Source organism: Meriones unguiculatus, chromosome 3 (assembly GCF_030254825.1).
Source record: "Meriones unguiculatus strain TT.TT164.6M chromosome 3, Bangor_MerUng_6.1, whole genome shotgun sequence".
Classification (NCBI taxonomy): Eukaryota; Metazoa; Chordata; class Mammalia; order Rodentia; family Muridae; genus Meriones; species Meriones unguiculatus.
In genome coordinates, this window is record NC_083351.1 from 66536183 (window position 1) to 66608271 (window position 72089).

Below are 72089 nucleotides of genomic sequence, written 5' to 3' on the forward strand. Positions count from 1 at the left end.
ACACATAATACTAAAGCTTAGTATACAAGATCTCAAAGTAGGGAGACAGCCCTAGGCAAAATTTAACTTAACCGAAAATATATTTGGTAAAGTTCCAAAGACGAATGCAGTCAACAGTTGCCCATTGTAGACTGAAGTCAAGGGGGAAGGCATCCCCCCATGGCTAGGGAAGGACCTGAAGTGCTAGCAGCAGAGGCTGTTTTGCAGTGTTGACCCTTCTTGGCAGAACAGAGGATGGAGTGACAGAAAGACCATCCCGTGTATACAGAAAGGTAGAGAACAGAGTTTAGCCAAGTCAACTGTCAGGAAAATGAAAATAAAAATAAAAACACAAAATGATGGACAACTTGTCAGCAAGGTCCTGGGGAAGATGCTATTCCTTTAAAAAGGGAATGAAGCTCGCTTGACAGGACAAAGGGATTGCTGTGAAAATTTAATATGATATTTATGAGAATAAGCACTGCTTTTGAATAATGCAACTAGGGAAGCAAGCACATGGCGATTAAAAAAAATAAACACATAATTTTATAAATCTTAATGCTTAAATGTATGGGTAGTGGTAGCCCCCAAATATCTAAAGCCTCTTTTTAAATATTCTTATTTCTCTCGCTGTCCCCTTCCTTTCCTTCGAGAAACTAAAGCAAACAACACATCATGGAAGTAAAAGCAATATACTGCTATGGAAAGCTGTGCTCAGGCTGACACACTAACCTATTCTTCTACCTTCATTATTCTGACCCTCACCCCGACCCCACTTGGGGCAAAAATTCAGGCAGTATCCACTCTATTACTTTAACTTTCCAGATTAGTTTCACAGCCATGTTTTCTGCCCGGTAACAATAACCCTGAACCAGATTTCTATGCATAGTCTCAGGCCAAAATGCCTAGTCTAACCTTCCAGCAGACTCCTACAGGTGCACGCCCAGGTTGGCCACGAGGCGGCAGGCCCTACTGCCCGAGCTAGGGGGTGCGAACCGCGCAGTGAGGCCCTGAGGCGGCACCGAGCCAGCTGGAGCCAGGTTCCGGATCTGGCGGTGGAGCTGTTAGGTGATGTTCGCTCTGATTATGATTAACTGAAGATCTGGAGTTTGGTTTCCACCACTTTGGTCTGTCAACAGCTTTGCAGAGATTCCTCTCTCCAGGTAGGGTGGGGTCCAGAATCGGGCAGGTCTTCGCCAGCCTAATCAAGGTGAGACTTGCGTCTTGTGGATCCTTGTTCCCTCCGGGTGCGGCCGAGCGGCCTGGATACTGGAATCGTACAGCTTTTAGAAGGCCGCCCCTCCGGAAAACCCCACAAGTAAGCAACCCAGTTCCCGGGACAGCCCTGCCCATAACCAGCCCAGTTTGCGGGATAGCCCTGCCCCTGGAGAAGATCCGTCCCTGAGAAGTTCCGTCCCCGAGACTCAAGCTGGCCTTCAAGAAAGCCCTTTCTTTACTCTGACAACCTTCTTCCCTGATGGCCCGCCCCTTAGGGCCCCGCCCCCTGGAGGCCCCGCCCCCGGCATACCCTCATTCAATCAGCGCTCCCCTCGTCTGCTTGCTAAGCTCAGCAGGCAGCTTCCTTGGTAAGAGTTTTCCGGCCCGGGTTTGTGACAGGTTGGGGCTGGGTGTCTGAGCGCTAGAACGAAGCTGCGGGGGAACCCTCCTCAAAGTGCCCGAAAGCTACCGGACGCCATTCCCGACAGTCAGTGTATCTTCTTACAGGTCTGTGTTGTTTTTCAGTTTCTTTTGACTGGTACACTTTTCTAGTTAACTCAGAACTCCTTTATCTCCTTTCTTTGAACTTGAGTCACGAGTTTGATAAAGAGGTGTGTTCGCGTGTGCAAGCCCATTTAGTTACAGTGTGGTGGGACTGTCGTACCGGGACATATTACCCACGTGGTTTTTGTTTGCTTTTTTGTGCCAAGCTAGGGAAAAGTGAGGACTTTCTTCTCAAAGGAACTGATATATCTGCTGCCTTTTTCCACCGCTAAGCGGAATTTCCCACAATTCACTTTCTTGGGAGCAGCGTTAGGAAGTGGGACGGGAAGTGGGGGTGGTGAGGCAAGTGCAGACCTGCCAAGGCCAACAGACATGTCATCTCACAGAAGTGGCTGAAACCTAAGGGCTGTGCAGAACTCTTAGGCAATGATGCTGAAAGTGGGAATGCATTCATTCTTTCTTTTTTTAAATTCACTTTACATTTTGTTGTAGCCCCACCCTCCTCCCCTCCTAATCTCACCTACCCTCCCTCCTCCCCCCCTTTTTCTCAGAAAAGGGGAGCTCCCTTTTCCATCCACCCCCATTCATCAAGTTGCATCAGGACTGAGCTTGTCCTCTTCCCCTGTGGCATGGCAAGGCAGGCCCTCCATGGGAAACTGATCAAAAAGCTGGCAAGTGAGTCCATGTCCAATGCTGTCCCCACTTCCTTCCCTAGAGGACCCACAGAGGCCTAAGCTGATCATCTGCTACAACTTTGTAGGGGCCTAGGCCCAGTTCATGCATGGTCCTTGGTTGGTGCTTCAGTCTCAGCAAGCCGCTCTGGGCCCTGGTTAGTTGGCTCTGTTGGTCTTCTTGTGGAGTTCCTGTTACCTCCAGGTCCTTTTCTCTTTCCTCTCACTTTTCCACAAGATGCCCAATTCACCACCCAATGTTTGGCTGTGAGTCTCAGCATCTGTTTTGAGGTGATGCTGGGTAGAGTCTCTCAGAGGACAACTCTGTCAGGGTCCCCTCTGCAAGTTTAACAGAGCATCATTCACAGTGTTAGGGGTCTTTCGTTGGGCCAAGCATTGGTTGGGCATTTCCTCAATCTCTGTCTGCTCTACCTTTATCTCTGCACATCTTGTAGGCAGTTTTTGTGGGCGGGTTGGTGTTTCACTTCCTTCCTCCCTCTACTAGGAGACTTGTTTAGATAGAGGGTGTGCTCTTCAGTCTCTATGGACTCTGCTACTAGGAGTCTCTGCTTGAGTCCATAGAGACTACTAGGAGCCCCCCAGGATCCCACCCTGACTTAGGTCTACAGTTAGTCACAGAGATACCTTCACCTTCAGTTACTCTTTCTCTACAGTCCTTCTGTCCTTGCTCTCCCCAGGTCTGTTCTCCACCCTCTTAACTCTCTGCATCCCCTCTCCTACCTTGTTCCCTCTCTGCAGCCACTAACTCTGTCTTTTTCATTCTGAGTGAGATTTATGCATCCTCCCTTGGATCCTCTGTGTTACCTGTCTTCTTTTAGTTTGTGGCTCCTAGTATGCTTATCCTGTCCTATATGGCTAATCCCCCAAGAAACACTTAAAGAAATCTTCAGCATCCTTAGTCATCAGGGAAATGCAAATCAAAACAACTCTGAGATTCCATCTCACCCCCATCAGAATGGCTAAGATCAAAGTATCAAGGGACAGCACATGCTGGCAAAGGGGAACATTCCCCCTTTGCTGGTGGGGGCGTTAACTTGTACAACTACTTTGGAAATCAGTCTGATGCTTTCTTAGACTATTTGAAATAGCTTTACTTCAAGGCCCAGCTATATCTGTCCTGGGTATATACCCATAGGACACTCCACCATACAAAGACACTTGCTCAACTATGGTCATAGCAGCTTTATTTGTAATAGCCAGAATGTGGAAACAACCTAGATGCCCCTCAACCAAAGAATGGATAAAGAAACTGTGGCACATTTACACAAAGGAATACTACTCCATTATTTAAAACAAAGAAATCATGAAATTTGCAAATGGATGGAACTAGAAAAGATCATCCTGAGTGAGGTAACCCAGACCCTGAAAGACACACATGGTATATACTCACTCATAAGTGGGAATGCATTCTTCAGACCCAGGCCAGGTCAACTCAACCTGGTTTTGGCCATGAGCTAAGTTGACTGGCCTCTAAGGACAGATGAGAGGAGACATGCAACATGAGCTGTTAACAGTTCATGGGAACAGGAGGAACACAAGGAGTCTCATATGTCTAGGTTCTTCCCAGAAGCTTATTTGGGAAGAGGCCCTAAAAAGCCAACTGAAGAAAATGGGAGAAACAAAAAAAGGAAAGAAGGAACCCAGCAAGGTGAGTGCTGGCTGTCTAGCTTCAGAGCTCAGCCCTTCCAGGGAATGTGTAGGATGCACCCAATGCACCCGAGGCAGGCACTGGGCCTGGGTCCATGGCTCCCTCCAGCACCGGAAGCTAACTTAGGACATCAGCTCACAGCCACTGGAGGGCTGCCTTCAGTCATGAACGTACAGGAGGTCCCCCATGCAGAGCTACTCAGATGTGGGAGTAGAGATGTGTAGAGCAACTGCCACCCTCAGGGAAAGGAGAAGAGGAAGAAGAGAGGGAAGCAGCACACACACACACACACACACACACACACACACACACACACACGCCTGTACAATTGCATAGTCTAATTTGTAAAACAATGGTCTTCAGGCCAGAGAGATTGGTCGGGTGGGAAAAACTATGAAAGAGATCCTGGAGTAAGTTCAGCTGTCAGCCTATCAGGCTTCAGAAGAATTTGAGAAGATCCCTGGCCAGGTAGTCAAAAGCAGGAGCCTTCCCACTAGGGCAGATTTGATCATTTTGAAGCCATTTCCAACAATGTATGCAAGACTGCCCGAATTAATGCAGTTTCTGAAAGGTCATGTGGCCTTAACTAATGCATTTTCTAGCAGGTCATGTGACACTTTTGTCTGAAAGACTGAAACAAACACTAAGTCAACCAGATCCTGTTCCTCTCTGCCCTTGGCTCTACTACTACACTAGTGTGCTTCTTACCAAAATAAATACTCTTCCCACAGCATTTCCGGTTTCAGCTTCAAGGCCTCCTCTGGCCAAGTCTTTCCTGTCATCCAGTTTAAAGCAATCTTTCTGTTGACCGGTCTGTATTCCATCATCAATAGCTACTGGAAATTGCTGCATTTGTATTTACTTGTAAGACTACAAATTTATTGTCCCTACTCTTCTTTTATATTGAGTCGTAAGAGTGGGGTTCTTGTCTGTTTCCTGCCTTTTATCCTCAGTGGGAGAAACTAATATATTTTGCAGACTGAATTTATTTAATGAATGGCCCTTTTTACTGGTTCCTCAATATGTTTTGGCCAACCTGAGTCTCTGCTTCCTTTGCAGCAACTGCTAGAACCATGGCAACAACACCTGATGCTTCTTTTGACACTCTCATGAATGGAGTGACCAGCTGGGATCTTCCCGAAGAGCCCATTCCCAGTGAGCTCCTTCTTATTGGGGAGGCAGCCTTCCCAGTGATGGTGAATGACAAGGGCCAGGTGCTCATTGCTGCCTCATTCTATGGTCAAGGCCGCCTTGTGGTAGTATCCCATGAGGGCTACCTGATGCATGCTGGCTTGGCTCCATTTCTTTTCAATGCAGTGAGCTGGCTCTGCCCCTGCCCAGGGGCTCCCACTGCAGTGCATTCTTCCTTGGCATCACTAGTTAACATCCTGGGTGACTCTGGGATAGAGGCCCCGGTTCAGCCTGAACCAGGAGAGGCTCTGGGAGTTTACTGCATTGATGCCTACAATGACACCTTGACTGAGAAGCTGATCCAGTTTGTGAAGCGTGGTGGAGGCTTGCTCATTGGGGGTCAGGCCTGGTATTGGGCCAGTCAACATGGTAGTGACAAGGTGCTGTTCAGTTTCCCTGGGAACCAGGTGACAAGTGTGGCTGGAGTGTATTTCACAGATGTCTATGGGGATAGAGACCGGTTCAAGATCTCTAAGAAGGTACCCAGGATCCCAGTGCACATCAGGTGAGTGTACCATCCCGGCCCCTCAGAGAATCTAATTCTTTTAAAATAATGCTGATATCCCTTTTTCAGTGAGTAGCCTATCCAGTTCAATGTAATTTTTACTGTTTTCTAACTGCTGCAAATCAAAAACATGGTCACTGAAACAGCCACTAAAATGCATCAAGACACACAAAAAAGATGGTCTTCCCAGCCCCTGCCATTTATGGAAAAGCAATCATCCACTTAAGAGAAAAGGTCAACCTATTTGCTATTGCATCTCTGCACGCAATGCCTCCTGAGGCGTAGAGTGCTTATCAGTGTCCTAAATACCTCAGAAAGCACTGGTCTATCTATGTGAGCATCTTCAACTGGGCCCGGCCCTATGCTGGACGCTGGGAACGTAGCAGAAACGAAAACAATGTGTGCTACTGCAAAGCCTACGTATCAGTGGAAAAATCAGCAGGTAAGCAAACCGATAGATAAGAATGACAGCAGATGTTGATAAGAGCCGCGTGAAGAGAGGGAAGAATGAGGTGAGGTATCAGAACAAGAGGAAAGTAAAGGATGTTTAACCACTTCAGGGAAAGTATAATAATCAAGTTTGGTTGGAATTCTTTGGTGCTCCAAACAGAAGAAATTTAGCATACAGAACCATTCTTCAGGTGGGAGACTATTAGAAACCCATGTAGGTCTGGACCTCAGGTCAAATAGCTGAACAGATTGAGGGAAATGGTGGCATTTCTGGGGCTCAAGTGTGGTAGACAGCTTGTAGATGCTGGACCCATGATCAGTCTACCAAACAGAAGTAAGACCCGAGATGAGAGGACAGTCTGATGTTAGCTGGAGTCCTGGAGAAGACGTGGTGCTCAGCAGAGATAACATATGAAGTAGCCACTGACCTTAGGACATTCTTTTTTCCTGCTTCACTCAGCCTCCCCTGAGAGGAACTCAGCAGAATTTAGGATAAAGGAGCACACAGACATGGATCTGATTTGCTCTATGTTGGCTTTGATTTTATAGACAACTGACAAGTTCAGGCCTGTGGGACAGCCCCCGTTTTTGTAAATCATGTTTTCCAGGAGCACAGCCATGATCATGTATTCCCAAATGCAACATAGGAGAGGGCAGAGTATAGACAATGGCCATGAGTGCCAAGGAACAAATGAGCAACTTGGAAAGTACCATTTGAAAAGACACCAGAATAAGGAAATGGGTTGTGCTAACAACTCTGGGGATCGGGGAAAACCTTAAGCAGAAACCAGATTGGCATATTCCAGGAACATGGAGGAAGCCAGAGTGCTTGGAGATGCATAAATGAAGGTTGCACTGTCAGTTTATCTCAGAACTGTGTCCATGGATAGAACAGCAGATATTTTAGTTGTGAGATGTAAAGACAGGTTGGAATGTAGAGAGAGGATTGACATGATGCAGCCATTTCAAAAGGAACCCTATTGTTGGTGAATAATGGGAAGGCACAAAGGCAAGGAGGCCACCCATAGAAGGCCTGAAATAGACCATGTGAGAAATGCCAATGACCTGCCTAGGATGATGGTAGCAGAGCCACTGGGAAGAGATATAGCTTCGGATGTGCTCCCAAGGCAGAATCCAGCAGTCTGGGTCAATGGACTGGATATGGAGCAAGAAATGGAAAAGAGGACTTGATATTTTTGCTCATTGTGATTAAAAGTGATGTCATTTACTGAGACTAGAGGGGACCAGGAGTTTAATTTTAGATTTTGGAGTTTTGAGATATTAAAGACTTATGCTTTTTCCACATGTAAAGGATTCACCATAGTGGATTCTGAGTTTATATTTCTTATGAAGCATGAAGCCCAGTTTTAAGATTGTGGCAGTGTCTCCACAATGTCCTCATTTCCACTGTGGTTTGTTGCTCTTACCTTCTGTTACAAGATGGCCAGCACTGTTCCAGGCTCTGATCACACCCAGGCAATGATTCCTGGAGCAGACACACTAGCTGGGTCTATCAGTTTTTTTAAACTTATTAAGATAATCTGTTTTACTTAATGGTCCTGTCCATGAAATAGATCTCCATTGATACTTTAGTGAACAAAACTTAATCAGGTGGTCAAAATGTAACCACCAGAGGATCCAAGGATATTTTAAAATGGGCACCTCTGAAGAAATTAAAATCCTGCCCCAAGGAAGAAAGTGAATGTCGGTTTGGAGTGAGCAGTTAGCAGTGCCCTGGGCCCTCAGCCCCAGGGAAGGTACTGAGATTCCTTCCCTACAGAGAAGGTGGGAGAGGCAGAGATAACCAGGCACACAGAGATGGATCTGATTTGCTTTAATCTGGCTTTGATTCCTTGCAGCCACCTGACAAGCTCAGAACTGTGAGCCAGCCCCTTGCTTTTGTAAATAGTGTTTAACTGGAGCACAGCCACGACATGCTTCCAAATCATAAGCCTTTCAGCAAAACCCGTGAACCCCAGAGAAATGTCTCCAGGCATTAAATCTGAGCACCATAGTTCTCTCAATTGCCTCAAAGAACTCACCTTTTCAGTAAAGGAGGCCTGTCTCTCTTCATCTCCAGCTACATTTTCCATCTTTGCTACTAGATCTGAAGTTTCCCAGTTTTGTGTTTTCAAGCTTTATTTCCCATGACACTCAAATACACACAAAAATAGAAAGAGCAGTCCAGTATTCCTCTGGGAAGTTTTGACCCAATCCCGAGAATAGTCACCTCATGGTCAGTCGTACTCATCTGCTACGGGAATAAGTCAGTGGATGAAGGTGGAATAGCAGACGCAGTTCAACATCAAAATGTTGAGAGCAGAATTCATTGGTCTGAGAGGTTGGCTCCTCCAAGCCCTGAAGCTCAGTCTGTGTGGTCTGAGAAACAGTTCCCATACTGGGGAGTGGGGAGAGGAAGGGGCTGTATGCAGCAGGCCCATAACCAGATATATGCACAGAATTGAGAAGCCAGATTGCCTGCCTTTACCAGCTCCTGGCTCGAGCCTTCCAAATTCCATAGAAGGCAGCTTTTTTTGAAGCTTGTTTTATAGCCCTGATTTGGAGGTCAGTGGTCTTCCTTTAATCTAAAGCCTCACCTCAGATTATTTTGAAACAGATATCACACATGGGTACATACCATCTTCATTGATATATATTTCTAAAGACACAAATTCTTGAGAACATAACCACAGAGGTGTCACCGATGCCTTCTACAGTCACTGTCAGGCTTCCTTACAACTTGGTGTGAGAGTTTACAGGACACTCGTGTACTTCCTGTTAAGAGCAGCTGTCAGTGATTTCCTGAGAGATTCTGTCTTTTTGTGGGACATGTTTACTGGAACTAAGTTGATCAGTGTCTATAGACCTCCCAAGTGATCAAATCTAAGAACGATCTTTCTGTTTTAGGATTAATAAATACATCAAAGTGTTCATACTGATATTTCTCATTTGAATTTGGAACCAAAAGGATTTTATTGATTCTCCATATTCTCTTGTTGAGATCCATTATGCCCCCATTTTGTAAGACACCATCATAATGAACTACTCGCTTTACCATACTATACACCAAACAGATGCGAAATTCAAATGACAACAGCAAAATGAGGTGGGTTTGCTGAGTGACAAAGTCTCTGCAGTATTTACTAGCATTACCAAGTTCACTTTGTAGGGCGGGTGTCCCAAGAAGAGAGATTGAAAGATAGCGATTTCCCCTTTCCAGGTTGGGTTTCTCAGTAAGCTGACTTGGACGGGCTGGTGTGTGGGAAGTTCCTTAAAAAACTGCTTTCAGTGGGGAAGAAGAAAGATGGAGAAGCAAAAGAAGGTAGTCAAATATCACAAATAATTTTTAGCCATAAACCACAGCAATGATTTTTTTTTCCTCAAAGCACATAGGGTACCTGGAAGCACCAGGGGAACACTTGGAAGCACCTTAATATTTCCTAGGGGTTTATTTGCCTTTGCTATTTAACTTTTTAGAATTGTGCCAGATAGTTCTGTAGCTCAAAAATAAAGTTTAAGACCTATGAATGTTCTGTCTCCTTCTCCCCTCCCTGTTTGTTTCCTCCTCCCCTCCCTGTTTAAATTTACTAATCCTTCATTATTTCTTTATATACTTGAGCAGATATACACACATGTGTAAGTATCCTCCTCTTTCTTTGAGAAAGTGGTGGCACACTCCATTTTCCTCCACTTACTTTTTCCACTCAATAGTATTCTGGATTTCCAAGCTGGGTGTGGCTACATAACAGAGTGCCACGACTCCCGGCATGTTCTATTGTGCATCCATTCGTAGACATCATATACTCTGTTCTTAAGTTCCTTAATAATACACTTCTGAATTTTCAGGATGAATTTTTATTTTCCCAGTGTTTTTACTAACACAGATGAGCTTCAGGGAATATCCTGGTAGATGTATCTTTGTAACCTTGCGGTGTCCATGGAATTGGGATGACTGGTTGACAGGAAAAATGAATGTAGAATTTTGTTAGCATTGCCATGTCTCAGATTGGATTCCTAAGAAACTGCCTCAGAGACAGAGATGGGGTGCAGGGACCTCGTTAAGAAGCATTGTAAAGGCAGAAAAAGAAAACACATGGGCAGGGGCAGAAAGTAAACTATGAAGCATATATTTTGTACATGTTTCTTAGCAATATTGTGACTATTAAGTGAAACATGGTAAGACACATATCATCTGCAACAGAAGACTCCATGACTACAGTCATGGAGTGAAGAATTATGTGGTCATTAAAAGTCATGTGTTCAGAGACCTTAAAAGAAAAGCAAAATACTCACGATACAGTAGACCATATTAAGATAAACAATTCTGTTAAAATAATGGCAAACTCATGAAAATAGTACATATGCAGGTAGGAATTTGAACATTAGAAAACAATGTGATAACAGGTAGTATATAACTTGGATGAGTAATGATTATTTTCAACTATACACATTTAAATCTTCATCAAATTTTCTATAATTACAACATTGAAATTGTATTTTACATAACTATTTTATCAAGGCCCTTAAGACTAAGAAAATGCATCTTGATCACATTTAGATGCCCTCCTTTTACTTGATGTCATGTTGCAATTTGAATATGAAATGGCTTTCACAGGTGTATGCATTAAACACCTGGGGTTTTGGCTCTGACCTCACCAATGTTGAGGGATTCATAATTTGGTGACATTATTGGAAGGCGATAGAAACTAGGACATGGGCAACAGCCTGTGAAAGCAGAACACTGAGGACATTCCCTAGAGGGGCATAGCTCTTTGCCTACGTTCTGCTTCCAGACGCCCATGAGATGAACAGGCTTGCCTCACGACATACATATATACATACATACATATATACATGTATATGCCTGTTAAATTCTACACATCATTCCTGGTAAAAATATTGAGACTTAACAGAGATGACTGCTATGAAAATAAGTTTTCACATTGTTAGTTTTCGTTACTTGCAAAAACAAGGGGAAAAGCAACATAACATAGTAATTGAATGTTTGCAGTTTTCATCACTGTGACTCACAGAGCATATATATATATATGGAGTAAAAAATAAAGCCATGATGTTTATATACCTGTGGGATGCATAGTCAAAAGAATTGGCATATCTGTTACATCACATATTTATCATTGCTTATTGTAAGGACATTTGCAATTTCCCTCTTAGCAATTTTCAAATACACAGAAGTATTTATAATCATTACCATGGTGTGTGATAGACCACTAAAACCAACTCTTGCTGTCCAACTAAACCTTTATTCCTTGGCTAATGAGGATATGACTAGATAGCTATAATCTGGTTAAGTCAGTTCAAAGTGACATTTGAAAGCACTGATATACAAAAAATGTAACTTACCAAATAATCCAAGAATGTTATAATTTATGTTAATACAAAATGTGTATATTTTACATGTACTCATATTTTTACATATGGCTATAGAAAATTTTCGAATCTGAATGCAAAAACATTAAATTAATACATTTAATTTAGTCATTTTTAATTAATTAAATTAGAATATACTAACAAATAAAATTTTAGAAATAAAAAATGACATGAGGTGTTGTTTTTATAATTTTAGAGAAAAAAATGAAACTTTGAAAAGATTTAATAGATTTAAATAATAATCATTGGCAGTAGTCTTGTTGAGCAAGTAAAAATAAATTTCCTTTAACAAACAACTTTTAAGTATTAGTTATTTTCTAATTCATTTCATAAAGGTAAATTAATATTAATAAAATTTTATTTTTGACTCTGGCTTCCAAAATCTTATGCTTTGCTATGAAGGATGCATTTGTAGATGTGTTACTATGGAGCTATTTATTAGTATTTCTAATACTATCAGACAGGCTTAGATTTAAGCCCCAGTTTTTCACTTTTTTTTGCCTTGAGTTCATGAGCAAGTTGCTTGACCTCATTGAGCATTGTTTGTGCTATTGATGGCCTGTATCTGAGTGCCCAAAGCAATGAAAGGAACAACAGCAAAAGAGTGATTTTATTGTTCGTTTTCTCCAGTATACAGTATCTCTTACATTGTTCATACTCAGTTTGTTGAATGCCTGTTAGAGTCTACACATCATTCCTGGTAAAAATATTGAGACCTTCACAGAGATGACTGCTATGAAAATAAGTTTTCACATTGTTAGTTTTCGTTACTTGCAAAAAGAAGGGGAAAAACAACGTGACATAGTAATTGAATGTTTGCACTTTGCATCCCTGTGACTCACAGAGCATTGACCTATATGTATCTTTCATCACTCTCCATCCAATTGTCAGGGTCATTACACTCTCCTACTTTACATTCTGCTTTAAAGTAATCTGATGTTTAAAAAGAATTTCCTAAATGAGAATTTTTAGTCACAGTATAATGTCATAGCTTTCCATAGGTACTTAGTAATTTTATTTTTTTGAATGTGTGGAATTTTATAGTTTTGTACTTTGAGGGAGAGAAAAGAACCTTCTAATCATTCCATGATCAACTTCCATCTTTAAAATAATTTGGCACTCTCTCCCAATGTAAACACCACAACATGTGGCATTAAGTATCTTGTTTTATCAAAATATTAAGGAGGTATTTGCAAATCTGTTTACTTAAAAAATATATATAATTAATATCAAATACTTGACTTTCAAGTTGCTTTTTCTGTCATAGAACTCTCAGCTCTTAAGATGCAAATTCACCTTATTCAGATTCAACACTAACACCCAGCTCACAGGAGCCCTCTTCCAGCCCTGTTAAAATTGGAGTTTCACTTTTCCACACTTCTCCAATTCCTGGGCACATGGCCAGCACCACCTCCATGTTAGTCACCCGGTCACTTGGTGATGTCTCTCACCTACAAGAATAGGCAGCTTGGATAATGTCTGGGTTTTATTTCTCCTGTTTCTGTTTCATCTTACTACCACCTTGGTGTCTCGATTGGTCTTGTTTTCTCTGCCAGCTAAAAATTAAAAGGCAGGAAAGATTTCTAGGGTGGCGGCAGCAGGGAAAACTTCATACACAACACATAGAATCAGCTAGTGAAGGAAGGCATTTATTAAGAGTGAAAACATACACATACACAGAAATTCACAGAAAGAAAGACTCTTCACAAAGCAGGGAGGCCTCTCCTTGAGGCCTGGGTGGTTTTGTTTCGTTGTGTTGTTTTTGATGTCTTTGAAGGATCTTTCTTCCCTGATTTAGGGTTGGTCAGACTGAAGAAAGACAGAATAGCAGAGCAGCCCACAGGCAGTGGGGAACAAATCCAGATCAGACCTTGAACTTGTTGAACCAGTCCCTCATCACGGCCCTGACTAGTGGAAGTAAAAGCCCAGGAGGCCTTTGTTTTAAATTGACAGGCCTTTGTCTCTGGAATCTAAGGACTCTTTCAGAGACATTAGCTTAGATTCTGCCCTACTTTTTTTTTTTTTTTTAAGTTTTCTTTCTTTTATTATTTGTTATCCTTTCTTTATTTGCAGCTTTTTTTTTTCAATGCAATTTATTCAGGAACCTCTGCCCTACTTCTTACTGACTCCTTATTGAGGTATTCATCTTGGCCAGAGCCCACCTCACCAACTAACCTGACAGGTTCCTTAATCTCACATCATTGCTGGAAAGTCCTGAGTGCAACTTGACTGTTCTCTGTGCCACCGAGCTTCATCTGCCAAAGAGAAGGGTAGGATCATAAACCCACAAAGATTCTCTCCCCTCCTGTTGCCAAGAGCAGCTTATGATGTACCTATTTGTAGTGACTTATCCTCACCACAGTCCTGTAAGGTAGAAAGCTCTCTGTCCAGGGATCTCAGGTTGTAATCAGCTTGATTCTTATTTCACAGTTTGGATTTCACTTAATCCATAAACATTGACCATTTGCAGGTAAGAATTTGTGTGAAAGGAATCAAGGTACTGTAAAAAGCCTCACAACCCACTGTGGTAAAATGAAAATAGCACATAAGCAGGTGCACATGGGAGGTTTTGCTGACGATTTGTACATAGCTTCCTAGAGCTGCTGTGACAAAGGGTACAGTGCTGAAGCAATAGAAATTGATAGTCTCATAGGTTTCAGTGCGTGTTATCTGAGATCACAGTATTTATAAGTTAATCCCTCCTGATTCTTTTGTGTTGGTGGCAATCTGTGCTGAACTGTCCCTTGGTATCATCCTAGTGACTTCCTCTTCACATTCTTCTTGCATGCAGTCTTAATGTTCTGATCTTCATTCTCTTTAACGACACTGGCCATATTGAAACACTTTACTTAAGTATGATTTTATCGATCTTTTTCTTATTCAATAAAATGCATTTTATTGGCATAAACCATGTAAACTGATGCAGTAAAGAAGTGACTTGGTGCCTCAATGCACTCACTTCCATTTATTCTTTTTTAATTTTTTTCTTTCCTATTATTAATTACAATTCATTCACTTTCTATCCCAGCTATAGCCCCCTCCCTCATCCTCTCCCAGTCCCAGCACTTCCCTCCCCCCCCTTCCCTAGTCCACTGATAGAGGAGGTCCTCCTCCCCTTCTATCTGACCTTAGCCTATCAGGTCTCATTGGGACTGGATCCTCTTTCTCTGTGGCCTAGTTAGGCCACCTTGCCAGGGGGAGGTGATCAAAGAGCCCCTGCTCCCCCTTACTGCGGAACCAACATGGAGACTGAGCTGCCCATAGGCTACATCTACTCACTTATAAGTAAATACTAGACATATAGTATAGGATAAGCATACTAAAATCTATAATCCTAAAGAAGCTAAACAACAAGGAGGACCTTGGGGAAGAGGCTTAATCCTCATTCAGAAGGGCAAACAGGATAGACATCAGAAGTAGGAGAAGACAGGGAACAGGACAGGAGCCTTCCACAGGGAGGGCTTTGAAAGACTCTACCCATCAGAGTATCAAACCAGATGCTGATAGATACTCATAGCCAAACTTTGGGCAGAGTGCAGGGAATCTTATGAAAGAAGGGGGAGACATAAAGACCTAGAGGGGACAGGAGCTCCACAAGGAGACCAACAGAGCCAAAATATTTGGGCTTAGGGTGACTTGCAGAGACTGATGAATCAACCAAGGACTATGCATGGAGAGGACCTATAGTTTTATCTTAACCTAGCTAGCTATGATACTATTTTTTTCAATCAATGCCATGCTCTAGGTGCTTTGGTCTAGACTTTGGAATGGAATGGAATTTATACCATAATAATGACCAGTATTATATTCTTTGCTTATCAGACATAAAGTTCCTAAAAATCAGATCTTCTTAGTGTATTTATATGTGTTATATGATAACTAAGATTTCAAAAGCTTACAGTATATCAGACACTATTTTAGCTAGTAAACTAATTATGTCTATAAACTCACAGAAATAAATGAGAAATGCTGACTTTGGAAAATAGAGTAGCTTTCTTATGATTATCTCATTACTTTGCCAAGATAAAATTAATCACATTTTGACTAGTTGAAATACACAGACTGACCCACTCAATGAATTATAGCAGAATCCAAATCTTCAAGTAGCTGATTTCTGTAAACATTACTCCTTGTGCTGAAAGCTTTCTACCAGCAGATGAGATTTCTAGAAGCCTGTGAGGACTTACGGAGGAACACAGGAGGGTGGCCTGTTTTATTACCAGTTCTTATAGGTCAGTGTCAGCACAACTCAGAATAAAGCTACAGGGGGAAAACACAAAAGTGAACCCTGAGCCCACACGCCTGACATTTGCTGTGTTTGTTTGAAAATGAGATGATGAAATTGAGACACGATATTTCCTCTTTTCTGTGCGGATACAGAATTAAGGAGAAACAAGGCACAAAGGTACTTCCTTTCAGTCATGTTTTACTGCTTCAATGAATAAACTAATTTAAACTTTATTTTAAAATTTTAAAAATATTTGACTTATTTAAAACTATGTTGATACAATTATACTAAAATTACTTGTAACTCTCATAATCAGGATGATTCCAGAAGACATTTTGACAGCCATGGGGTAGATACTGTTACAATGTCTAACTTTATGATTTTAAGATTTTAACATTTAAAAAAATTGAAACAGTCTTTTGGGAGTCTAATTTTTACATTCCATTAAGCCATTCCCAATACTATCTTATCACTGGCTTACTACATGGAGATAACATTATTTTTTTTAACCCATTCCCTATTGTTTGATATTTGATGTATTTAGAATTTTTTTTTAATTCCTGAAATAGAAAACCTAAAATTTTTTTTCTATGTTGGCCATTTCTCAGTGGAACACGATAAACTATCAGATTTAAGTAAGGATTTAAAATTTTTTTATACTTATTTAGTGAGTATGTAATGTACATATATGTATCTGTGTGGGAGTCTAATGTGCACGTATGTGTGTGGAGGTGAGCACACATGCCATGGTCAGAGTACATTCAGAAGTTTTACTACATGGGTCTCAGAAACTGAACTCAGGTCACCAGGCATTTACTCTCTCAGCCATCCCACATGCCCTAAGTGAGAATTTCTAAAAGATATATGGCTATGTAAATTAATTTTAAAAAATCCTATTTCTGAGCAAGCCTATAGAGAGTCCAGTGTGATGTTCCTATGGTCTTACATCTGAAGACTCACTCCAGGAGAAGCATAGTAAGAGCATTGTCTCTTCTCCAATACACTAGCTTTTCCTACTTTGTTTATATGTGTTGATGAGGTCTCTATCTGATATGTTAAGTTGTCCAGCTTTATTTATATTCCTTAATAATGTTCAAGAAACAAAATTCAAGCCAGAATATTCACTTGGATGGCTAATATTAAGAATTTTTGGAAGGGTTCATTTGGAGAATATGGATTTTAGTATATATATAGAATAAGAGCACTACCTCCTTTTTCAAATCTAAGATAGCCTCAGTTATGAGACGCATTGGTGTTTTGTGTGCTGCTAAGCAAGAGTAAACATGAACAATAATATGCAATTAATTGTGAGACACGAGAAAATGCATTAGATTGACAAGACACACAGTATTAAATCCCAAAATATTGTTGGTAAGAAACAGAAGATTATTGTCATGAACCATGTCGAGAACCATGTCATTTTTCTTCACTCACTGGGCTGTAGTTCATGATTCTTTAGCTGAATACAGCCTCTTCATCTCTCTCATCTTCTTCCCAGGTGTTGGGAGGTGCTCAGGCGTGACCAGGAGCAGCTTCTGGATGGGATCTCTAAGTTGGACATCAAGACTGGAGGTGTCCCCTCCCAGCTGCTGGTGCATGGGTCCCTGGCCTTTCCTCTGGGGCTAGATACTGACCTTAGCTGCTTCTTAGCAGCTGCCCACTATGGCCGTGGCCGCGTGGTGTTGGCTGCACATGAGGCCATGCTCTGTGATTCTAAGATGGAGCCCTTTTTGTTCAATGCTATACGTTGGTTGGCTAAAGATCAGGGAGACAATATTGGGGTGAACAAATGTCTCAAAAATCTGCATTCCTTATTGTTGGAGCGTGGGTTGAAATGCAGCCTGAAGTCCAATTTGGCCCATGACATGTGTGTCTACTGCTGTGTGGCTTATAGTGACCAGGATGCCAAGAAAATACAGGAGTTTGTTGCAGAGGGTGGAGGCTTGCTCATCGGTGGCCAGTCCTGGTGGTGGGCTTCCCAGAACCCAGGAAGCTCTGCTTTGGGTGGTTTCCCTGGGAACATCATGCTCAATACCTTTGGCCTCAGCATCTTGCCTCGGACCCTCAGCCCCGGCTGTTTCCCTGTCCTCCCTGCAGAGATAAGGGACTACCACTTTCGAAGGGCTCTCTCTGAGTTCCAGGCAATGTTGAACCACAAAGGTGGGAACTTAGAAAAGAAGTATTTGGTAAGGTTGGGAGTAGACGCTTCTGGCTTCCTTCAGATACCTGCCCAGGGAATTCCTGCTTATATATCTGTGCACCGGATCTTGAGGAAGATGCTGCGACAGTCAGGCCTCCCAGCTGTGAGCAAGAGAAATCCAATCTCCAGTCATTCCTGCGAGGCTGCAATGCTACATATAGCCACAGAGCTAGCACATTCTGGAACCGACTGCTCCCAGCTAGCTCATTGCCTTGGCACTCAGACTGACTCCTCCAATCTCTGCCCCTCAGAGGACCCAATTACGGTAGAGATCAATGGAACCAACCCAGGTATGGCATAAGCAGAGAATGCCCAGAGTGTTCTTGGTCTGGGAGAAAGTGGGTTTGGCAGACTTTGCAAAACCTGAAAGGTTCTGATCCTCAGGAAGGCTAGCTCCATGCTTTCCTAGATACTTCTAAGACCGTGAGAGCTGGGACTGTGCTTAATTGAGCCAAAGAGGAATGGGTCTAGGAAGTGTGGATGAATGGCTTGGCGTTTGTAGAGGAAAAGTGTCATCTGTAGGAGGTTCCAGGTAGAGTCAGGCCAGGTAGGAAGAGGAACTCAGCCTTCTCTATGACTTGTCAGGTGACAGTGATGCCTGGATGAGCACTGGGCTCTACCTCCTGGAAGGACAAAGTGCAGAGATTTTTCTCTCTGAACCTGCTGCTTCTGCTGGCCTGAAGGTAAGGCTAAACACCAGAACCAGAACCTCCCCCCAAACACCTCCCCCACACCACCCAGTTGTTCACTCTCAGCTACTGAGAAAGATGTCAGGGGACGGTTATTCTACCCCTCTTGTAGATGGACAGCAGAATGTTCAACCTACTAATGACCTAAGCTCATTCCTAACTGATTTCCATGTGACAATCTTACCTGCTTAGAGGATAAGGAAGAAGAGTAGCCTTATATACCAGCACTCACCAGTGTTCCTGGTAGCAGAGGCCTGAGTTTTACCTCTTCATCTTGACATCTGAAGGGTGTGCTAATCCCATTACCAGCATCGTGACTTCCATTTAGAATTTAAATTCTTCTGCCTTTTCAGCTCTGAGCATCATTTTCTCATTTCCTACTGCAGTTAGGAGCTCTTTTTTTTTTTTTTTAACTTTTGAGGTAAGGTTTCTGTATGTAGCCTGGAACTCATTCTCTAGACCAGGCTGGCCTCTAACTCACAGAGGTCTGTCTGCCTCTGCCTTTTGAGTGCTCGGATTAGAGGCATGTGCCACCACCTCCTGGCTTGTTAGGCACTCTTATATCAGCATTCTCTGTGATTTTTCTGCTTCAGTCAGATAAAGGTAAAAAGGTAATCCCAGGACTCTAGACAGAGCAAGTAAGGGTGAGCTGGGCAGAGAAGAGAGGATGAGTTCTCTGCTTCCTGGCCAGATTCTGTAGCATCTGGATGGACTTGTATCTGAACAAAGGGTGGACTGGGATGCCCTGCCTCACTTAAAGCAGAGCCACCTGGTGTTCAAGTCTCATATAAGATCCCAGGATTCTCCACGAGATGCCTGGTGATTAACCGACTCATATCAAATGGAAACCTACTGTGGACTGTTTAATATCCATAAAAGTTTAAATTACACTATTAAGTCCAGAAGACTTTGGAGTGTTACAGTTTTCTTGGTTGTACACATCCTTCACAGAAGGGAGATGTTAGGATTCCATATATAATCACCACCCTTTCATCGTGTAGTGCAATTTTCTGTCCAGGTACAGGTTGGATGTCACACCGATGACCTTAGCAAGGCCAGAAAGCTGTTTCGAGCTCCGGTGGTAACTTACCAGTGTTGTATGGACAGAATCCAACGGTCAGTCTCCTGCCTCTGGGGTGGTCTCCTGTACATCATTGTGCCCAAGGGCTGCCAACTTGGCCCAGTATCTGTTACCATCAAGAAGGCAGTGCCTGCCCCATACTACAAACTAGGTAAGTACACTGGACATTGAGGGAAGATTGAGCTGCAGGCACTTTGGTGACTGTGGGCTTGTTGTTAATAACAAGGATCAGTAAAGAGAGAGAAAAAAAAACAGAACTAGTCAACATGAGTCTGCAGACAGTAGGTAGGGTTGCCCTATGTCTATGGAGACTTTGGGTACAACAGATTAGGGTCTAACAGTCTTCAACCAAAGACTATGGACCTGCATAATCAAAGGTCATTATATCAGTGCTTTCTTTCTGGAATTTCTCTCTCTCTCTCTCTCGTTCTCTCTTTCTCCTACTCTCTCTTTCTGGCTGTTTATGTTTCTCTCTGCCTCTGTTTCTCTCTGTCTTTATCTCTGTGTCTTTCTGTCCGTTTCTCTGTATTTGTCTCTGTCTGTCTCTCCTCAAATGGAAATGGGTGGCAGGTACCATGCTATGTTTTTCTAGGTAAGACATCGCTGAAGGAGTGGAAGAGCTGTATCCAGGAGAACCTGGGTCCCTGGGGAGAGCTGGCCACAGACAACATCATCCTGACAGTGCCAACTACGAGCCTCAAGGATCTGGAGGATCCAGAGCCTCTGCTCAAACTCTGGGATGAGATGATGCAGGCTGTGGCCAGGCTAGCAGCCCAGCCCTTCCCTTTCCAAAGGCCTGAAAGAATTGTCGCTGATGTGCAGATCTCAGCTGGTGGGTGCCCTAGTGCTCTAGTGAGAAAACTCTGTTTTACATTTCATGTAGTTCCCAGAGTTGTAAAACATAATTTTGTCATTAAAGTGCAAGGTGTGTGGAGAGGGAGAAAATAAAAGCATGGACCATGATGGGGGTGAAAGCTACTTAGAAATAAAAGGCACATCATTGACATGTTATATGATGCAGTTTCCAAAGACAGTAAATATGCCCAGAAACTTGGTGCTGGGAGGTTACCAGTGTTCATTAAGATCTTTTCAAAAATAATATTCAAAATGGACTACGCTCTTTAGATATAAGTCAAAATTGAACATGAAAGGGCAGGGTGAATACAGATGTCTGTGGTAGGTACTGGTACCCAGTGCTTTGCAGGGAAGATATATAAAGGTAGGGATACAGTCCAGGGTCCTGGTTCTCACATAAGGAAAATAAATTCTTAACTACAAAACTATCTCTATTATGCTATGCAAATCTGGTTAACAATGCTGATTTGGGGAAAGACTGACATGAACCTCACTTCACTGGTTCAGACATAGGGCATCATAGCCTAGACTTACAGTCAAAGGAAGATCCTGAAAACAAAGCATCAAGTTCCAGGAAGGACAGTTATGTAAAGTATCTTCTGAAAGGTGTTTCAGGGTTAGTGTGAGGACAAGGCCAAAACTCAGTTGGGAGAATCTGGGAACGGGTCATTTACTGTAGGAAAGCCATGTGCTTTCCAGCCGCTCCTATAGTCTGCAATCACTAGATACACCCAGGATTGTAATGGAGAAGCTCATCAGTGGAATGGGTGGGAGGAGAAAGTTGAGGCAGACCCTGTGCTCATGCTCCATCTGTTTCTTTGCATGGCCAGGCTGGATGCATTCGGGATACCCCATCATGTGCCACCTGGAGTCTGTGCAGGAGCTCGTCAGTTTGACAACCATAAGAAGTAAGGGCCTGTGGGGACCCATCCATGAGCTGGGCCACAATCAGCAGCGCCGGGGCTGGGAGTTCCCCCCACACACCACTGAGGCCACCTGCAACCTCTGGTCAGTCTACGTTCATGAGACAGTCCTGGGCATTCCCAGGGCTCAAGCCCACCCTGCCCTGAAACCTGAAGAACGAGAGAAGAGGACCAAAGAACATCTTCAGAAGGGAGCACCCCTGTGCAACTGGAGTGTCTGGACAGCACTGGAGACATATCTGCAGGTACTGAGCAAATTCAGGGACAAGGTGAAGACAAGACTCCTCAGTCATGTATCAAGCTAGAGTTCTCTGACCCGTATATCACTCCCACAACCCTGAGCCGCCACCACCTCTCCTGGATGTGGGCCACTGCTAGTACGCTTCAGCTTGCACACTTGTTTGATATAAGTGATACCCATGCTGCTCCCTGACCCATCATTTTGGAATAGTCATGAAAATGGAAAGTATTCTAAGAAACATTACATAGTGCGTTTGTCAGTACTATCCTGAAACTTGACTTGGAGGGAAGGCTCTGAATCAGATATTCCTGAGACTGCTACCAATCTTCCTCTCACTGGCTTTTTCCTTCATCCTCTAATAACTTTCATAATAGCCATTGTTTTGTCTTTCTCACTTTTACGGGATGATTGACTATTAACAGCCTCTTATAATGACAGGAGCATGTCTACAGGGCAGCTGCATTAAGTAGGTACTGTAGGAAATAAATCTATTAAAAAGTTTCCTGAGCTTTGACAATCCCACTAGAAGCAGAAGGATTGTTTAAATAAATAATGACCAACCAATGGGAGAATAGTGAACTTACAAAATTAGTTTATTTCCTGTGGATAAGCATCTCTCCCTGCCTCCTCCCAAAAATGTGCTTCCAATTTTCATGCCAAGTCATCAAAGCTTCTGTCCACACTAGACCTGTTGCCTGTCAACCGCCACCCTATGCAGAGGGCTTATATAGCTCCCTTGCCAGAGGCTCCGAAGTCATAAAGAATTGAATCACCCTATCCAAGAGCAAAACCCTCTTAAATGACAGATTGAGAACTTAAAACCAGGAGTTACCAGAAAGCCCTGGCTTCTTAGGCTGCTACATTCTAAATTTTCCCTTCACTGCTTTTGAAGAGTGAATGAGATATGGTCTCAATCAATGCATACCTCGATTCTCACACTACAGAATGCACTTAAGTTCTGGATAATACATTTTTAAAAAATAAAACTAATAATAGTGACTGCCATTTATCTTTTTACACATTACAGCTCCTGAGAGCACTGAGGGGTAAAGTTTGATGATCAAGAGCTACTGTGATCCAATGAGGTAGCATTCATATGGAGACGCAGGACCCGGGGTAGGGCAGTCAATGGTTTTGAAGCTGATGATAGGAAGAACTCACTGACAGTAAGATAATACCTATGACCACGAACAGGCAGCAGTCACTTTGGGAAACTCAACACCACATTCTTCCTTTTTTTTTCTCTTCCCAGCTCCAGGAGGCCTTTGGGTGGGAACCATTCATCCAGCTCTTTGCTGAGTACCAAACCTTTTCTCACATCCCCCAAAACAATGAGTGCAAGATGAACATGTGGCTGAAGTTGTTCTCTGAAAAGGTGCAGAAGAACCTGGTTCCTTTCTTTGAGGCCTGGGGCTGGCCTATTCAGAAGGACGTGGCTAGTGACCTGGCCAGCTTTCCTTGCTGGCAGGATCACCCCCTGAGGATGTACATGGAGAAGTAAGGGCTGTGGAGGAGGAAGGTGGGAGGTGGGCATTGGGGTGTGATGGGGAGGAATGAGGAAGCACTGTACTGTTCTACTGTGTTCTGGCTTGGGATACTCTCTGCCTTAACTGTTTTTCTCAACTGTTTGTCTTTAAAACATATTTTGGCTTGTTTTAAATATCATTCTATGCTTTCCATCTCATCAGCACATCCTCAACTCAGGGACCATTTGCTTAGATATCACCAGTATCACTTGGGTGGTGCTTCGCACATGAAAAGCGCTAAGGAAATACTTACTATATGAAAGAACACCAAAGACTCCTAACACAGAAGAAAAGTCAGTCCATTGTCCTAGGACTTGTGTACAGCGTTTTCTATGAATGACACAAATAATTTCCCAGCAGACTTCCAAGGCAGATACAGGTAACCTTTGCTCATCACACAGGAGAAAATGACGTGGCTATTAAACAACTTCCATAGACGAAGCTGAGAAGAGGGTGTGTCAGGTTTGACAGATGTACATAACAATGATAAACTGTAGACCTTATCCTCAATAGATTTATGATTTTAACAAAAATTTGCCCAAAAGTTAATGACCTTTAACTTTTTTCCTATGCTTATTATTGAATTTTGACTAAATACCAGGTTAAATCTCTAAGTGGTTTTGCTGTGTGATACTTTGTATAGACTCATGTGCCTTGGGAAAATATTTGAACTAAGAAATTTCTCTTCCCAAACTGGTGATATTCTTTTTTTTTTTTTGTCAGTCAGCTTTATTTCCAACAGAAATCACTAAATATTTATACATATTTATATAAATTAGGCAATGCTCTCCAGCATTCTTAATTGTGAGGGGAGGGAGAGTTGAGTCGAAATGTAATGCAAGAATGAATGGGTTATCTAAGAGACAAAACAAAAACCTAACTTTGTACACTATGTTTCTTTAGGATCTAGAGCCCTATGGTAGTTTCTTCTTAATCCTGCAAACAGTCTCAATTCTTGCTTTTATGCTCATGGTTAATTGTCTGTGGCCCACATATTATGCTTGAGTCCAAAAAAAAAAACAAATTTTTCTTTTCATAATTTTATATCTCTATTTCTAGCAACATAGGAGAATAATATTCAAGAACAGTAAACTCAGACAAAGCCCAGGCATGAGTGTAGGGGGTGTCATGGATTCTCACTGTAGTTGGAAAGCTGTTGGCAATCTGTGCCTGCTTGGAGGAGAGTCAGCTTTAGACATGTGACCCCTGAGAGGCCCCCTTCGCGCCACACACATGCCATACAGCACTAAGTGGACTCGTGGACTCGGTGGGCTTAAAAGATAAGCACACACGTTTAGGAGCAAAAGGATGGGGAGGGATGGGAAGGAAATGGGGAGTGGTTTTGATTAAAGCACCTTATATGCATGTATGGAATTCTCAACCAATAAAAAAAGAACAATAAATTAGATACAAGCTCAGACTTTCTTCTTGTGATTTCTCTTAAACTAAATTTTGGCTGCTCCCTGTACAGGGCCCTGGTGGGCTTTCGTTGTGTCTCTTTGATGAGCTACTTTCTTACTTTAGGTCAAATCAGTTCTCCTCTGTCTGCAATTCAGACACAATTTGGTTTGAAAGGCATTAAAGGGCACAGGATCCCAGCTTTGCACATCTGATCTACACCTTTTAAACTCGATTAGTTCAAGCAATGGAAGATGATCCAGGTCAAGGAGATGAAGTCCAAGTTGCAGATTTTTAGTACATAGATTGGGACACAGACGTTGCCTTTGGAATTAAGGAGAAAAGCTAAGCTTGATCAGATTGCCCAAAACTTTAATCATTGTAGTTAGACCAAGAGATGGTTGAGGAAATGTTATTCTTTTTTTTTTTCTGTTTCAGAAATTTCATGGCATTACACACTTTGAAATTTCATAATGTAAGCATATTACTCATAGCTATGGAAATCATTTTTAATGGTTTCTTTATTTTTATTTTATATGCATTGGTCTTTTTGCCTGCATGTATGTCTGTGTGAGGCTGTCAAATCACTTGGACCTAAACTACAGACAGTTTTGAGCTGCCATGTGGTCACTGGGAATTGAACCAGGATGTCGATCTCATTTTTAAACTATTTTATTTGGGGTATTTAAGCCTCTACTTCCCTTCCACCAGCCTTTTAACCCTAGGTAAGAGAGAAAAGGTTAGTGAGGAGAGGGGGTGCAGACCCCTTTATTTCTCCTGGCTTCTTAGAGTCGATGGGTTGGGGGGGGCTATACCAATCTCCTTCAACAGCTAATGCAGCAAGCAGTTTCCTCCAAGCCACTTGCACCGAAACATTTCTCTCCATCTGTCTCCTCCAAGCCACCTGGTCTTGCTGGGATCTTGTGTTTATATTGCTCAGAGTCCTAGACTACACCCTCTCTGCTGCACAAGGCAGTCATTATCAGCAAGCGAAGACCACAACCCACAGGAGGCAGTTATCAGCTGTGGGCAAACGAAAGCCCAAACTGAAACATAATTACATAACATAACTGAGTTTTTAAAGAAACCAAAACTTCCATTACCCCAGGTCCTCTGGAAAACTAGCCAGTGTTCTTCACTGAGATAGCTTTCCATTCCCTAGAAATTTTTTTTCAAAAATGTTTGAAATAATCTCTTAGAAAAAGTCACATAGTGGGACTATCTTGGATGTGCCAGTGATATGACACAGAGGTTTATTAATATTTAAAGCTCAGGCCTTCTGCTAAGCAGTCTCCCAACCTCTCTAATACACCTAACCCTGACAATACATCCCACGACATGGCCACTCTGATCCATCTCTGCTCCACTCTGGTCCATCTGTTGGCTGAATCTACTGCCTCTGATATCTTCTCCCAGACTCCCTCTCTCTGCCTGCAAGAGCCACCTTCCACTTTCTGCCCAGATATTAGCTGTCAGCTCTTTATTAAAGCAAATCAGATACAATTCTAGATTGCTTTAGGCAGATGAGAAAGAAACAAATATTTACAAAATAAGAGACCAATGATGGGCCATAGAAATAAGAAAACCAAGATACAGATAGTATTTAGCTCTCTGCCAGTACAGACTTAAATGAATATTCAGAGGCACACTGTCATACAATGTGCCCCAACAAAGTAGTCCTGAAAGAGTGGAGAGATGGGGTTGGAAGTGCTGAAATGGACTACTTTTTTAAGTTCTTCATTATTTATTTAATTATTTGCTTCTGTTGTGCACTGCCCTGATGATTTTTATTTTTAATTATATTTTTGCATACAGTATATATTAATTCAAAATTTTATACATTATATTTTTATTGTATTATTTCCCCTCCCCCCAACTTCTCCCAGGCCGTACCCACCCAATGTTATGTTCTTCCTCTGTATATAATAGTTGATGCAGTTTTCCATGACTTGGCGCCTCCATATATTTCCCAATTTTCATCTCACACAGCTCTCCCTTTCTTCTAGCCATAATGTCCATGTTTCAACAACTATATCCCCTTTTCTCACCTCTAGACTGTTCTCTGTTTCTGTATCTTTCTTGCCCCTGTATACCTGACTTTCTTGTACTTCATAAAAAAAAAAGTAAAGGCATTTCTGGCTTTGAGGCTTCCTCTTTGTTAGAATGAAAATGAACATCCTACTTAGAATTATACTTTCAAAAGTGAAGACTCATAATGCATGGTTTACATTTATCATAAGAAAGTTTTTCTCATTAAATAGTCACTGACCTTTATCCAGACAGCAAATATAAATGGCCTATAATCTTTTGGAAATAAAAATAATTTCAACTTATATTTTATGTGTTTTTCGAATGCCAGTAAAAATAATTTATATGGTTTAGTACTGTGTTTAATAAAATCTTGCCATCTTGGGACCCACACTATGGAATCATGGCTGGGGTTGGGGGCTATCTAACCACTTGGGGCTGACAGAGAGGCCTTTCAAATGTGAAAGCACTACATGAGATGTGTTCCTTTAAGGAAGAACCTTCTCTGTATTAACTTGGATTAATATGTTGTTGATTTTAAGGTCTCCGCCCCCCCACCAACCCCTCCTCCTCCTTTTTTGTTTTTACTGCTTCTCTAGTTCCTAGCTGAAATACCTTTTTTTTTTTCAGGCCATGTCCTCATGCTCAGGCTCTACAGCCTGTGAGCCTTCTTTCCACATCAGCCATCCCCTTGGTAATGACCTGTGTGATGGCTCCCATTACATGGAGACTTTGTCAAGGCAGGGTGTCTCTCATTCACAGAGGTGCCTGCCACCCCAAATATACACCAGGTTGGCTGTGGATATTCCCTGCACTAACATATTCTAAACAAGGCCGTAATTGCAGGGAAGATCAGAAGCAGAGTACCAATGCCTGTTTCTGCCTGGTCCTCAAAGGGCCATCCTTATCCATCACTGTGCAGGAAAATCTTTTGACTCGTCCAGAGAAAAGCTTTAGTGGTGCAGGTACCATTCTCTATGTCTAACCTCTGAAAATAGGCTTCATAAAATTCTGTATATGAGTGTTCTGCTCCTGCCTGGTGCATCCAGAGACTAGAAGATGCCATTGTATCCCTGGAATGCAGCTAAAAAATGATTGTGAGCCAGAAAAGCCAAGGTTTACTTCATGAAAATATCACAGCTGTACATACCTATAAGTGATGAAAGAAGAGAGCATCACTTTTACATGTTAAGGGTAAATAAGGGATTATGGAGAGGTAATTAGCCCCAGGTATCAAGCCCCAGGTCAAAGAAACAAAACTGAATGAGAGACACTGCAGACAGATGGAGAGAGGAAATGCTTCACCTTGAGGAGTAAAGAGCTCACTCTGAGGGCAACTCAGCAACCACTTAAGAAGATACACTACATCTTAACAAGGGGATCCAACATGTTGCCAGCCTAGAGGAGCAGCTGGGCCAGGTCACTTTAACAAGTCTTTCAACAAGACGCCCCCCTCCCCCTTTTCTGGTTTCCAGCAAATTTATGAACACTGCTTGACTTTATTGTCCTTTCAAAGCAGCAGGTACAGAATTGGAGAAGATTTTTACCAACTACACATCTGAGAGGGCTGCGTTAGTCAGAGCTCTCTAGAATAAGATAGCTTAAAGAGTGAGCATCTGTACACAGGAAGATTTATTAGAATGACTTACTGGGTGCGGTCCAGATAATCCAGCAATGGCTGCCCGTGGGTAGAAAGCTCAAGAATCTAGTAGCTGCTCTCAGTCCACAAGGCTGGATGGGATGACTCCGCTGGTCCTCGGTACACACTGGAATCCCAAAGAAGCAAATTCTGATGCTAGTGAGGGAATAGATTTGCTAGGGAGGGCTTCCTTCTTCCAGGTTCTTTATATAGGCTGCCAGCAGAAGATGTGGTCCAGATTAAATGGAGATATTGCTACCTGAAAAGATCTGGATTTTTTTATCTCTCCACCTTAAAGCTGCAGATTAGAAGTGGCTCTTCCCCTTCAAATAATTTAATTAGAAAAAAATTCCTTCACAGGTGTGTCCAGTCATTTGGGTTTTTGTTAATTCCAGATGTAGCCAAGCTGACTACCAAGAATGACCATCAAAAGGTCTAATATCTAAAATATATAAAGAACTCAAAAACTGTAAATTAAGAAAACAAATGGGGTACCAATCCAGAGAATTCTCAAAAGAGGAAACACAAATGGCTGGGGAGCATTTAAATGCTCAAAACCCCTTAGTCACCAGGAAAATGAAAATCAAAACTACTTTGAAATTGCACCTTACTCTAGTCAGAATGGCCAAGATCAATAAAACAAATAACAGCTCATATGGTGAGTAAGGGCAGCATGTATCCATTGTTGGTGGGAGAGCAACAGCTTGTACAACCACTATGAAAATCAGTACGGTGTTTTCTAGGGAAGCTGAGAACTGATCTACCTCAAGATCCAGCTATATCACTCTTGGGCATATACTCAAAGGATACTTCATCCTGGTAAAAAACACTGACTCATCAATGTCCATTGCTGCTCTATTCACAATAGCCAGATATTGGAAACAATGTCAATGATTATCCACAGAAGAATGGATAAAGAAAATGGGGTACATCTATAAAATAGACTATTACTCATCTGTTAAAAAAAATGGCATCATGAAATTTGCAGGTAAATGGGTAGAGCTAGGAAAAAAAATTTCCTGAGTGTGGTAATGCAGACCCAAAAGGACAAACATGGTATGTATTCATTTATATGTGGATGTTGCAATCCATATAAACACAGAAGTCAGGTATAGAGTAAGGGATTGTGAGAGAATGGGATCACCCTAGGAAGGTGAAATCAAATAGATAGTTACAGATGGATGGGGGGTTCTAGAACAAGAGAATCAAATGGGGAGGAAAGGAAAGGAAGGGTTAGGGAAAGGGAATGCGCATGAAGAGCTAAAACTGATGGCAATTTAAGGGTTATACAGATACCTGGAACGGTAGAAGCTTCCCAGAATATACACATACAGAAAGGTGATCTAAATGGGATTGCCAAATAATGGGGAAAGCAGAATCCCCAAAGACCTCATCACCAAAGGATGCCTCCAGTGCTGGGAATGAGTTACATGTAGTCACATGGTTGGCCAAAGGGGCCCCATGCGAACCCCCAAACAACCCAGGTTATTGCTAAGCTTATAGGTTGTTCTCCATAAACATATGGTAAGGCTCTATTGCTGAAGACAGCACCAAAAGGTGAGCTGGTGCCTACCTAGAGGCCTCACCTCTAACGACCAGTGTTCACAGTACTGGGATGTACTCAGCACACTAACAAAGGAGAAAGGTAAACAGCAACCCAGCTACAGATTCTCCAGTCTGCAATGGTGATCTGCATGGAAGATGTGCTAGTGTGATAGTGGAACAAACCACCAATATCTGATTGGATTTAGGGACACTGGAACACATCCCTGATACTGCTTGAGGGCCCAAGAATCTGAGATTAGATAGACCAGAGACCAGGCAATAACCAAATACTATTATTTTGCTAAAGTAACATAGCAATAAAATGACTCCTAATGATGTTCTACTATACAGTGCTTCACTCAGCCATCATCAAAGACATTTCTTCCTGCAGTAGATGGAAATAAATACAGAGAACTAAAGCTGGACAAGGTGCAGAGAGTGAGAAACCATGGAACACTCAGTCCTAAGTGGGACGTCTCCATCATGTCCCACACAGCTCAGGGAACCCTGAGAAAGTGGAGGAGGAAAGAGTGTAAAAGCTAGAGGGAATAGAGAACGTCAAGGAAAGACGTTCTAAGCATAGCAGGATGAGTGCATATATGACCTCACAGAGACCATGGCAGCACACACAGGCCTGCACATGTCTGGGATAGACACGAGATTCCATCTCTAACCCGCTCTCCGGTGAATAAACACCCATAAATGAAAGATTAGTTTTCTCCAGTAGAGTCTCACTGGATACACAACCCGCTCTAAAGGCAAGAATATGCCCAGCAGTGGACGGCCAACACAAAATGAACTCAAGGCTATTACCCTACAGGTCTTTACTTACATATTCTGGTTTCTGATTTTGTGATTTCAAGGGATTTCTGTGTTTGCCAATGTGTGTCCTTCTGCACCTATGTGTGTTTCTTGTGCTTTTTCTTTGGCTCTTTGATTTTTTGTTTGTTTGTTTGTTTTGTCTTAGTCAGATTTGTTTGTTTTATGTTGTTTTATTTTATTATTTTTTCTTTTTGGGTCCTTACTTCCATTCTTTTCTCTTTTTCCTTCTTTCTTTCTTCCTTTCTTTCTTTCTTTCTTTCTTTCTTTCTTTCTTTCTCTCTCTCTCTCTTTCTCTCTTTCTTTCTCTCTTCTTTTCTTAGATGTCTGTTTGTTTTATAATGAGAAAAAGCAAAAAAACATGTGGCTCAGGGTTAATAGAGAGGTTGGGAGGAACTGAGATGAGTTGGGGGAGGAGCACCCATAACCAGAATATATTGTTTGAAAAAAAAAAAAAAACTATTTCCAATTAAAAATCAATAAAAACTTTTACGTGAAAGAATGTATTGTCCTTTCATGAAGAGTAGCCTAAGGAAGTTCAACCTTTTTTTTTTTTTGTGGGTCATGTGTGGAAGGAGAGAATGAAGAAAAAAGACAAAACAAAACAAGAAAAGAGCTGCTCGCTCTTATATCCAGTACATGAGTAGCCGCAAGACAATTAAGTCTATATTACTGAACCAGCAAAGGTAGATCACGGGAAATTAGCATCCAACACAATTGGCCTCATTGTGAAAAACCAAATCATGCAGGGCTGTTCACAGCGATCAGGAATGGCATTCAGACAAAACAACATTTTCTTGTTCCAGCTCGAGACACTGTGCGCTTCAGATGAATATAAGCTGAGCGCAGTAGACAACCTTATCAGGAATGCTGCCTTTACAGTGCCCGCCAAGTCCTCAGAAACACAACTTTTATTTCTCTTGACTGATGGTTAATAGACCATTTGAATAGATAGAGTGAGGATATGGTCATTAAGAGTCATTCCATTCCGAGACAACTTCCTGAACAGAACACCAACAGCACAGGCTCTAAGAGCAACAATCAATAAGTGGGACCTCATGAAATTGAAAAGCAAAGGACACTATCATCAGAACAAAACGACTGCCTACAGATTGGGAAAGAATCTTCACCAACCCTTTATCTGACAAAGGGCTAATATCCAGTATATACAAAGAACTAAAGAAGCTGAAAAGCAGCAAACCAAGTAATCCAATTAAAAAATGGGGAACAGAGCTAAACAGAGAATTCTCTGTAGAGGAATATCGAATGGCAGAGAAACACTTAAAGAAATGCTCAACCTCATTAGCCATTTGGGAAATGCAAATCAAAAGGACCCTAAGATTTCACCTTACACCCATCAGAATGGCCAAGATCAAAAACTCAAGTGACAACACATGCTGGAGAGGTTGTGGAGAAAAAGGAAGCCTTCTCCATTGCTGGTGGGAATGTAAACTTATACAACCACTTTGGAAGTAAATCTGGCGCTTTCTCAGACAATTAGGAGTAGTGCTACCTCAAGACCCAGCTATACCACTGCTAGGTATATACCCAAAATTTGCTCAAGTACACAACAAGGACATTTGTTCAAACATGTTTGTAGCAGCTTTATTTGTAATAGCCAGAACCTGGAAACAACCCAGATGTCCATCAACGGAGGAATCGATACAGAAATTGTATTTTTACACAATGGAATACTACTCAGCAATCAAAAAGGAGGAAATCATGAAATTTGCAGGCAAATGGTGGGATCTAGAAAAGATCATTCTGAGTGAAGTATCCCAGTAGGAGAAAGACAAACATGGTATATACTCACTTATATAGACCTACAAGATATGATAAACATAATGAAATCTACACACCTAAAGAAGATAATCAAGAAAGCAACACGGGCAAAGATGATCAATTCTCATTTAGAAAGACAAATGGGATGTGCATTGAACGTATGACAGGAGTCTACCACAAAAGGCATTTGAAAGACTCTACCTAACTGTGTTTCAAAGCAGACACTAAGATTCATAACCAAACCCTCGGCAGAGTACAGGGAATCATAAGAAAGAAGAGGAGTTAGTATGATATGGAAAGGATAGGAGCCCTACAAGGACCAAATATATTCAGGCACAGGGTCTTTTCTGAGACTGACACTCAACCAAGGACCATCTATGGATATAACCTAGAACTTCTGCTTGGATGTGGCCCGTGGTAACTCAGTAACCAAGTAGTTTTCCAAAGTGAGGGGAACAAGGACTAACAGGATCTCAAGGGCAGGCTCTTTGACCTCCCCACCCCACCCCCCAGGGGAGGAGCAGTCCTGTTAGGACACAGAGGAGGGCTTTGCAGCCAGCCCTGAAGATACCTGATAAAACAGAGTCAAATGAAAGGGGAGGAGGTCCTCCCCTACCAGTGGACTTGGAAAGGGACAGGGAGGAGACCAGGGAGGGAGTGTGGGGTTGGGGAGGGAATGAGGGAGAGGGATACAGCTGGGACACAGAGTTAACAAAATGTAACTAATAAGAAAAATAAAAGTAATAAGTAAATAAATAAATATTTAAAAAGAAATAATAACGGACCCACCTCTTCCTGACACCCAAACAGAGGTGGGGCAAACAATGTTAGGTTTTTTGAATATACACATCTTTTCAGATAACTGTAAAAAAAAGAGTCATTCCGAATTGAACTAGTTATTCGTGGGTTAGGTCAGTGAACTGTACTAGCACAGGGAAGATGATTGTAACAAAACAGAACTACTCCGCCCTGGTATAATCTTACTGAAACCAAACAACCTAAAAATCTGAATCTCAGCATGTACTTTCTCCCTCTGATCTGGTCGTTTGCTATTTAAAATACTTTATGCTTATTTTTTCCCCACAGGAACCACATAAGTTGTGTTAACTGCTCCCGTTTCTGGAGGGAAAATAGAAATACAAAGCTAAGAAACAGGAAAGCTGAATTTCTGACTCTGGCAGTTAGATTTCAGACCTTCTGACAGGACAGTGCTGACCTGTGCTTACATCAATCAAGGCCCATGGTTCTGCTTCACGAAACCCTGCTCAGTGTCTGGATTCAAGCAGAAAATAATTACGGATGATAAGGGCCATTCATCCAAGCACACAGACCTTAGAGCTGTGGTTCTCAACCCTCTGAATACTGCGACCCTTAAAAACAGTTTCTCGTGTTGCGGTGACCTCCACTCATAAAATTATTTCATTACTATTCATAACTGTAATTTTTCTGCAGTTACGAATTGTAAATATCTCTGTTTTCCCATGGTCTTAGGGGATCCAAAAGGGTCAACCAGCCACAAGTTGAGAATCACTGCCTTAAGGCATGAGCAACATCCTGTGACACCTACATGAGAGGATTTAAAACCTCCCCAGATGAGAGTTTTCTGGAGTCTTGGAGAAAGCTGGTCTCAAGGTCAGGGCCTTTATCTTTCTTAAGGACACGCCAACTTCATTGTTACTGTATGGGGTAAGAAAATGTCGACCTTCTACAGGGTACCAGATCAAGTGTAGGAGAGGTTTACATTCCTAGCAAGACGCATGCAATTTGAGGTGAGAAGCCACTCTAACGGTTTCGAGGAGTATTTATTACTAACTGTAAAGAAGAAAAATGCCCTACCTCTGTGTCCTTTGCAGAATGTAATATAGCCACTAACTTGTTAAGAGAACGATGAATATCAGAGAGTCAAAACACTGAACCATCAAATAGCCTCCCTCTGAGAAATACTACTAAAATGAAATAAACAAGGCTAAAGGCAATCTTTTCGTTTCTGTGGTCAACAGGCTCTGTTTAAGGCACCTTCTGTGCCGCTTACCATTTTCTCGCCCTCTTGTGGCCATTCGCAAGCATTACAGTTTCTGCCCTTCAAATATAAGGGAAAACTGTTGTCTCCAAGAAAACTCTTTTGCTCTAGTTTAGTTTAAAAAGAAATGTTATGCTACACTTCTCCTAAGGCAGATTATTTTTAAATATGCTTCAAGTTCCTAGCTCTAAAATTCTCCCAAATTAATATGATTTTAGTTGGAGGGAAACGTTCACATAATATTGAGTTCATAATATTGTGCTAGAATGAATTTAGGACCTCAGGATACAACAGCTTCTCCTCCATCCATTGCATACATGCACTATATTTAAATGACATCTCAATAAGTTCATATATTCTAAGAATAAATAAATATTAGAAGTGAGCAGCCCAATAATGTTCTAAAACTGATGTCATGCGTCTTGGACTCTCAAGACATCTAGACTGCGAAGAAATAAGCTCCCAAAGCAAACATGTCATCTCACCTACACACCATCTTCCAAAGAAAACACTGACAGGCTGTCATGACTTTATAACTAACCCAGAGTTTACCCTGCCCTCAGGATATGTAGGGATTAAGATAAGGGAACATACAAGCAATGTCTGGCCCAAACTGACCCACTCCAGCGGGGAGAGCCATCCCTGACCCTCCTGATGACTCTCTACTGTGTTGGCGGATGGGAGCCTTGCACAGCTATCCTCAGCAAGGCTTTGCCCAGCAACAGATAGAAACAGAAGCCTAGACTCACAACCAAACATTGGGCTTAGCATAGGAAGCCTTGGAGAAGAGTGGGGAGAAGGATAGAAGGACCGTGAGGGGACAGGAGCTCCACAAGAAGACCAACAGTGCCAACTAACCTGGGCCCAGAGGGGCTTGTGGAGACTGAAGCACCAGCCAAGGACCACGCATGGATTAAACCTAGACCCTCGTCACATGTATATCCAGTGGGCAGCTTTAGACTCTATGTGTGTCCACCAGAATGGTTATGGGGGTTGTCTCTGACATGGTCTCTGCTGCATGCCTTCAGTCACATCACCCTGGCTTGGCTGCCTTGCCAGGACACTGTGGAAGAGGAAACACACAGTCCTGATGGGACTGGATGTGCTGGGGTGGGTTTGCGGAGCGGCACTGGGGGCTGGTGGAGAGTCGTCCCTTTTCTGAGGGGCATGGGAGGGAGGATACGGGGATGAGGCAGGGACAGACCAGAAAGACCAGGAGGAGAGGATGGAGGGGGATATAATTGAGATGTAAAGTTAATAGCTAAATAAAAACATTAAAATAAATATTAAAAAATAAAAAAGTCGGTCTTAAGAAAAAACAGTGTTCATGTTTGCTTCCTAGGTTTTATGTAGCTATGAAAACTTATGTATGTATATAGGACTTATAAGTATGAGAGGAAAGGCAGTAAAATGAAACCACAAAACAGAACTGTATACTTTAATTATGTTGTGGTAAAAACAGACTTTGACGAAGGATAAAACATATTTTTATGAATGCTGTCATGACTTCTACCCCTGTTATGCCTTCATAACTAGAGGACTCAGCAGTGTTCTCTTTGTCATAAAATATGTCATGCTCACAAAAATGTACTGATAGCAAAAATAAAACTTAAATGAAAACTTTAAAGTTAAACAAACCAGACTAGGAGATAATAACCAATAACCAGACACCACCGCCACCACCATTCGCTACGTGCCTTCAAGGTCACAGGCCCTCCTGGTAGATCACTAACCACCAACTTTGTCAATGAACAAAGTTATAGTAGGTCAGTTTTAGTTCTGCCTAACATTCCATGAAGGCAGTACCCTCGGTTATTCTTTGTTGTGGATAGATATTGCATTGTTCCATCTGGGGAGTCTTTGCTGTTGTCTGTGTGTAACAGTTCCTCTGATGAACTTTATAAATGAAATTGATGTGCCAGAGATACAGCAATTTTCAACCTGATGGAGGCAAGTTTAAGAGCAACCAAATCCTTTTGTATATCTAAGTTTGCGCTCATGAACAGAATCTCATGAGATACTCTTTTGAACAACTTGGTGGCTACGTAGCAGTTTGACATCGTTTAAGGTTTTTTTTTTTTTTTAACTTGTCTGCTAATACATGCAGTGTTTGAAGTGTGTTTTATGTGATCACTTAATCTTCTTGGCCATTTCTTTTTCTTTTCCATTTGCCACAATATCTTAGGCACGACTGTGATCATTTGTTGCCAAGTAGCTTGTACTCTGTGCACGTATGTACCACTTTTCTTAAACAAAAATCAAGAGAATTTGTCACAGCATGCCAACCCTCCAAGAAGTGTTTAAGAATGACAGCTAAAGAAAATTTCTTCTTAACTTTAATGCGATGAGTGATATAAACATTTTCTCTATGGCTAACTCTTCACAGCAGGAGTGAAAGTAGAATATTTATCCAGATTTCTTCATGAAATTTTATATTAGAAAATCAATCAGGGGTCATATCCCTGGAAGAGACTAGTTCTCTCTCTCTCTCTCTCTCTCCTTCCCTCCCTCCCCCTCTCTCTTTCCCTATCTCTCCTTCTTCTCCCTCTCCCTGTCCTTCTCCCTTAGAAGTCATTAGTTGCTGTAGTTTTGTCTAGGGTCAACCTTAAAACTATACACACAAAAAAACAAAACAAAACAAAAAAACAGGTTCGGCAGACTCTATATGTGCATATATTAAAAAAGAGTAAACTTGTACAACCGCTCTGGAAATCAATCTGGCACTTTCTCAGACAACTAGGAATAGCGTTTCCTCAAGATCCAGCCATACCACTCCTAGGCATATATTCAAAAGAGGCTCAAGTACACAATGAGGACATTAGCTCAACCATGTTTGTAGCAGCTTTATTTGTAATAGCCAGAAGCTGGAAACAACCCAGATGCCCCTCAGTGGAGGAATGGATGCAGAAATTGTGGTATATCTACACAGTGAAATATTACTCAGCAATAAAAAACAAAGAAATCATGACATTTTCAGGTAAATGGTGGGATCTGGAAAAGATCATCCTGAGTGAGCTATCCCAGAAGCAGAAAGACACACATGGAATATACTCACTCATATAGACATATAATATAGGATAAACCTACTAAAATCTGTACACCTAAAGAAACTAATCAAAAGGGAGGACTCTTGCTAGAATGCTCAATCCCTATCCAGAAAGGCAAAGAGGATGGACATCAGAAGAAGGAGAAAAGAAGGAACAAGTCAGGAGCCTGACACAGAGGACCTCTGAAAGGCTCTGCCCTGCAGACTATCAATGTAGATGCTGAGACTTATGGGCAACCTTTCGGCAGAGTGCAGGGAATCTTAGGAAAGAAGTGGGAAACAGTAAGATCTGGAGAGGACAGGAACTCCACAAGGAGTGCAACAGAACCAAAAAGTCTGAGCACAGGGGTCTTTCCTGAGACTGATACTTCAACCAAGGACTGTGCATGGAGATAACCTAAAACCCCTGCAGAGATGTAGCCTATGGCAGTTAAGAATCCAAGTGGTTCCATTGTAATAGGAACAGGGACTGCCTCTGACATAAACTGATTGGCCTGCTCTTTAATTACCTTCCCCTGAGGGGGAAGCAGCATTACCAGGCCACAGAAGAAGACACTGCAGCCACTCCTGATGAGACCTAATTGACTAGGATCAGAAGGAAGGAAAAGAAGACCTCCCTATCAGTGGATTTGGGGAGGGTCATGCGTGCAGAGGGTGGAGGAAGGGAGGATTTGGGAAGGGAGGAGGGTGGGAACCACAAGGGGGATACAAAGTGAAAAAAGTGTAATTAATAAAGAATTAAAAAAATTCGGCAGACTCTATATGTTCATATATTTTTATAAAGTCTATAAATTTGAGAATTGGGATCTTGGGAAAGGCTGGGGTGAAGTAAAGGCAAGGTGAAATGATGTAATTATATTTTAATTTAAAATGTGTTTTCAAAAGAAATTTCATACTATCTTTTGAGAGTTTTCTGGTGTTCCTTTCAAGCTCATTTTCCCATGAGCTTCTTGGTCTTGTGAACTAAGAACACAGTAGTAGCTTTGAATGTGGGTGGAGCTCACTGAGAAGTTGGCTCCTTCTCACTCATTTTCATGCCCAAGTGTCTGTGTATGTGAAGATCTCGTTAGAGCCTCTCTTCTTCTTAGCTGCTTATTTCTTTATTTCTCTGTCATAATATCTTCCAAATATATCCAAGAATTTATTCTGCTTAAAGTGTGTTCAAAAATGCTCAACAATTCCTATATTTGAGGTCCCAGGTCAACACCCCTCATGGCCTTCCACTAAGGAAAATAAGGATAGAAACAATAAACCTTTCAGAATCTTGACCCTAATTATCTTCAGGCCATAGATAAATACACGGGGAGAGTTGATCTTTTAACAGTTAGCTTTCTTTTTACACCTCTACTTTTGCATACTGATGCTTTCTCATAGTTTTCTTTACAGATTTGTGGGTCTTCCCAGAAAAGTACATGATATTAGTCTATATTTTTTACTTTATTCTTGATTCATACATATTTTTAACTGTGCTAATTAAGTCTTTCTTTTCCAGATTTTGTAATCTCTTTTCTGAAGGTTTTTTAAGTTTTCATATATTGTATGTTGCACGTGTTCCACTTCATTATACCCTACACTGCTTTTTTCCACCCCTATTTCCCATGAGCACTCTTTGTCTCCCTCATACTTTCATTATGTATATATATATATATATATATATGTATATATAACATATGATATATATGTATATATACTTTCAAGTTATGTATACATACTACCTAACTGTTTTCAATCTGTGTATACCTTTAGCTCAGTGAATGGCTGTTATAGAAATGATGGAGAAATTGTCTTTTCTGGAAAAGCAAAATTCAAGGGAAGTTGTTACAGCATGTCAAACCTCCAAGAACTGTTTAAGACAAAGCACTATTCTGAGCAAGAGGCAGAATGATAGGTATCGTCAAGAAAACATACAGGAGGATAATTCTTCCTAGTAGAGCAAATACACATAGGAGAAATCTAATCAGACCTCATCAGTACAGAAACTACCAAATCAAAGTGAAGAAGTAAGGAATAAAGGATATGCAAAGCAACTGAATGTTCATAAAATGACAGGAGGCAGTCCTCTATCAACCAGAAGTATGTAGGTAAACAGGTTTAGAGGGTGAATGGATTAAAAGCTAGACCCAATGTTGTGCTCTGAAAAGAAACTCTTCTCAATGGTGAAGGCATACATAGACAGAGACTAGGAATTTACTGTGGAGGAAATTGGAAGTGAGAAGGGAAGAGTAGGCAAGTACATCTGAAAAAATTACCTTTAAGTCAAAAACTATTCATTGGGCACACCCAAAAGATGCTCCACCATACAACAAGGACATTTACTCAACCATGTTCATAGCAGCTGTTTCATAATAGTCAGAAGCTGGAAACATCATAGATGTCCCTCAACCAAAGGATGGATAAAGAAACTGTGCTACACAATGGAATACTATTCAGCCATTAAAAACAAAAAAATCATGGAATTTGCAAGGAACTAGAAAAGATCATGCTGAGTGAGGTAACACGGACACAGAAATACACATGGTATGTACTCACTTATAAGCAGATATTAGCCATAGAGTACAGAATAGATAAACTGCAATGTACAGACCCCAAGAAGATAAGCCCGATGGGCATTTTAGGCTTCATGCGGGCCCGCTATTTAGGGAAGTGGGAGATATCTCTGACATGGACTATCTTGCCTGCTTTTTGATCACTTCCCCCTGATGGAACTTCCCTACAAGGCCACAGGGAAGGAAGATGAACTCAACCCTCGAGTGAATGGATGAGCTGGGGTGTCTGGGTAGAGGGCTCTCCTATTCTTAAGAATGGGGGAGAGAAGATGCAGGATGGAGGGTGGGGCTGGGAACAAGAGGAGAAAGGTACCTATAAACGGGATGTAAATTGAATTAATTAATAAAAAAATTGTACCAGTAAAAAAAAAATAACGCAATTCTGACAGAAAATAACCATCACAGACATAAATGTGCCTAACACTGAACACACAATTGTATATTTCAAAAATTCTTAGAACTAAATGGAGAAATAGGTTTCAATACAATATTATTTGAGAACCTTGACAGTCTACTTTATCAGGGAAAATTATTTGAACAAAATTTAATAAATCTTTTTAGGGGAAAAGAAATAACAAGGCCAGTGCATATGTAAATGAAATTGAGACTCAAAAAACAATAAAATTATTGTTTTATACAGAGATCTCATATGAAAACATAAAATCAACACATTTTTATAGACTAATCAGGGGAGGAGAAGGAATTTAAATAAATAAATGCAGGGGTTAAAAGGGAACATTATAGTTGATACAAAGAAATAAAAGACTCATAGGAGATTATCATGAGCTAGCATGAGCTTAGAAAACAAGGATAAATTCCTGGAATGGTGTGATCCTATGACTGTATGAGTCATAGGTGCATTGCTGTGACAAAATTCCTGATAGAACAATATAAAGAAGAAATGATTACTTTTTATCGGCACTTGGCTGATTTAATAATTTGACCACTATGAATATTACAACAACATGCATGGATATGCAAATGTCTCTGTAATAAGCTGGCTTTGACTCTGGTGTATGCAAAGAAGAAATAACTCCAATTCTTCTCAAACTGTTCCAAAGGAATGAAAGGGACAGAACCCTTCCAAATTTTATTACATATCTAGAATTACTTTGGTGCCAAACTCAAATAGGGACACAGCAATAAAGAACTAACTATGGACCAATATTTCTGATGCAAAGAACAACATATTAAAATAATTGGATTCAATAGCCCATAAAAATATCTTTATGGTAAATTTATTCCAAGAATGCAAGACTGGCTCAAAATATAACTATTATTAAATGTATTTATCACACTAACAGAACAAAGGATAAAAGCTATACAATTATGTAAATTGATGCAGGAAAAAATTGGATAAAATTCTTAAAATACACATAGGTCAATGCCTCACTCAGCCATCATCGGACAAGCTTCTTCTTAAAGAAGATGGGCACTAACACAGAGACTCAGAACTGGACAGAGTGCAGAGTGGGAGACCTTAGAGCACTCAAACCTGAATGGGATGTCTTTATCAAACCCTTCCCTTGAGGGTCAGAGATCTGTATGGAAGACGAGGTGGCAAGATTGATGGATGACCCCGAGGAAACCATGTTTTCCAACCACATCAGGGCTTGTGTACATATGAACTCACAGAGACTGATGATATGCCCAAAGTCGGCACATATTTAAGCCACACAGGGTCCCAGCACTGAGAAAAGAAAGTATACACAGGCTCCCAGCCACAAACAAGAAGCTGCCTGCAACTGATACACACTGGCAAAGAAACAAACAAACAAACAGTTTTCTGCAATGGAATCTCATAGGGTGTATTAACTACACGTCAGGGTGGGAACAAAGTTTGATTCTCAGCATCCGTATTGGACCATTAACAATTCCTTGTAGCTCCAGCTCCAGGGAATCTAACAGACTCTTCCAGCCTCCGTAGACACCCCAAAATGCATATATATACTCTCACACAGACATAAAAATATATAAAAATAACATCTCCTTTAAAGAAAAAATACCATTGTGCATCCCCAAAGTATGTACAACTATTATATGTCAGTCTAACATAAAGGATAGGTTTTAAAGTGGCAGTGCACATCTTTATCTTTTCCTGGGAAAAGGGAAATCTTTGGCCTTTTCAGAACTTAGCTATTCTGTTTAACTCAGAGTTTATACATACCTATTTGGAAAGATTATATGTTGAAAAAGACGGTTAATATTACTATTGATATATCTTTTAGTAAAGCTGCGGTTAATCTTAAATAGCTGTTTAACCAAATCACCACACAGAGACTGGGATTTATTTAATTAACCTACATAACAATGCTGGGCAATAGTTGTTCCATCCTAAACCTCCAAGCCCACATAGTTTCTAACATTCAGATTCCCCACATTATACTTGCTTTTAATGATATATTAGGTCCAGTCCATCTCTCCACGTCATTCCAAGACCTCTCATCTAGCTTCTCCCTTCCAGCTCTGTTCCTGCTGTTTCTCCTCCTCCTCTGCCTCCCACTCCTTCCTCTTCTTTGGCTCCTCCCCTCTTCCTCCTACTCTTTCCTCTCCATTGCTCAACATTGTGCCTGGTTGTTTTATTTTGGCATGTTTACACAAAGTTGAGACAGGTGATGCTTAGAATAAGTATCACAATGCAATGTCCAAATTGAGACCAGAGAGTGGGGGAAAGAAATCAGCATTTGAATGAACAAGGGTAAGGTATATACATTCCAAAAGAACATTATACCAACAATTATATTTATTTTCTAAGAGTTTTTAATTAATTATTTTTTTATTCACTTTACATTCTGGTTGTTGCCCCATCCTACCTTGCCTCCCAGTACCACCCTTCTTTTCTCCCCTCCCCCATTCTCATCCACCCCAGTTCATCAAGTTGTCTCAGGTCTGAGAGTATCCTCTTCCTCTGTAGCCTGACAAGGCAGTCCCACGAGGGAGAGGTGATAAAAAAGCTGGCAGGAAAGTCCTTGTCAGATATAGTCCCTGCTTTCTTCACTTGAGGATCCACGTGGCAGCCTAAGCTGCCAGTGGCTACATTTTGTAGGGGTTCTAGGTCCAGTTCATGAATGGTCCTCAGTTGATGCTTCAGCCTAAGCAAGGCCCTCGGGACCCTGGTTAGTTGGTCTTCTTGTGGAGCGAACGTAATCTCCAGGTCCTTTTCTTTTTTCATTCCACTTTTCCACAAGACTCCCTACATATCACCCAATGTTTGGCTGTGAGTCTCAGCATCTGTTTTGAGTTGCTGCTGGGAACAGCCTCGCATAGGACAACTCTGACAGGTTCCGGTCTGCAAGCTTAGCCAAGTACCATTCATAGTGACAGAGGCTGGCACTCTCCCATAGGATGGACACTGTCAATAGAACAAAACAGTCTACAGATTGGGAAAAGATCTTCACCAATCCTACATCTGATAAAAGCTAATATCAAGAAATCAAAAACCAACAAACAAAATAACCCAATTTAAAAATGGGGCAAAATCTAAACAGAGAATTCTCAATGGAGGAATCTTTAATGGCTGGGAAGCACTTTGAGGTATCTCAGAAGCAGAAAGACACACATGGTATATACTCACTTATAAGTGCATATTAGACACATAAAACAGAATAAACATACTAAAATCTGTACATCTAAAAAGCTAAGCAAGAAGTAGGACCCTAGGTAAGATACTCAATCCTCATTCAGAAAGGCAAATGGGATAGAAACCAGAAGATGGAGGAAACTGGCAACAGGACAGGAGCCTCTGAAAGACTTCACCCTTCAGGGTATCAAAGCAGATGCTGAAACTAATAACCAGACTTTGGGCAGAGTGCAGGGAATCTTAGGAAAGAAAGGGGAAATAGAAACACCTGGAGGGGACAGGAGCTCCACAAGGAGACCAACAGAGCCAAAAAATCTGGGCCTAGGGATCTTTCTTGAGACTGATACTCCAACCAAGGACCATGAATGGAGATAACCTAGAAACCTTGCTCAGATGTAGACCTTGGCAGCTCAGTCTCCAAGTGAATTACCTAGTAAGGGGAACAGAGACTGTCTCTAACATGAACTCAGTGGCTGACTCTTTGATCACCTCCCCCTGAAGGCTGAGGAGGCAGCTTTACCAGGCCACAGAGGAAGACAATACAGCCAGTCCTGATGAGACCTGATAGGCTAGGGTCAGATGGAAGGGGAGGAGGACTTCCTCTATCAGTGGACTGAGAGAGGGGCATGGGAGAAGGAGAGGAAGGGAGGGCAGAATTGGGATGGGGACAAAAGAAGGGGCTACAGCTGGGATACAAAGTGAATAAATTGTAATAAATTTTTTAAAGAACTATTTTATATCCTTAATTATCAGGGAAATGCAAATCAAAATGACTCTAAGATTCCATCTCACACAGGTCAGAATGGCTAAGATAAAGTCTCAAGTGACAGCACATGCTGGCAAGGATATGGAGGAAGGGAACACACCTTTACTGCTGGTGGGAGTGCAAACTTGTACAATCACTTTGGAATTCTAAGACATTTATGTGAAAAACCTTTGGGTTTAACAAAAAGTAATTGTTCAACACCTGAAAACATCATGTAGGTGAATGTAGTAATTTGTCTTCCGATGTCCCAATTAGTTTCATTCAGACTAATTAATCTAATTAGTTATGCATATTGTGATCCATATAAATTGTTGTTTACAGTTATAAGGCTGTCTTTGGACTCTTTAATCTAAATGTACAGATCACATAGGCCTGTGATTATCTTTTTAGTGTTCAGATCATGTTTTGACATCAAACTTACAAACCTCTTCATAAAACAAGTTATATGTTATTTCTTTTTTGGAAGCGTTTTGTAACTTTTAAAATTATCTTTTCTTTGAACTTTTCAAATAGCTCACAAGACATATAGTCTGGAATCTTATAATAAATTTTATTTTTGTATCAGTTAACATTTTCAGTTCAGTTTTGGAAGCTCTGTATTAAATAACACACTTATTTTTTTGTCTGAATTTCCAAATGTACGGGCTAAAAATCTCTCACAGTGTCTCTGTGCTATTCTGCCATCACTGGATCACCTCCCACTTTGTTCCTTTTTCAGTTGTAATATTAGTTATTTTTGTTTTCCTGACTCCTGCCTTTTTCTTTGCAAAGATTTATTATTTCAAATAATTATTTTGGTATTTGTTTGTTTCTACTTTCTCCTTAAAGACTGTCAACTCTCAGTTTCATGCCACTTTTTCTGATTTGCGAGAACACTGAGATCACACTATCATTTTGTAAGCGCTTTAGATCATGTCTACCTTAATCTATTTCGATCTTTTCTTCTTCTTAAATATTAACTTTTAAAACCATACTTTTTTTTCAGTGTTCTTTTTACCTGTATTTAGTCCAATAAGGCTTAAAGAAGGCTTATTCTATGTCCTGTTTCCCTCAGGCTACACAGTAAGATGTCTTTGCTTGAAAGAGCCATTGAAAAAATATTCTAGTTGTGGTTATAAGTTACAAAGCATGGGGCTGGGGAGATGGCTCAACAGGTAAAGAATTTGCCCTGGGAGTGTGAGGGCCTCCGGCTCAGTGCTGGGTGGGCCTGGAAGTCCCTGTAATCCCAGCCTCCTAAGGCACAGATGAAGAATCTCCAAACCAAGATAGCTAGCCAGATTAGTGGTGTTGGTGAGGTCTGGGTTCACTAGAGACCCTGAAGTAATGCCTAAAGTAAAAGATGAGTTGAGGGAGATTTCCAAACTCAAGCTCTGCTTTTGACATGTACGCATACCTGTCTGTGAGCACTCAATAAAAATCTCTACAAACATGCATACTCACATAAATATGCACCCCTCACATTAAAAAAATTAGATAAAGTTAATTTATTAATCAGAGTAAAAACTAGCCCAAATTTAAATTAGACAGATATTTTAATGATTTATTAAAATGCATTCCTCGTTTGGTACAAAACAGAGTATTTTAATTTAATTTAATTTTTTAATTATTAGTTACATTTTATTAACTCTGTATCCCAGCTGTATCTCACCCTCCCTCCCTCATCTCCTCCCTGCCCCTTTCCAAATCCACTGATTGGAGAGGACCTCCTCCCCTTTCATCTGACCCTGTTTTATCAGGTATCTTCAGGACTGGCTGCAAAGCCCTCCTCTGTGACCTAACAGGACTGCTCCTCCCTTGGGGGGTGAGGAGGTCAAAGAGCCAGCCAGTGAGTTCCTGTCAGAAACAGTCCCTGTTCCCCTTACTATGGGAGACCAATTGGTTACTGAGCTACCACGGGCTACATCCGAGGAGAGGTTCTAGGTTATATCCATGCATGGTCCTTGGTGGAGTGTCAATCTCAGAAAAGACCCCTGTGCCCAGATTTATTTGGTCCTCATGGAGCGCCTATCCTTTCCACGTCATACTAACTCCCCTTATTTCATATGATTCCCTGCACTCTGCCGAAGGTTTGGTTATGAGTCTCAGTATCTGCTTTGAAACACTGCTAGGTAGAGTCTTTCAGATGCCTTCTGTGGTAGACTCTTGTCATACATCCAATGCACTGAGTATTTTACAAGTAGCAAAAAGAAACAAATGAATCCAGCAAATTAGGTGGTAGACACGTTGGTCAACGGACTAGTAAATAGACTGGTGAATGAATGTTTGACCTGTTGACTTTTGATGAGCCAGCTTTCATGAAAGAATAAGCACATCTTGGGAATTTTAAGAAGGGTCACAGCTAAGCTGCCCATAACCTATTCCAGTACATTGTTTCATGCCTCTTACCATAGTGACAGTCATCCAACGCATAATTCCCCAGTTGGTCTCATCTGGTTAGTAGTAATATTCCAGTTTCCCAGTCAGAGGTCAGAGGAAAGGAATGAGTCTTCTGAGGAAATTGTTCAATGGGATTTGTCTAGAGCTGTTGCCATTCTCGCTGCTTTCACTCACACTTTTAAAGCCTTTGCCTCAGTCAGCCACTATGCTCTAGTTTCCATTTTTCTAGTTTCATTTAGCAACTTAGGAACAAATGGGTCTACTTTGCTCATTCATTCAGGTTATAGTCCAGTGAGGAAGTCAAGGGAACAGGAACTTGAAACAGCTAATTGTCATTACAGTCAAGAGCAGAGAGAGAATAAATGAATGCTTACTCATTTGCTTGCTTGTATTCAGCTCATTTTCTTCGTTCTTTAACAGTTTAGAATGTACTGCCTCAGGAATGGTGCTATCCACAGTGACCCAGGTTTCCAATATCAATAACTTTACACATTTATTCTTTCTTTTCCTTTTTTCTTCTCTCTCTCTCTCTCTCTCTCTCTTTCTTTCTTTCTTTCTTTCTTTCTTTCTTCTTTCTTTCTTTTCCGAGACACTGTTTCTCTGTGTAGCCTTAGCTGTCCTGGACTTGCTTTGTCAACCAGGCTGGCTTTGAACTCAGAGATTTGTCCGCCTCTGCCTCTCTGAGTGCTGGGCAATTAACTTTATTAAGACAATAATACTCTATAGACATGACCTCAGACCAATCCAAGGTAGAAAATTCTTTACTGAGAATCTCTCCTTGAATGTTTCAAGGTTGTGTCAAGTTGATAATTAAAGCTAACACGTTTGTTTTGCTCCTGAATATGATGGAAGCTTTGAGAGCATCCCTTGCTTACCGCCAGGGAAGACTAGGTTAAAGAGAAGGAAGGTGATTATGGAGATAGAGTTACTGTTGCAATAGAATAGGCTGGAAAATCTCAAAGCTTAAGTCACTTCAGGAAGGGTTATGGATGCAGACCACTAAAGGAACAACTCACAGACTCACAGGAAATACAGCTTGAGTGTCCCTCTACAGTTAAGAGAATTCTCCAAGCCAAGCTCCACCCTTCCAAGAGGAAGCAGGAAGAAGGATAATATTAAAAAATGATCATACTTCTGTTCTCATGTTCAGAATCTCCAGCTTGTCCATCCTATGTCCACGCAAACATCTCTTCTTCTCAGCATACCTGAGCTGCAGTCAGAAGACACTCAAATGAGTGATGCGGCTCTCCTTCTTGCTAGAATCTTCAGTCTCTGCCCTGTAGGCATGGAAGGAAGGAGGTGTAACAATATCCTTTCTTTGGATTTTAGATATAAGAACTGTGCCACGGGTGGTAACACTGCAGCTCATCATGTCCTCTATTGCTGTGAAGAATACCCTAAAAGATACGGTTTATAATGAAAAATATGCTAATATTGGTTCATAGATCTGGAGCCTGCAGAGTCTAAGATCTAGCAGTCACACTGGTAAGGGTCTTGTGCTGTTTTACTTCATGCTGGAAAAAGGAAAGGAATAACTAATCCATGTGGAAGAAAAAGTATGAGAAGCCTCACTTTATGCAAACCCATTCACTCAGGAATCATCCAGACCCTAGACAGAATGATTCATTCCTTCAAGAGTGAACAGGATGCCTAGAAAAGGGCCTGAATCCCTCTTGAAGACCCAATCACTTATTAAGGTCCCAGCATTTCTCAATAATATTACATTAGCAATCAATCTCTATATAAGTTCTGAGGGAGAAGAGCATACTCAAACAACAGCAAACAGAAAGCTGCTGTGGCCTTGGGCCCATGTATTAGTGAAAGGCATAAGTGTTTGGCTTGGGCTGTAGCTCAATTGGTAAAATGTGTGGTTGACATGTTTGAGTTTGGGTTGAATCTTCAGCAGTGCAAAAATGGGTGCAGTGGCACATGTAATCTTAGGTCTCAGGAAGTGAAGTCAGGAAAATCAAAAGTTTAAGACCATCAAATGTTAGAGAGTTGAGGCCAGCCTGGGTTAGAGATCTTGCTTGAAGAAGAAGAAGAAGAAGGAGGAGGAGGAGGAGGAGGAGGAGGAGGAGGAGGAGGAGGAGGAGGAGAAGAAGAAGAAGAAGAAGAAGAAGAAGAAGAAGAAGAAGAAGAAGAAGAAGAAGAAGAAGAAGGAAGGAAGGAAGGAAGGAAGGAAGGAAGGAAGGAAGGAAGGAAGGAAGGAAGGAAGGAAGGAAGGAAGGAAGAAGGAGAGACAGACAGACAAAGAGAGAGACAGATAGACAGATAGAAATGTGGTTCTTGTATGGAAGTCAGAGGAGAGATCTTGGTGGTCAGTTCTCTCCTTCCACAACGTAGATTCTGGGCATCACACTCTAGATGTTAGGCTTAATGGCAAACACTTTAACTCACTTTTACCTACTCTGTTAACTAAATTTTGAATAGAAATTCATGCTAGGTCCTTAACACAAATCTTCAACAATACCGTTTCATGTGAGATGCCTGCTCTTCATCCCTCAGAGATGCCAAAGCCAGCAGATTCCATAAAACACCTACCCTAGGGATCACCTCCCATCTCCTATTATTAGGTGGGTGACATCATGCTTCCCTCTCCCAGTTCTGGACTGGTTCTATCACACCTAGAATTTCCAATAAGATCTCCTAAAACCTGAGGAGCCAAACACCCCTCCACTTTCAAAAGAAGCCAGTAGATGAGTTTTTAAACCTCTCTCTAAACATTTAGTCTTACTACTAAAAATATGCTGAGTGTGACCAGTACTCCTCCTGGAATTTGCTGATTGAAATTATCCAAAAATTTCTTTGTCCATGTGAAGAAGTTTGTCTTTGTTTTTGGCTATGTCAGTAACAGACCAAAGAACTATTTGTGCTAGGTAGTGTATTGGATAATCTGTAGCTACAGAAAGAGCAATGCACTTATATTTGTTCTTTCTAAAATGTGCGTGTGGCAAGCAGGTCTTTTAACTCTCCGAAAAGCAGTCAGCTAGGGCTGAAGCTGAAGCATCTTGCCTAGCTGTCTTGCTCCTCAAAATGAACAAAGCTCTCTTGTGTGTGTGCTCTCTCTCTCTCTCTCTCTCTCTCTCTCTCTCTGTGTCTCTGTCTCTGTCTATGTCTCTGTCTCTCTCCAGCAACCTTGATAGCTACAAAGGTGACATACAGTTATGTTCTGCCGTCAGCTGGGGAAGCCACTCAGTGCTGTACTGATGTAGAAGGAACTCAAAGTAGTAAAATTGATGTTATAAAGCAGTGGGTCTCAACCTTCCTAATGCTGCAAACCTTTAACACAGTCTCATGTTGTAGAGATCCCTAACTATGAAATTATTTTCATTGCTACTTTATAACCGAAATTTTGCCACTGTTATGAGTTATAATGTAAATATTTTGAGAGACAGAGGCATGCCAAAGGGGTCACAACCCACAAGTTGAGGACTGCTGTTATAAAGAATTTATTAGTACATTTCCCTAGGCGACATTAGGTCACCCAAGTGGAATTAGCTTAGAGAGCGCTGCCTCCAAAATACCCCTGAAATGAATAGTGTGCTAACCAGTCCTGTTAGAGATGAGCAACATGTAACATGCTAGGATGCACATGTTTATTCACCTACCTACCATTAGGCACCATTCCATTAGCAGAGAAGATAGCCCTGACCTACAAGCAGCCATTGCACCCATTTCCAAAGTCATACCTCTAAGGGCAGCTCAAAGGGGGCAGCTTAGGGTCAACCACCATTATGTCCTAGTCTGCCATTAAGTCCCCTCTACTCTTATCAGTAAGACATATTTCTGCCAGGTGGACAGGATGACCCTGGGTAACAACTCCCTGAAAAGAACAACACAGGTGTACTTAAGAAATAATTCTGGCAACAGCTTTGCTGTGTAAATCCCCGAACTGCCCAAGCAGCCAGACTTGCAGTCTCCTGCCTCTGTTTAAACTGTTCAGTGTGTGACCTGGAGCACACACAAAGGAGATTTAACGATGACAGTGTTTGGGGGATGCATAAGCCTAAGGTTTACATAAGTTAGTAAAACCTTCTGCTCAAGCCTGACTCTCATTTGGGCATTAGCCCCAGCCAGCTAGGCAGTTTAGGACAGAGACTTTTCATGTCTAAGTGTACAGAATTATCTCTCACTGGAAAAGCATGTTATTTCTGTGTCAATACCTGTTCACAATCTGACTTCAAAATGAACCAAAGCCATGCTTTTAGTTTAAAGATCCTGTACCTTGCACTTTCTAAGAATGAGTCTCGGGAACTTTTCTCAGAATCTTTGTCATCCAGCTTCTCTTAAGTAAATATTTTCCAATATTTGCAAAACAGCAAAATAATAATAATAATAATTATAACAAAGAAAATAAAAAGGAGGAGAAAATGGTGTTTTACAGGAAAAGCCTGTTGGAGATTAAAGTCGCAAGTCAGATTCTTATATTTTAAATAGAGTTTTTAATGAGAATAGAATGGGATGTAAAGCTGAAAAAGAGGACATCACACTTCCATGTCGAGGCTGAGAGACACATTTCTATTTTCCCAGGAGTGAGGCTCCTTCTCTAGTTACATTTCTCTTGAGCTAACGAATACCCTGACAAAAGTAACTTAGGGCAGAAGGTTTTATTTTAGATCACAATTCCAGATTCCAGTCCATCATTTCGGAGGTTTCACAGAGGTGAGAGCATGAGGGTGTCACACCATATCCCCAGTCATGAGCACAGAGAAAAACATGCACTATTCCTACTGCTTGCTAGCTGAGGACCCAGCTAGCTTCCTCTACTCTTAGACAGTTCTGGACACAACACACCAAATGGTGCCTCCCACAGTCAACTTGGGTCTTTCTACCTCTATGAACAATCAAGACATCCATTGCCAAGACAAGCTCAAAGGCCAATTCAGTCCAATAATTCCTGGTTGAGAGTCTTTTCCCAGATGAATCTAAAAACTAATCAACACTGAGGGTTTCTTACCAGAGGCGTTCATACAACCATTGAGGGTTTCAACTGGCATAGTGCAAGCCTCAAATCTTAAGATCCTGGAACAGGCTAAAGGCACCAGTAGTGGAAAAAGATGTAATTGGGACTTTGCAAAGTTTGATGATGAGGTGTTTGAAGTGGAGAAAGAAAAAGGGCAAATGTGATTCTAAAGCTGAGCTGTTCCTCATCATTCTGAACCACTGGGGACAAGGATAAAGATGCGGGAGTTAGCTTTTGACAAATGCATACACTAGTATCTGCACAAAATAACCTTTACATCAATCCTCTCAAAGTTGATAGTATCTTCCTTATATCCACAGAAATAAATTCAAATATTTGCTTTTTTATAGACAAAATTATAATTTATTAAAGTTACATGACTGAATAGCAAAACACAAACATTGTGATAGTAATTTTTTTAAATTTTCTAAATTTTTCAAATCTGCTAAAAAAAAGTCTTCATATATCATTTTCCTATCATTTTCTTATTGTCATCAATCAGCCACACTAGCTTTCTCTCTCTTAGATGCAGACATTATGTCCTTAAGTATTTAAATATTTATTTTTTATTTATTTTTTAATATTAGTTACAGTTTATTAACTTTGTATCCCACTCCCTCATTCCCTTCCAATCTCACCCTCTCTCCCTCATCTCCTCCCTACCACTTTCCAAGTCTATTGATAGGGGAGGACCTCCTCCCCTTTCATCTGACCCTGATTTATCAGGTATCTTCAGGCTGCTTTCAAAGTCCTAGTTGGAGCTGGTAACTATAATATGCTTATCAAAATGAAGGATTTTTATGCATCAAAGAAGTCTGGGATGGGATAAGCCATGGGGATTCATTATAAATGAAGAACACTGTCATTACAGTGTCTAATGGCGAGCATGGTGCTAGAAGAAAGAAGAACTAAGACAATGGAAGAGAGCCATGGTGAGCATCTGGGTAGTGAGCCAGCTAGAAGCAGCCCTGGGGCATCTTCTTTAATAGTAGAACAGCATTCTTCATAAGGATTAGATAAAAATTAGACAAATGGTGGGTTTCCCTTGCCTGTAGGATTGGATCAACTGCCTAATGCTTTCTATTCCATAAAGATGTCATTAAGAGTAGCTACAGTGCTGTGTGGTGGTGGTGGTCCACACCTTTAACTCCAGCACTCAAAGAGAGGCAGACCGATCTCTGGGGCCAGCCCGGTCTACAGAGCAAGTTCTGGACAGCCAGAGATACACAGAGACCCATGTCTTGAAAATCAAAACAAAAAGAGTATGAAGAGCAGAGATTTAAGGTTTTATTTAATCAATATTTATTGTTAAAGTTTCCATGTGAGTGTCTACATCTCACCACATACAATTTTTAACACCTAGTCTAAGGAGGTGAATGTGTGATTCAAAAATATTTGTTTGTGAATGTTTATTGAAAATTATTCTAAGAGGCTATATTAACTTACACTCAGAACAAAATATAACTTACACTATTAATAGTACTGAGTATTATGAAGTTTTGACATTATTGTCATTATGGAGGGGATGGTGGGTGATGCCAGCCAGCACTGCATTCCACATACACCTACCCTTCACAGTGAAATGCAGATGAGTGTCAAATTCTGTCCTAGAAAAAGAGGACAGAGTCTGATGGTCTAAGTTTAGGTAACGGGTATAGCTAACATGAACATTCTCTATGTATTCTAGCTTCTGGGCTGCTAGATGCAGAGATGAAGTCTACAGAAAGGCATTGCATGGGTCACTTTACCTCTTCTTTCCTGCCATTTTCCTCAGGTTTCCTTCTGAATACCCCACCATGGGTCTAATTAATATAGCAGGAGGCATCATTAATGAGGTCTCAATAAGGTCACGTGGTGCTTGGGGTGTGCTACATGAGCTGGGCTACAACCATCAGAAGGCTGGATGGAATTTCCCACCTCACACCACTGAAGCTTTGTGTGACCTCTGGGTTATTTGTGTGCATGGTATGGTTTTAAACATCCACAGGGATCAGGCCCACCCTTCTCTGAATCCTGAACTTCAGAAACAGAGGCTCAAAGGCCACATGGGCACGGGGTCACCTCTGAGTAACTGGATTGTATGGACAGCTCTAGAAACTTATCTCCAGGTACTGAGTACACATTCATGGAGGTAGGAACCAGCAGACTTCCCAGTGATCCCAAGATCCCTACACAGTTCATGTCCTCCCTGTGTAGATCAGGCGTGACACATCTGGTTCAGATAATGTGTAGATAACTGTGTTTCCTCCTGTCTACCACATAACTCTGGAAGTAAATAAAAATGTGTGGGATCACTATGGCAAACACAGCAAAATTATACAGCTGTACTCAGAAAATGTGCAGTGAAACTCAGCTTTGCTAAATGCAGAGTTTCTCCTGACTTACCTTGACAACTTAAGATAATAGTGTCACCCTGCTCCAAAAGCATGCTATGAAGCTAGATTGTAGGCACAGTAGCCTGGTAATAAATTATTCAAAATGCCATCTTTTTAAGCAAAGTGAATGAAGTCAGGTTTCATTGTAAAATAAGTAATAGTCAGGATTTTACAGCATGTCAAAATCCTTCCCTTCCACTTCATTACTATCTGTGGGAAATACACTAAAATACATATCCACAGGAAACATGTCACATGCTCAGTGTTCCAGGGTAACAGAGGTGAGCTACTTGCTGTTGACCTGCTCTGCAAAGACAAACCTAGCACCTAGATTTGGGCACAATAACACTCTGTCTCTGGGTTTTCACTGCCTTTGTGATTTCAGTGAGTCTGGGATAACTTCTGGATGTGCACACCAGCTTCCTTACTAATGTGTTGGGACCATGCCATGGTGCCGGTCTAAAACCTTGCCATTCAAGTTCAGTTCAAAGTTTCTGGGGGACAAGCTGCTGCTCTGGGGTCTGAGACTGAACTGCTGGCCAAGCAGCCACCTCCCTCCATTATCAGTGTTCCATAGTCTGACATCACAAGCAAAACCCAGTTCTTCAGAACCTTTCAACACGGTTCTCCAGTACTCTTTTTATAGTCTCCCTAGCTCTCAACTGGATCTCAGCTGGGCCAGTCTTGCAAAATGCTGCCAGCAAATGCTATAAACCTAAGACCCCCCAGTAGCTCCCTGCCCCTTTGGGTAGAGCACCAAACTTCTTGCATCCAGTTCTAGTTCTCACATATTACTCAAGATGTTGCTACAGCTGCCAACATCTCCACTTCAGAATGACTCACCAACATTGCTGCCATATCCTAATGATGCCTATTCCTACCTGAAACAGTTTTGCCTCCTTTATATACCAAGAAACACCCACGTAGTTTTTAATATCAGCTTCTTTGACACCTCCAGGAAGCCTCCCCTTATTATGTTCCTCTGCAAAATTTATCTCCTGCCCCAAGTTGTAATGTGGCTTGTATGTGCATTCATCAGTTATTTGTCTAAGCACGTGCTTCTGACCCTGGTGCTTAGAACCGCTCCCAAATCCACACAGACCTCAATCATAGTTGGTCATAGCTAGTGTAAAACATCTCCTAATGGCCCAGGCTGTGGTTAGAGTCGAGCAAGAATGAAAGAAGCAGCTCATGCTGCTTGAAATGCTTTAATTTATCTATTGCTCAAGGCTGTTATTCCCATGGATCACAGACTCCTAAAGGATGACACAGGAATCTTTTCTTCTAAATCTAAAGTGGGACGATCTCAGCCATCCATTTCCAGTGTTTAGCTGCACAAGATGAAAGTGTCTAGCTCACCTCAGACAGATTCAGATCTTCATCCTCAGGCTTAGCAGAAGCAGTAATAACAAAGATAGAATTAATTGCCACTTACTGAGACTCTGATGTGAATCAAATGAGCGACAGCACAAAATCTTCCTGAGATTGGACTGAGGCAGCTTGAGATGCAGTACCTGTCACAAGGATAAGCTAAAGGAAAGAGAAGGAGAGGACCCCTTACAAATTAAATCAACATAACAGAGTGGCTTATAACTGAAAACCACCATGTGATTTAATGCATGTGTTCAGGAGGTGACTTGTGGGTTGCATATTTCATTCTGCCATTTCTTTCTCTTTCCAGCAGCTCCAGAGGGTTTTTTGGGGGGGGGGCATTCATCCAGCTCTTTGGGGAGTACCAAACACTCTCTGGCCTTCCCAAAAACAATGAAGACAAGATGAATCTGTGGATGAAGTTCTCTGAAGTTGTGCAGAAGAATCTGGTCTCTTTCTTTGAAGCCTGAGCTGGCCTGTCCAGTATGATATGGCTGAAAGCCTGGCCTCTTTACCATAGTGGCTGGAAAACCCTATAAATATGTATACAGATGAGGATACAGAAAGAAGACACACTATACGTTCTTTCTGGGGAAAGATCCTTTATTGGCTGCAACAGAAAAATCCCCATGATTCAATAAAATTCAATTTTAAGAACTTTCCTCCCTCAGTTGTCAGAATCAGCATAATTCTATTGCAAGGTAGAGATTAAATTAAACAGAAGCTTTCAGAATTTGCAATATAGATGATTCAATCTATTGTTTCTAGATTAATTTTAAGCTATTGTTCTTGACCTTCTTGTTTAGCATTTTTCATGTTCTTGGTACGTTTAAAAAATAAAACTGCTCAAATCCAGAGACTTAACTGAAGAATTATATTTGTTAGCTCTATTTAGCATATCTTTGTGCTAATCCTGAATTAATGCACAAATAACATTTCTCTGAATGGATAGAACAGAGTAGGTGATCAACAAATTCTCTGTCAATATGAGTAATTATTGTGACTGAGAACTCACTTGCTTCAGGTTAACCTTTGTACTACAAGAAAACTACCATTTATGAACTATCACAGGCAGGCCTGTGTCAAGTTAGAGTGTTACTGGAAGTTAAAGCATTTTTATAGCAGGCTTAATTTCATGGAGTTATATTCCGTGAGGGCAGTGGGTGATACAAATACATACATGCAAATAAACATATCTTTACAATATTGCTGAGAATTATTTCCTTGGCACAGTATTTCTCTCTTTATCATGTGACTTTTACCACAAATAGACACCTCACTTCTGCCACATGGTGGCCACAAAGACTACCAAATATCAGACATTGTTTCTTTGAGAAATAACTACATGATTTGCTGAAAGTTATATCTATTATCCTTAAAAAAAAGTTTTTATTACTATCAAAGATAGACCCAGGCCAGCAAACATTGGCTGGTATCATACAAAAACCATGAAATCTGTGTAAGGTATGCTTCAGTTAAGGTAAGAAACTTATGCTAGATTTCTTTTTTTTTTCTTTTTTTTTTTTCTTTTTTTTTTAATATTAGTTACAGATTGTTCACTTTGTATCCCTGCTGTATCCTGCTCCCTCTTTCCCTCCCAATCCCACCCTCCCATCCTCATCTCCTCTCTGCCCCTTTCCAAGTCCACTGATAGGGGAGGACCTCCTCCCCTTTCATCTGATACTGGTTTATCAGGTGTCTTCAGGACTGGCTGCAAAGTCCTCCTCTGTGGCCTAGCAGGGCTCTTATGCTAGATTTCTGTGTTGAAGGATTAATATTAGTGTACATAAAATAAACAGTGTACATAAATATAGCCTCCAGGACACGTGAAGAAGCCTAAATTTTAAAGTGACCAAAGAGTGATAGAGCAGGAGTTTAAAATAGATCATTAGCTAAGGGCTGAGCAGATGACTCAGTAGTTAAAGCACTCACCACGCAGGCAAGAGCACCAGTGTGGTGCAAAGCCCACACATGTGTCATGTGGGGTAGTGGCCCATCTGTACTCTCAGCTTTGTTTAACAGAGAAAGGGGATCCTCAGAGTAAGGTGGATGAAAAACTAGCCTCATCCAGCAAGCTTTGGGTTTGACTGGTAGACTTTGCCTTAAAAAATAAAAAATAACAGAGGAAGAGAAATGAGGAAGATTCCTCTCATTATCTCTATCCTCCACATTTATGTGCACACACACACACACACACACACACACACAAGAGGCATACATAGGTATATGCATACCTATGTATGCACCCTATTTGCATACACATGAAAATGAACACATAAATAATAAACAAATAAAAAAGATAATTGGATGCTAGCTCCACTGGCCTTATCTGGAAGAATGACATATCATAGTTATTCTCATCATAACAGAAGCCCAAGATATGCTAAGTGAGAAATTTTATATCTTTCTATCTATCTATCTATCTATCTATCTATCTAATTTCATATATATGAACTATTTATGTTTTCATTGGTTTTGTGAAATTTCCTACTGAGAGCTGACTTTCATTTCTACATGACTGAAATATGTTGTCAGTCAAAAGCTCATGATACCTCTATCCCAAAAGTAGGCATGAATCCATGAGTGGTCAAACACTGCCCTCACCTTGCTGGACCCAGTGACTTCACTACTTATGTTCACACACTGAAGCAGACGAACCAGTCTCTGTGCTTTCTTTTAATGTGTCACAAAGACATAAAGAAGATTTTTTTTTTCTGAATTCATGGTTTCTATGAATCATATAAGCCTAAAATTGTCTTATAATACCATTATCTTAACACAAACGGGACTTTATGGATTAAAGACAGAGAGAGAGATCCAAGATAAAGTACTATGTTTCCAAGGAAATTTTTTAAGAATCTTGATATAGTAGTGACTCAGACTCCATGACAAAACCCAGACTGTCTTATTTAATAAGTCAAAAAAGTGTGGTTGCTGCTTCTGCTGATTTGTGTTTCTTTCACATGTCATCAGAAAAAAAAAAAAGCAAGTAAAATATTGCCCTTTTCTTCAAGTGCTCCTCAGTCTTCTGCTTGGGAAGCATGGTACCTGTCTCTTCTCACCCAGAACCTACTCTGGAATATGCCTTCCTGGTGTAGCATCTCTTTCTTCTACACATCGTAGATAGATTCTAGCATGTGAGAGAGAAAAATTAAACACAAGCTAATTTATTCTGTTGGAAAAGTTGGCCAAGGGTCACTGAGAGTATCATTCATTCTTCTCATTGTTGTGGGCAAAAATCTAAAGGAAGTAGCTTAAAGGAGGAGAGGCTTATTTTTGTTTGTGATTTAAGAAGATGGAGTTCATTGCGTTAGGGAAGGTTTAGTGGTGCCTGGAATTGCAAGAGCTTGCTGTCTAATTTGCTTATATCTCAGCAAATCGGGAAGCAGAGAGAATAGGCGTGTTTGCTGCAGTGTTTATCTGCAGTCACACCATACATCATCCATGAAATCTCATCACTGGACTGTTCATTTCATTAAGCCATCAGTGACATCTATATTTCACAAAGTTGGATCTCCAACATTTAACACAGTACCAAATACATAACAAAGTTCTCCATAGGTACTTGTAGGCTGTATAAGATTGTAGAGGACTGCTCACAGATCCCTAACTCTTGTCCTAATAGAAAACTGCTCTATTTGCTGAAACTCAAGGAGATCTTTACAAGGAAATCACAATACAACTTCAATCTTTCTCTTATTCTCTTCTACCTAATAACAGACAACAAAAAATTTGACCATATTGATGGTCAGATTGGATGACAAAGAATCTATCTACCCTTTCCAATTTTCCACATGCAAGAGTTAGTTCTTATGGGAATAGCTTCAGCACTGTTTTGTGGGAGATGAAAACAAACTTTCAAGGGAAATGATAAACTTTTGAATACATTCCCCAATCTTCCATTTCAGGGCCTCCCCTTTCCTTCTTGCCAGCTCTTTTTCTTCTCTCCACCTGAATCTCACCTAACACTAACTTTGAAGAAGCTTCTTTCTCCTTTAGAGGTTATCATCAAACTCTCTTCTGCTATGTATCCATGAACAAGAACTAAACTGGAACTCATAATGTATACAAAGACCACCTGGTGGGCCCTGTGCAGGCTATGAGTTCCTATGAGCTTCATCGTGTTGATTTAGAGGGCCTTCTTTTCCTAGTGTCTTCCATCTCCTCTGCCTCTTACACCCTGAACGCTGAAAAGAGAGATTTGATAGAGACATTCTATTAAGGATTCAAGAACATTCCTATTGGTTAGGAGGAGACCCAAAATTTCTGTCAGCTAAATACCTGGGGCTCTTTCTTGTGTCTCCCCCAGATGGCGCACTAAGTCCAGGCTGAAACCTGAAACGTCTGCAGTGTTTGTCGTGCCCCGCCTCCCCCGCACATCCCCACCCGGCTCCCAGCCTCAGATTGAGGAAAAATACGAGATCTTTTGTAAAATTTTATCACAGCGTTGGAAAAACAGAAAGAAAAAGAGCCAAGAAACCAAAAGCCTGCCCCAAACAAGAAGCAACAAAGAACAGGAATAGCCATGAAAGGTCTGTGTAGCACAGAAAGAAAAAAAAAAAAGAAAAGAAAAAAAAGAGTGTTGCGGGCTGCTGAGGGGAAAAGATATCAGTCGTCACATGAAGAGCTTGATGCTCCATGCTGAAACACTGACCTGGCAGAAAAGACGTGGTTTCTGGCCAATTAGTGGGGGTAAATAAACACCCTCTTGACTGGATGTGAGGCCAGCTTGTACCCATGCTAGTATTTTAAACACTAAACACCGTTGGCCAAAACCTATGGCCAGGGAAGACATAGGCACTAAGGGCGAACCTAATGACGTTTTTCTAAACAGTCATGTTGTCAAACTGCCTTCTAAATATTTATGTTTCTATCCATAGATCTGTAATGCACCCATTCTTGCTCAGAGAAATTTCTTATTGTAGTGGGTAGTGATTCAGAGTGAGGAGATAAGTGACTGTTCATGTTGAGCTGTGAACAGGCCACTTGAATCAACCCTCCCATGCCAAGGCTCAGGAAACATCACGGAAGGGGGTGCTGAAAGAAGAGAAGATACAGAGATGGGGAGCAGTGTTTTGAAATGCTGTCCTCTGGACACAATATAGCACACATGAACTCGGAGCAGCCGTGGCTACCTGCAGGAGACTTGCACAGGATCAAACCAGCTAAAAGTTACGCCCTGAGGAGCTCTTGGAAGTTGAGGGAGGGAGGAAGTTGAAGGGGCCTCTGAGGGGAGGGAGAATCACTCTTCCGAGGGAGGAAGAGGCCGCTGGTAGGTTCTCCATGTTCATGCACATAAGAGAAAGACTAATGGGTTAAAAACACCAATTAACAAATTAAAATCTGCAAAAGGGGGAAGTAATTTTGGGAGGGACATGTGTGCCTTGGAGGAAATTGGAGAGGCAGAGGAAGAGATGAGTATGCTCAAGATGCAATGTGTCTATGTACGGAAGATTTTAAAAATACACCTTAAAATTTAAAAAATGTAGAGAAACCAGGTCACAGAAACAGAAGAGATCTCAAGAATGTAAGTATGATACCATTTTAATACATCTACATAGTCACAGAATTTATAGATTACAAAAACAAAACAAAACAAAAACCCATTCTGTTAAATTTTGGGTTCCAGAGTGCCATTTTCCCAATCTTGCTGACCCCCTTCCTCCTCCCAAATGGTACTTCTTCTGTTTTCATGACATGTATTTTTCATTATCCTCTCTTTTACCTCATCACCTCTCCTTCTTCGTACCTTTTAATACTTTCTCACCTACTTTCATGACCTAAGCACACACACACACTCTTCATGAGAGAAAACACACGTTACTTTTCTTTTAAAGTCCAGATTATTTGGCTTCGTGTAATGAGCTCCAGTTGGATGCATTTTCTTGTGGTTGTGATCAGTTTGCTTTTCTTTACAGCTGAATAAAATCCCATTATGTATACACATCACATTTTCTTTATCCATTTGTCTGTTGATGGACCCAAATCTTGCCTATTTTGAACAAACAAAACAGTACTAATGTGCAAGTATCTCTGTGTGGTATTCTAGTTGGAAATCCTCTGGGTGTTGTCTTAGTGTCTTTTCTCGTTGCTGTGGTGAAAACAGTGATAACAGCAACATAAGACAGAAAGGGTTTATTTTGGCATACATTTCCAGGTTATGGTCTGTCATGACAAGAAAACTGCAGCAGTAGGAGCTTGGAGGAGCTGGTCAGACCACATCTGTAGTCAAAAGCAGAGAGCATGCTAGAATTCAGCTTGCTTTTTTCACTTTTTCCCAGGCATAGGGAATGAGTGGCATCCACAGTGGGTGGGTCTTCCCACCTTACTTAATGTATTTACAATAATTATCACAGGCTTGTTGAAAGCTCTGTCTCCCAGCTGATTCTATATTGTCAGCCTAACAGTTAACAGTGACCATCACAGGTATGTTCCCAAAGAATTGTACAGCTGGTCGCATCCTAATTTTATTTTTATTTATTTATTTTTAGGAACTTCCATAATGGTTCTGCCATGGAAGAACCAAGTTACATTTTCCCCAGTACCCCTATCTCCTCATTTGCATTAGCTGTCACTGATTTTCTTAATGATAGCCATTCTGACTGAGGCGAGATGGATCTCAGAGCAATTTTAGTTTGTGTTTCACTGATTTCTAGGGATGCTGAACACTTGTTCAAATAGTTATTGGCCATATGTCTTTTTTTTTTTCCTTTCAGAACTGTTCACTGAATTCATTAGTCCATTTATTGACTGGCTGATTTGGGGTAGTGTGCAATCTTTGATGATCTTTATAAATTCTAGATATTAATTCCCAATCAGATATATTGTTGGAAAAGATTTTCTCCCATTCTGAAGGCTGTATCTCCAATATGCTGATTGGTTTTTGGTTTGTTGTTTTGTTTTTTATTTTTCATCATGCGGAAGTTTCTCGATTTCATGCAATCCCATGTGATTTTAGGCCTATGTTCTGTACTATTTACTTTAAACATATCCTTCCATACATCCGTATTTTTAATGGTTTTTACATGGGGTTTCTACCAACAGTTTCAGAGTTTCAGATTTTATGTTAAAGTCTTTGTTACACTTGAATTTCTTTTTATGCAGAAGAAAAATATGGGTCTGGTTTCATTCTTTCATGTGTGTAAGCCCAGTATTCTCAGTGCCATTTGTTGAAAAGACTTTCTTCTAATGAATGTTTTGACACCATTGTCAAAGCTGTGACTGTGGAGAGTTATTTCAGGATACTTTATTCTGTTCCATTCATCTGCATGTCTCTCAGTGCCATGCTGTCTTTGTCACTAGACTCTGTAATGTAATTTGAAGTTAGATATTGTGATGCCTCCAGCAGTTCTCTGCCTGTTCCGTATCCTATCTCCTTCCATACCAATTCAATCTCTGTGGAGAATTTAATTGGATTTTGATGGAGACTGCTTTGAATCTATGTATCACTTCTGGAACATAGTGATATTTTACAACATTAATTCTGTCAGTTTATGAGCATGGAGTTTTTCCATCTTCTATGTCTTCTTCAACTCATTTCCTTAGTGTCTTAAAGGGGGCTTTGTTGTTGTTTTTGCCTTGTAGAGATCTTTAACTCCTCGAGTAGGATGATTCTTAGACATTTAATTGTTTTGATGATACAGTGAGTAGGATTTTTCCTGATTTCTTTCTCAGTAAGATCAATTTTGGCTTATAGAAAAGCTACCAGGATTTGTATGTTGATTCTGCACACTGTCATTTTGCTGTGTTTTTCAATTCTAAGAGTTTTCTAGTGGAGTCCTGAGGAACAGTCACTTACTTAAAGGATCATCTCATGTTCAATAGGAGTTTTCAATTTCCTCTTTTCCTACTTGTGCACCTTTTACTTCCTTAAGACATAGAACAGTGTAATGAGTAAGAGCAGAGAGAGTGAACACTTTGGACTCTTTCTTAACTTTAGAAGAAATGTTTCCCAGTTCTGTCCATTTCTGTATTGTTTTGCTATAGGTTTTCCTATATAGCTTTATTGTGTTGATGCATGTTCTTTCTTTTCTGGTTTCTCAGGTTTTTATTCTTTCAGAAAGCTGAACTTTGTCTAACACCTTTCTTGCGTCTACTGAGATGAACATATGATTGCTGTCCTTAAGTATATTTATATGCTGCATATTTACTGATTCGCCTGTGTTGAGTGCTGTGTTGTTTGCTCCCTTGGAATGAAACCAACATGGTGATGCTATTATTGAAATCAGTTTGCAAGTATTTTGTTGAGAATCTCTGTGTATGTTCAACAAAGACATCAGTCTGTAGACTTCTTGTCTTGTTCTGTCCTTAAGTAAATTTGACACTAGGGTGACTCTAGCTTTGTAGAATCTGTTTGGCAGTGCTCTTTTGCTTGCTGTTTCATGGAACGGATTGAGGAGTACTAACGTTAGCTATTCATTAAAAGATTGGTAGAATGTTGCAGTTTCTAGAACTTTTACTTCCAATGTTAGTGTACAGAACATAGGTAGAGTATAATTGGTTTTTGCCTATTGGATTTACATTAACTTCTAATTCATTCACCTCACTAATCTTTAGTTATTATGCCATTCTTGTGAATTCTTTCATGTTTTCTAAATATATAATCATTGTCATCTTCAAAGATAAAAAAAATCTTTTTTTTTTCATTTTCTTGTGTGTGCCTGTTATATTCTTCTATTTCTTTTCATATTGTACTCAGTAGGATTCCAGTGTTACTGGAGCAGTGAGGATGGATGTTATCACCACTTCTTTAATTTTTAGGATAAAACAACTAGTCTTTGAACACCACAGAAATGGATGGATTTTATTCTGAGGAGAAGAAGAAGAAGAAGAAGAAGAAGAAGAAGAAGAAGAAGAAGAAGAAGAGACTATTAATGTATTGACAGTTGAATTATGAGATCTGACTTCACCTTGAAGAGAATCACTTCAAATGCTGATTGAAGAGTAGAAGCGTCCCCCTTAGGAGACATAGAGGAATGAGGTAAGAGCAATGGGGAATGCATTTCAAAGTCCAGACCAAACCTGTGATGGCTGCAGCAGCGGGAATGGTGTGTAGAGAGATTGAGATTGGTTAAAAAAAATTACAGAGCATGAGAAAAGGAATGAAGTCATCCTTGACTCCACATTATCCAAATTTTAAGTATTTGTGTAGCATTTGCGGCTATTTATGTTTTATTATATTTTCTATTTATTTTTATAAAAATATATGCAATTAAATAACTGATGAGTTTAGTTTTTTAAAAATTTTATACAATTTCATAGTAACTATTCTTTTTCCAATCTGTGTGCTAGGAAACCTGCAGGGACATAAGTATAAACAAAGCATTTTTTGTGTTTTATAACTTCAAAGACCCATGAGACTTTTATGAAGAGGAAATTGCTTTTAAATTTATTCTTTAACAATTTCAAATGTGCAAATAATGTAGTCTGGTCATACTCATGTCCCCATTACCCTCTCCTATCCCCCTAATTCTTTCTGGACCTTTCTACATCCCCCTCCTACTTTCATATCTTTATTATTATTTTTTAATGACATACTGAGTTTAGTTAGAGCTGTTTGCATTAGCAAGGATGTGGAGTTATTAACTGGAACACAAACGATTTGTCACCGAAGAAATTACTTACCTGCTAGTACCCCCAGGAGGCTCCCATCTCCGCCCCACCTCCATGCTTGCTGGAGCGCTGAGAGGCTGGATCTTGTGCAAGTCTGGCGCAGGTAAGCACAGGTTCTGTGAGGTGACAGCGCTGCCATATCCAGACAACAGTGTTCCTTGGTGTTCTTCCCCATCTTCTGGCCCTTGAGGTCTTCCCACTCCCTCTTCTACAATGTTCCCCGAACCTGGGGTATGTGATAAAGATGTCCAATTATGAGTTGTATTTTTGTTATTTTTTTAAATTTTGTTCCTTGGCTACTAGGCAGTCAGAAACTTTGTCTGTCTTGTTCAATGTTGGATTCCAGAACATAATGCGTACTTGGTTCGTGTATATTAAATGCTAAATTGATGTTTGTATAAATGAGTAAAACGAAAGGGAGTTGATGTTAATAATGAGTCCTTAAAATACTCCTGATTGGCCTGCTCTTTGATCACCTCCCTCTGGGGGGGAGCAGCCTTACCAGGCCATAGTAGAGGACACTTTTGATGTGAACTGACAGACTAAGATCAGAAAGGAGAGGAGAACCTTCCTTATTAGTGGACTTGGGGAGTGGCATGCAAGCAAAGGGAGGAGGGAGGGTGGGATTGGGAGGGGAGGAGGGTGGGGCTTATGGGGGGGATGCAGAATGAATAAAGTGTAATTGATGAAAAATTAAAAAAAAAGTCTTAAAAACTAAAAAAAAAAATACTCCTGCTTTTTCAAACTATAATTCTACTTTTGGAAGTTTATTTTGAGCAAACATTTGTTACTATTATTGATGTCAAAATATCCTATTTTAATAGTGAAGAATTATTCACCTAACTATTCTGTTACAGGAAATCTGGGGGTATGCCTCAAAAGGCTCAAGGAGGACTCAGCTCACTCTGAGTTCAGAAGACTACTCTCACCCAGGGTCTGACAGACCTGTGGGCATAGGGAATTTCAGCTACATGACAGGGTTATCTGAGGTCAGCTTCTAACCATGGATTCTAATTACAACTCTTAAAATCCCAAGGGCTTAATTTTAAGTTTTACAGCAAGCTTAGAACTGTTCCTAGGGCCTCATTATTGTCAGCTCTCTCCACCATGGACCTATATGGATGGAGGGGGTTGCTGGAAAAGAGAAGTGACTAAAGGAGATGGAAGAGAGGGATACACATCAGGAAACCCCAGGGAACAGACTTTTAATTAAAACCCAGCTGAGCAATTTGCATCAGCGAGTTTCACCCTGTGAGAGAAAAGAGTAGCCTTAGGAGGGGCTGCCTGGTGTAGGCTTGCTCCTCACTCAGGGGTGGCATTTACAGCAGACATTTCAGCACAAATCACAGCCGGAGTCAGTGCCTTCCTAGGGGGACTCCTGCTTGAGTGTGCCAACATGAACTCATTGCAACTGACAATTTGACCAATTAACAAAGTATACATTTATTTCACTGTGTGCTTGGGGGGAAAAAGGGTTTTAACTCTATCTTTTTCTCTTCTAAGACAGAACTATTATTTTTACCTTGTTCTGGAGAATTCAAAATTCCTGTACTCAGCCTTAAGTATATCTGGTGCCTAATCTAAGAACTCCTGAGCTAAAAGTTACTTAAACCTATTTTGAGTCTTCATTTGTATAAATAAGGAGCCACAGAGAATGCCATTCAGTGGCAAAAAGTGGGATGGTTTACTTAATGACCACTTCTTCAACTCTACCCAAACCACTAGTAGGTTCATTTACTTAATGAATACACACTGAATTCTCTTTATGTAACACACAGGTTGGCCACTGGGAAAGGCTGCACTCAAGGTACAACAAGAATGAGTTTCTATTTTCGTACGATGTATATTCTGGATCTGAATATATTCTTGCTTTCGTGTCTTACTCTAAAAACATTTGCTGGCCAAGACTTAGACCTTCACAAAACAAACAGACCTAATGCAAAGAAGAAGATGTAGCCCCTCTTTGGATTTTCACAAATTCTAACAAATGTAAGAAGTTGTTCTGTTGCTGTAGTGTTTTGCTGAGGCTGTTTTGGTGGGAATATATGCAGGACACTGCTCCGCTCAGGCTTCTTGGTTAGTAATCAACAGGATAGAAATCCTTGTGTCCCTTCCCAGGGAAAGGATTTACTAGAAAATATTTGGAGAACTCTGTGCCTTCTGAACTACCCTCCCCACAAAGGCTCTTGTTTTGAATGTTAGTTCCCAGGGGGCAGCTATATTTTTGGAGATTGTGCACCTTTAGGTGGTAGTGCCTAGCTGAGGTAAGAAGAGTCACTTGGGGTAACTGTTGTATCTCTGCTCCTATTCCCTGCCACAATTCCCTTTCTGGAACACCAGGATGTGAACAGCCGTCTGTCCTCTGCCACATATTTCTACTACCATGAATCCCTGTCTACATGCTTTTCCCTCTAAAGGGATTATAACCCTCTGAAATCATAAACCAAAAGTAAATATTTGTTGAAGTTTTCCTGTCAAGTTTTTTTTTTTTTTGTCATAGTGATACAGAGGTGACTAAGGCATACACATTGCTGACAGAACATGTGGAGAGCTGAGCTTGAACAAGTTAGAAAATAGCATCTACAAGTTCAAAACCACTTTTGGAAAGTGCTACGGGTAGGGTTTGGTCATAATGGTACAGCTGTAGCCATTGGCCATTTGAGGCCCCAAACAGAGTGAATCATGTTTTTAAGTCATCTATGCATCATCTGTTACAGAGTCAACATCCTCATGGCTCTGGGCTGACTGGTTGAGATTTTGCTTCAAGACTTATAGGAAAATATGTGTAATTGAGCTTTTTGGCTAGCGAACTATGAAGACATTATTTTCCACTCATTTAGAGTACCTTAAACTAAATCAGGTCTAAATGATGAGTGGGAGAGAGGAGATAGAAAGACACAGAGAGACAGAGACAGAGACGGTGGAGAGGAGAAGGAGAGGAAATATTCCTCTCCTCGTGTCTGGTTAAAGTTAAATAGAGTAAACTGAGGGAAAGAAGGTAGTCTGTATTATGAAAATGATCTCTGAGCTAATAATATCACTTTGGCTTATTAGAGTTTTGTTTCTTTCTTGCTCTTGACAAACTTCTTTATAATCTCAGAGAAAAATAAATTTAACTGACATTTTTTTCTCCTTTTGACCCATGTCACAGTTTCTCTTGATCTTCTTCTTCTTCTTCTTCTTCTTCTTCTTCTTCTTCTTCTTCTTCTTCTTCTTCTTCTTCTTCTTCTTCTTCTTCTTCTTCTGCTTCTTCTTCTTCTTCTTCTTCTCTCTCTCTCTCTCTTTCTCTCTCTCTCTCTCTCTCTCTCTCTCTGTGTGTGTGTGTATGCTCACCTGTGTGTATGTATGTGCATGTGAGTTAGATTTCCCTAGAGCTGGAGTTACAGACAACAGTAAGCTGTGAATGCTGGATCATTTATCTGAACAATTTCTGCTCCAACTACTGAGCCATCTCTCCAGCTTCCTCATACTGGATTCTTTACTGTATATAAACATCTTATTCCTTGGCAAACAAGCTCTTCTTTTGGTTCTTTGTCCTTTAACTTTGTAACTTCTCTCCACTACCCAGTGTATCAAGAGCATTTTGACTCTGTTGTCTCAAATTCTTTACCTTCCTGAGCCCACCTGCCTGGGTTCTATGTCACCGTCTTCCTGCCTTACTGACAGCTTCCACTGCCTTCATTCAATAACATATGCCTATTTCCTCATCACCTTCAAAAAAAGAATTTCTTTCCCACAGTTCAGTGAAACTTTTGTACCACACAGTTCAAGCTTTTGCCTTACCTATGGTGTCTAGTCCCTCACAGTGTCATTGGCTTGCCTTGAAGTGACAGCAAATAGCATTCTCTTCTTAAACTAATTCCATCTGGCCCAAATTTTGGGGTGCCATACATATTCTGATAACATCTGACCTCTGCACTGAGGTCTAGATTTACCTATTAAGCTGCCTATCCTAGATAGGTAACCTCTCCTCTTGACATTTTCCTCAGATAAAATCTAGATTAATATATTAAACGTTTGACAATTTTCTTAATTTTTATATTAACATTTACCACTACCTCATTTGGGTGTGTAAACACCAGTGAAGTCAAAAGCCAGATTTCATCTTTAACCTCGGCTTCCTTCTCCCTATCTCATTCCACTCATCTAGGGCTATTCGCTCCACCTCACAGCATAGACGAGCACACTTTGTAAAAAGCATGAGTGATGAATGTTTTTGTGCCATCCTGTCTGCTTTTTCTTTCTTGTCTTGCTAAGCACGTCTAGGGATTTGCTGAAGGCAGCACTAAGAGTGATCATTTTCTTTTTCATGAATTTACTGATGACTGTAATTCTTGCAGGAGGTCCCTGGTGGTGGGCATACTATTTCTTGCAGGGAACACAATATTTCTTTTTGTTTTATTATGCTGCAAGTATTTAATCATGAATGTAAATTGAGTGTCTTCAACTTGATTTTGGCATGATCAGAATTTACATTCTTTACAGGAAGTATGATAGATTAAGGAATTCAATCCATGATCTAGAGAGAAAATCCAGTGACATACAGGAGAAAATCATGAGTAGGGATTTTAAAAATCAGAAAAAAATAAAAGAAAAATCAGCTAGGAAATTAGATTTTTGAAAAATAGAAACTTTGGAAATTAAGAGAAAAAAGCATCACGAAGCATAGTGGATCTACTTGTGAGAGCTCATCCTGAACTCAAGCATGAAGGCAGAGACAGAAGGATTGCTGTATTAGTTCCCCCTGGGTTACATAGTGAGTTCCAGTCTATTCTGGGCTAAGGAATAGGTTTCTCTCTCACAAAACAGAAAACAAACAACCAAAACGAAAGCTGAACTAAAACCAACCAACCAACCAACCAAACAAACAAACAAACAAATAGGAACACAGTAGAAAGCATTACCAGTAGGCTCAGTCAAAAGAAGAGAGGATTTGGGGCATGGAGCCTAAAATCTGAGAAACTTTGCCAGAAATTTAACCAAATATATTTGTGATTTGCATACTAAAATCTCTAAAATGACAGCAAGATAACTTACACTGGTGTATTCTCTATAAATGGGAGGTGGCAAACTGTTGTGGTTGTTTAGAGGGAAAATCATGTATCCCTGGCCTGCCCATAATGCACTGTCCATCCTGGGCTGGCTCAAGGGCGTGCCTCCTTTTCCTCTACCTCTTGAATACTAAGGCTGAGTTTCTAGATGTTATATCAACTTCCCCAAAGATTTAACACAGTCTTGATAAAAATTCCTAACAAGACTCTTTTTTTCAGAACTTGACAAGCTAATTTAGACTTCACATGGAAAAAAATCAAAGAAACTAGAAAAGCTGAAACAATTGAGAAAAAGGCAAAATAGGAGGATGGAGAAGCATCATTTTCAGACTTTGATTAATCAAGATGTAAAACTCAAGATTAATACACAAAGCCAAGCCAGTGTGGTGCTGGTGAAAGGGCAAACATACATATCACAGTAATAAAATCCATTCCCCAGATAGACTCAAATATACATAATTAACATAGTTTTCATAAAAGCAGAAAAATCAGTAAAAATAATCTTTCAACAAATGGTTCCTAAAGAGTTGAAAATCCATGTCAAAAAAAAAAATAACTCAGTTGACCTCATACCACATACAAAAACTAAATCCAAACCTTGAATACCTAATATAAAAATATGAAAATGTTAAAAATAATATTTCCAGGAAAAAATAATATTTAACATCCTAAGTCGAGCCTAAACGAATTAGACATGTTAGCAGACTCAAATCCATAAAGCAAAAAAATTGAAAAGCCGTGGTTAATCAAAATTTAAAATCTTTGTGCTTTGGGGTCTGTGGTTAAGGGCTTGCACTGCTTTTGCAGGGAACCTGGGTTTGCTTCCCAGCAAACGTGGTAGGGTAACTCACAACCACCGGAACTGCAGCTGCAGGGGTGCCTGATGTCTTGGTCTCCACAAGCACTAACACTCTTATGTGCCTACTCACATTCACACACATGCATCCCCCCCCACACACACATGCACACGCATGCACACACATGCACACACATGCACCCCCCCACACACACACATGCACACGCATGCACACACATACACACACATGCACCATTAAAAATAATAACAATAAAATTGTTTTAAAAATAAAACCTGCTTTCTGAAAGCAACTGTTAAGACTGTGAGAAAGTAGACTACACACTGAGAAATAATATTCCCAAAACATATTCATGACAACAAGTCTGTGTGTATAGGAAGTCTTGCCCCTAGCTAAGCAGGCGTTGGCAATTGGTGGCTGCAGGAAAAGGTAAAGTCTGTTTTCTTCAGGCTCTCTGTCCGTAAGAGGCTGCTTATGCTCTAGTAGCTGAGCATATTCTCATGCTGGCAACCTAAGTGAACTCACTGTTTCTGTTTTCAGGAACTCATGAATTTGGGAGGGAAGAACGACAGGGGATGAGAGAACTGGAAGGGAGGGGTGAGCTAGATCAAAATACATATATACACATACAATGTTCTCAAGAAAAAGAGAGGTATCTAGAATGAAAAAGCATACTCAAAGCACACTATTATGAAGACTAATAATCTCGTGTTTAAGTAGGAAAAATATTTCTTCAGGCATTTTACCATATAAGATATGTGGGTAATAAACCAACACAAGCAAAGATAATTAGAACCATTTTCAGTCTTCTTTGTAACTTCCCAAGATCTACTTCTTTTCCACTATTAAAAAGACAGTATATTGCTTTATAATCATTAAAAAATAATTTCAAAGTTAGTGTGTACATTTTATAAATATGTTTATACTGTTAAACAATCATTGGTAAAGCAGCACATCACACTTCTATAGATGGTAAGTTTTCTGCCTTTCAGGGTCTTTAAATTCCAAGCCTTTATCTAGTGAGCATGTATCACCG

General features: G+C 40.7%; 1 protein-coding gene across 2 annotated transcripts; it reads left to right on the forward strand.

The window, feature by feature from the left end:
- Positions 1-1037: 1037 nt before the first annotated feature.
- Tcaf2 (TRPM8 channel associated factor 2) lies at positions 1038-24739 on the forward strand. Of its 2 annotated transcripts, none has more exons than XM_021653304.2 (8): positions 1038-1297; positions 5101-5737; positions 17305-18296; positions 18592-18689; positions 19714-19927; positions 20369-20608; positions 21462-21799; positions 23048-24739. In XM_021653304.2, exons 2-8 carry the CDS (start codon positions 5115-5117, stop codon positions 23294-23296), a joined length of 2754 nt encoding a protein of 917 aa, XP_021508979.1. In that variant the 5' UTR covers positions 1038-1297; positions 5101-5114; the 3' UTR covers positions 23297-24739. The 2 variants fall into 2 exon arrangements, with proteins under 2 accessions (XP_021508979.1, XP_021508978.1); XM_021653303.2 differs by lacking the exon at positions 1038-1297 and adding an exon at positions 1505-1704.
- Positions 24740-72089: the final 47350 nt, after the last annotated feature.

What these genes read in the sequence shown, in the direction of transcription:
- Tcaf2 (XM_021653304.2), top strand. Translation starts at nt 5,115, where the DNA reads ATGGCAACAACACCTGATGCTTCTTTTGACACTCTCATGAATGGAGTG. An exon ending in TGATGTGCAGATCTCAGCTG is followed by an intron (nt 20,609 to 21,461) that starts GTGGGTGCCCTA and finishes TTGCATGGCCAG; the next exon opens with GCTGGATGCATTCGGGATAC. An exon ending in CACTGGAGACATATCTGCAG is followed by an intron (nt 21,800 to 23,047) that starts GTACTGAGCAAA and finishes TTCTCTTCCCAG; the next exon opens with CTCCAGGAGGCCTTTGGGTG.